The sequence below is a fragment of the Eleutherodactylus coqui genome, chromosome 9, assembly GCF_035609145.1.
Source record: "Eleutherodactylus coqui strain aEleCoq1 chromosome 9, aEleCoq1.hap1, whole genome shotgun sequence".
Taxonomy (NCBI): Eukaryota; Metazoa; Chordata; class Amphibia; order Anura; family Eleutherodactylidae; genus Eleutherodactylus; species Eleutherodactylus coqui.
In genome coordinates, this window is record NC_089845.1 from 166,119,130 (window position 1) to 166,191,218 (window position 72,089).

A 72,089-nucleotide genomic window follows, 5' to 3' on the forward strand; every position below is an offset into this window, starting at 1 on the left:
GACCCCTGATATATTATACATAGTTATTAGAGCGCCCCCTTGTTACAGTCCTGGGTATAATAGATGATGGAAGAGATCTCTGTACTGACCTCTGATATATCTATACATAGTAATTAGAGCGCCCCTTTGTTACAGTCCTGGGTATAATAGATGATGGAAGAGATCTCTGTACTGACCTCTGATATATCTATACATAGTAATTAGAGCGCCCCCTTGTTACATTCCTGGGTATAATAGATGACTGGAGAGATTGCTCTACTGACCCCTGATATATTTATATATAGTTATTATTGTCCCCCGTTTTTGTTTTTTTTTTTAAATCAATTTTATTTGGATTTTATTATATAAGATGTACATAGTCACACAACGAAGAGCCAAAATAATACAGATCAGCATTGAATGACATAAATTTGCTCCTGGTTGCGCTCCAACAAATCGCATTGGATAAACTGAAGTTACATTAAAGGGGGGGCTGGGAAACTTACACTCTAAGTTAAATCCTTGTGTAAGCCCCGCAAAAGAGTACAGTCACTATGAAAAAATATAGAACGAACATTGGCATAACAATATCATAAACACTGGGGGGGGGGGGGGGAGTAGGAAGGTACTGGGGGGGCAGGAGGGGGGGGAGGAGTGGGTATCCTTTTATATCAGCATGGGTGTAGTCGAGAAGAGTAGAAAAGAAAGAGGGACTCACCGTCCTAGAAGGGGGAAAGGATGGGAGACCTCCGCTCACTGGGTCCAAACGTCCGAGTCACTTATGGCTTTCCATGGGTACCACGTCAGCAGGAATTTATCATATGTGTTATTAGACCAACTATGCAGTTCCTCTAAGTTGTAGAGGAGGTCTGTCCTGTCCTTCCATTGTTTCAGTGTGGGTGGTGTGTTTTGTTGCCAGAGAGGGGGAATTAAGGCTTTAGCGATATCAATCAGAGATGCAAGCAGCTTGTTCTTCTGCGGGTGAAAGGACTTGGAGGGTCTCCATAGGAAGACTATGTCCGGGGTGAGAGTGAAGTCAGGGGAGATTCTCTGGAGAATCTTTTCTACATCTGTCCAAAAAGGCATGATGGACGGGCACGCCCACCAAATATGGAGGTAGGAGCCTACGTCGCTTTTGCACCTCCAGCAGAGGTTCTGGGTGGCCAACTTGTGGTCAGAAAGCCACTGTGGGGTCCTGTACCACCTGGCTAATAACTTATAATGGGATTCTTGGGCAAGGATACAAGGCGACCGCCCGAAGGAAGTTTTGAGTATTAGGGTGGACTCGGGTGGGGTGAGCGTGATGCCTAACTCTTTCTCCCACGAGGATAGAAATGCCGGTTTATAGTCGGCGGGAGGGGTGATGAAGTTTTTGTGGAGGAACGCAATTTTTCTTAGGCAGGGTTTGTTTTCCAGGAAAAGAGTTGAAGAATTCCTCAACAGTGTTTTTAATTTTGGCTTTGTGTAAGAAGGAGAGGTTACCGGCAAAGCCCAATGCCTGAACAATGGATTCCGGGGGAAGGTGTGCTAAAGATTATAAGTTTGAAATTGTCAAAGATCCGGATCTCCTCCAAGGCGGAGCATGGATCGGAGGGATGTTTTAATAACCTGCCTATGGAACGTAGAGGGAGGATGGGAGAGGGGTCCGGCACTAGTATGGGTCTCAGCTTGTTCCACACCTCGCAAGGGCCTCTGAGCAGGGGATTAAAGCCTCTACCCCTGAGGTGAGTCTTTGATGGGAACCAAAGGTTCTCATCCAGAGAATCCCTGTCACAACCTTCCGCAAGGATCCGGGGTAATCCGTCTTTAGCAGGTTTAACTAGACCTATCCAATATCCCAGCTGGGAGGCCTGGTAGAAATCGTAGAGATTAGGAAGGTCGATCCCTCCCTCTGCCCTCCTCCTTATCAGCAGGCTTTGGGCCAGTCTCGGCCCCCTCCGTCTCCACGCGAACCCCGAGAAGCCAGAGCTGAGGCATTTAAAAAAGCTTTTTGGTAAGTGAATGGGAAGCATTCGTATTTTATAGATAATGATTGGCAAGATGTATGATTTAATGATGTTTTTTCTGCCAAACCATGAGGCGAAGGGAACATCATAAGACCTCAGCAGGTTACCACACAGCAGGTTACCAACTGCCACACAGTTCAGGATCCTTGTTCTCCTTGTGGATCAAGGTAATGTGGGCTTCTAAAGACTGCTTTGGAAGGGGGGCTCCCTTCAGCAGGTCGTTGAAGAGATCTACGAGTCTGGGTGCTAGGGTAGCTTGGAAGGTCTTGTAGTAGTGTATGGTTAAACCATCTGGGCCTGGGCTTTTGTTTGGTGGGCATGATGCTATCAGTTTTTGAATTTCAGAGCGGAAGTTTCTGCGGAGCTCAACTTAGGGAGATTTATCTGCTGTAGAAACTGGTCTATCAGTAGAGTGGAGTCCTTTTGTCCATCAGGGGTGGAGTTAGCTTTTAAGTTATAGAGCTTAGAATAAAACGCCTGAAACTCTCTTGCTATCTCAGGTGAGGCGGAGACCGAGTTCCCTTTTTCGGTTTTTATTGATTTAATTACATTTTTTGTCTTTGTCTTTTTGATAATGGACGGCATACATTTGCTCCCTCTATTCCCTTGAGCGAAGAAAATATGTTTTAGGTGGAGCTGTTTTTTATTGAATCTGGAGTCTAGACAACGTCTCAGGTCTGTCCTAAGAGCGGCTAGGTTTTCGAGATTCAGTTTGGTTTGAGAGAGTTTGGTCAAGTGTTCCAATTTGGCTCTCTCTATCAACTTCTCATCTATCTCTTTTTGGATGCGTTTTTTAATGCGAGTTCCAAGTGAGATCAGCTGGCCCCGAATGAAGGCTTTGTGAGCCTCCCAAGTTATTGGGATCGAGGTGTCGCCATTACTATTTAACTGGAAATATTCCTCAAGCGATTTATTTAAATGATCCCTGTCTTCTAGAGATTCTAATATGGATGGATTCCATCTCCATCTCCATTCCCTTGGCACACCGTGGGGGGACCGAAGAACCAAATGAATCGGAGCATGGTCCGAAATCGTTATTGTGTCTATTTCTACCTTCTCGAGGGTCGCTAGGAGAGCGGAGGAGACAAGGAGGTAGTCCAACCTCTGGAACGAGGAATGGACAAATGAGTAGTAGGAAAAGTCCTTCGTCGAGGGGTGAAGAAGACGCCAAGCGTCAACTACACCCAGGTCGAGCAGGTACCTCCCTAGTTTCCTTAATTTGGTTTGTGAAATTTGTGAGCGGCCCGAGGATGAGTCAAGAAGCGGATTTAAGGTGACATTGAAGTCCCCCGCAATCACTAGATGGCCCACAGCAAAGTGTTTCAAGGTCTCTAGTTGATGTACAAGCCACTGAATCTGGTTCGAGTTTGGAGAGTAGAAATTGGCTAGGGTAACTTTAACATTATTTAGCATTCCTTTTAAAAATAAGACCCTGCCTTCTTCATCACTGTATTGTGTTTCTACCGTGAATTGAATATCCTTGTGTATGTAGATAGAGACTCCCTTTGACGCTGATGAAGGGTGAGTGCTGTGGAAAGCTTGGGCGAAGTGTTTACCTGGCAAATTAAAGGTTCTGTCTCCCTTAAAATGGGATTCCTGGATAAATAGAATTTTCGTGCCATACCTTTTGGTGAGGAGCGAGACATTATGTCTTTTGGAAGGCGAATTTAGGCCTCTCACGTTGAAGGAAGTGAGCCGGAGGTCCCCCATCAGATCCTTCCTGTTTAGAAGAGAGAGCAGAGAATGAAGAGAAGAACAGAAATTAAACTAGCGACACAGCACCTCAGTACTGGTGAACGGTAACGATTTGCGGCACCCGGCGATAGAGATAGTTGCTTAGGAGGTAAAAGGATACAAGAAGGGGAGCGGATGTACAGAGTTGTGGGGGAGGGAGTAGGGGAGGATAGGATAGGAAGGCTGAAGGGAATGGGAAAGTGGAAGGTAAATCGAGTAAGGTACAAGCGCAGACGATTAGGTCCGCTAACTATTACAAGTAGTACCTTGGGAGAAGATGGGGTACTTGTAATCCCAAATCCCCTCACCAAGATGAGGGCGTACTACTGGGGGTGTATAGAGCCAGTGACTCAATCGGAATCAAAAAAGCTCAACACAGCCTGGTCTGACAGGCACCCTCATGGGCCCCTTAGGCTGATCATGGGGTATGCAAATAATTATATCTTAACGTGACGGCAATACATTATTACTCAAGTTCTTGAAATAGGTTTTGAGAGAACAGGAACGTGGATACGGAACATCCGACATGGAACACGAAAGCCTCCCTACGGAAGCGAGAGCGAGAACCCTGGCTGGATTTAGTTACATCCTAACGGGGATACGGGACTCGCAACCGGGTCTCTAAGACTCTCCGACTTGTGAAGCAACGAATTTCAGTCGTTAAAATCGTTAAACTCACCTACTGGCCTGCATTGGCCATGGTAGCCCTCCTCTCCTGTCCATGGGGCTACCAGGTAGGAACTCTCAGACAAAGGACCCCTTTGCTGCCAGTACTCAAGGAAAGTCCTCTCTTGAATTTTTCTTTTTCCCTCTGGGGGATTTAGTGCTACCGGTGGCTTGCCCACCCTCCGGTGTCTCCAACGGGTGAAAGTGGGGGAGGTCCGGTAGTGGTTGCCAGCAGGGAAGGGAGATAGGTTCAATTTCCAATAGCAGCTAGACTTTTTCCAGGTCTTCCTGCGAGCGAACGTTGACTCTCTTACTCTTATATGAGAAACCAAGACCAAACGGGAAAAGCCAGGCGTATTTTATATCTCTCTCCCTGAGAACCTCCAAGAGGGGGCGTAGAAGACGGCGCTTGGCTAGTGTAGTAGGCGCTAAGTCCTGAAAAATAAGAAGCGATGTGTCTGCATAGGGCACAGACCTACGGGCTCTGGCAGCTTTCAGTAAGGCGAGGGTGTCTGGGAAGGAGAGGAGCTTGCAGATTATATCCCTCAGAGGCTCCGTGTCGCTTGGCGGGGGTCTCAATGCCCTGTGTATTCTCTCAATCGATATGGAGGCGGCTCTCTCAGCACCTAATAGAGACACAAAGATTTCTTTGGCAACTTTATATAGAGAGTCTCCTGTAAAAGCTTCAGGGAGACCTTTGATATGCAGATTATTGCGCCTGTTTCTGTTCTCAAGGTCTTCTTGTAACAGTAAAGCTCTGTTTAGATGTGCCTGCTGCTCTTTCAAAGCTTGCTCTAGCTGTTGTGCATGAGAGATAACCGCCGAGGAGGAGGACTCCAGATCTTCCAGTCTGTGCCCCATCTGCTTAAACTCCTCTTTAATCTCTGCAAGGTCTGTGCTGATGGGGCGCAGGGCTTGAGAAATCAGGTTCCTCATGAACCCTTTTGAGATAGATTCACAGTCTTCCCCGTCTGAAGAAGCTCCCTCTTCCTCCCACTTACTGTGAGATGATATGAGTTCCCGCACCGGCGCCATCTTGGAGGGAGGCCGTGGTGAGTGAGCGCTCTTCTCCCTGAAGAAGCGCTTCATATCGGGCTGCACTTTTGCCGGGCGGGGGGTCCCTTGATGTTCCGTGCTCCTGTCCCTTGTTGTTTTCCCCATAATTGCGGCTGATGGCTGCTGTAGGGAGGCCTGAGTGGTGCTGCTTAGACGGAGCACTTCCCTCACACGGCCATCTTGCTCAGCGTCCAGGCCACGCCCCTATTGTCCCCCCTTGTTACAGTCCTGGGTATAATAGATGATGGGAGAGATCACTGTACTGACCCCTGATATATGTATACATAGTTATTAGAGCGCCCCCTTGTTACAGTCCTGGGTATAATAGATGATGGGAGAGATCTCTGTACTGACCCCTGATATATCTATACATAGTTATTAGAGCGCCTCCTTGCTACAGTCCTGGGTATAATAGATGATGGGAGAGATCACTGTACTGACCCTGGATATATGTTATTAGAGCGCCCCCTTTTTACAGTCCTGGGTATAATACATGATGGGAGAGATCACTGTACTGACCCCGGATATATGTATACATAGTTATTAGAGCGCCCCCTTGTTACAGTCCTGGGTATAATAGATGATGGGAGAGATCTTTGTATTGTCCCCTGATATATCTATACATAGTTATTAGGTTCCCCCTCCCCCCCAGCCATATATTTCCTATATTAAATGATTATAAATATATAAATAATATCACCAATTTTGATAGCCTCCCTGGGTATTGTAGTCCGCCCATTCCATTTATTACTTTAGTTGCCGCCTTTGCACCCGCTCAAGCTCTGATATGTCCTTCTTGAGTACCGGTGCCCAAAACTATCCACAATATGCCATGTGTGGTCAGACCAGTGACTTGTAAAGATGAAGAACAATGTTCTCGTCATGTGCCCTTGGTCCTCCTTTGATGCCCCCATGATCCTATTTGCCTTGGCAGCAGCTGCCTGACACTGGTTGCTCCAGTTAAGTTTACAGTTAACTAAAACCCCCACGTCCCTTCCTATGTCGCTGTTCCCCAGTGGTTTCCCATTAGTCTGTAATGGTGACATGGATTTCCTGCCCCTCTACATGATCGCACATTTGTCGGTGTTAAACATTATTTGTCACTTTTGTTTGTTAAAAAAAAAGAAAAACAGAGAAAAATTAAACCTTAATGACGGTTCTGTTGTTGATCAGACTGATGTTGTGGGGGTGGGAATCATCTCCATCCAGTGATTTGTTCTACTCTACCGCACACTTCCCTTCTTCTCTAATTAATCAAGTACTTCCTTATAACCTTGTGACTTCCATGGAGCGTGCGATAGAGGATATCCACCCCCGCTGGAGGGCAGCGTCTTCCTCTTATTGCCCCACATAAGAATTAATAAACCCTGTCATTGTTCTTCACTGTAGACCATCACTTTCCCAACAAGTTGCTCATATTTAATTTAAACACAAAGCGTTTTTTTCCCCAAACTGACTCCGCGGTCATAAATATAACTTTATGACGCCAATTTCAATAATATTGCTTCTCAATTTTTAATGGCGCTCTAATACATATTTATAGGCTATCATTATGTTTTATTTCTCATATATTTATTTCTATCTGAAGGAAAAAACGGACGATGGATCAAACCCAAATATTTGAGATAAAAATAACATAATATAAATAAAGTTACAATAGTTTTTAAAATACTTTAAAAATTCTATGAACATAGTGATAGTGCCTTCGGGCTCAGTCACACGGGCGTTTTAACGGGCGTTTTAACGTGTGTGTAAAAAAGATCACACTATATAGAACCAATGCTTTTCATAGCGGCGGTCACATGTGCAAACTTCACATGTGGAAAAATGTCTGCGGCAAAAATGATAGGACACCTTTTTTGAAATTGCAGGTAACTGTGGCATTGGTGTTTATTGAATGTGAAACCCCTGGATGTGATTGCAGCAGCGGCAACGCCATTGAGAACATACAGTGAAGATCGCAAACCTCTGGCACAGCTGAGGAGCGCGATGTTCTCCCATTGAATTCAATTGGACCGGCAACTGAGAGCTGCCTCTGATTGGTCACAGTGCTCAGCCAATCAGAGGCAGCCCTTTCAGCAGACAGGGGTTTTAAATCCCCGCCTGCTGGAAGCTCTTCATAGCAGTTCAGGAGAAGAGCCGACTGGATGCGGCTGAGCCCCGGCAACTACAGAGAGGTAAATATAGATTTTTTTTATTTTTTACACATTCTAGGGATGATTTTCAGGGAAGGGCTTATATTTAAACCCGTTCCCTGATAATCACTGTGGGGGCTGCCAGCATCTCACTGCTTTCAATGGAGCTGGCTGTAACTCTGGCTCCATTTAATTCAATGGGAGAACATCGGCCTCCTGTGCTACAGCTGTGGCAGAGGATTTCTTCATCTCTGCGGGGAGTCCCATTGTCACTGGACACTGTCACAATGCTGTCACATCTGTAGCAGAGGATCCCCATCTTCTCTGTATGTCAATGGGGCCGTCACTGCTGCCGGCCCCATTGACCAGAAGTGAAACCTTTGGGTGCTGTTCACATCCAAGGCATCCTGTGCTGCAGCTGTCACAGCCGCACACGGGATAGCAGGCAGCACACTTTTTGTGTGGAAAAATGCAGCCAGGTCCGTTTTTTCCTGCGTGACGCCCGCTTCGGTCACACGAATTTTTGAACACCCGTGTTATGCGCACAAAAATTTGCACACTAAACCCCGTGTGACTGAGCCCTTAGGGAATGTTTAAATGTAAGATAAACATTTTCCACAAATTCTGCATCATTTCCATATCAAAATACACACCATTGGTGCTGAATGTGGCGTGTATCCGCAGCAGGCTTCATCTCTTCTGTTAAAAGGGGGAAATCAGTGCCTCATTTCGCTGCCACGGCTGCTTGCCTCCAACTTCCGATTATTGCCAAGGTCTGCAGGGCTGAGTTGCGCTGTATTTCCGGTCAGGGAAGGCGATATCCATCAGTGGCTGTGAGTGCCAGCGTCATACTGGAACCTGTGTTCTGGCCAGCAGGGTCAGGCTGTAGGAACAGAAAATGCAGAAATCTCTATAATTTGTTGCTGTTGCCGTTCGTAGATGTTTTTAGGGTGCTGGGTCCCTTTCTGTGCTCCATGGGGTAGACAGGTGAGCGAAGAACCTGCATCAAAATCTGCACCAATGATGTGAAAACGATGCAGGATGGAAAATCTACACCGTTTAGGGGGGGATCAATCAAGGGGTGAATCGATCTGGCCCTCCTTCTTCGACATCAATTGTATCTGCATTTTAAAGATGAGGTTACCAATGACTATGACAGCGGCACTATAGGAAGCCAAGCCTTTCTTGCTCTTCTGCCAAGTGCCTTCTCTAGCATGCAGCTGATGCAATGATATCTTGGGATGGAGGTGAGTGAGTTTAGTCACCTATTTTATTGCTGGGTCACAGTGGGACCTTACTGATTGCTCAGGGGTAGAGTGGGGCCTATAAATGACTCAGGGGGCAAATAAATGACTTAGGAGAGAAAGTATGGTCTATAAATGTCTCAGGGGGCACAGTGAGTCTTAAAAATGACTAAGGGAGCACAGGCAGACTTATAAATGACTCAAGGGATCAATAAATGACTCAGGGGACACAGTGGGTCCTATAAATAACTAAGGGAGCCCATTGTGATTCTGCTGAACCAAAGCCCATGTAAACCTGGAGCCAGCACGGCCAAACCATGCTGCATTGTGGATTAATAGTCCTATTCTCTCACATCCTGCATTACAAAATAACATTCTAAAGAATAAAGTCAAAAGAATATTTATTTTACAATTTCTTACATTTAATCTTGAATATTTTGACCTTTCCAGCCTTGATATTAGCAAAATGTCAACATTTCACTAAATGAGCTTGTACTGTAGGTAGCCAAAGCCTGCTTGGCAGAATTCCTGTAGGAACCACAGATTAAATAATAGATGTGAGGGGAGATCCCGAGGACTGTAATTAAGAAATAATGGTCTTTATATTGTGCAGAATGTATAAATGACACAATATCATTCATGCTGCGTGCTGAGCGATGGAGGCACGATACACCACATGTACCACATATACCGCTACTATACAGCTGTGATGCAGTTCAAACCAAAAAACAGATAGAGGATACAAACCCGATGCAAGAGAACTAGGTTTGTCGTTTGACACAATTCATGCTGAGAGCGATGGTCATCCACTGCTATACACAACCCGTGCAGCCGCACAGGCAGACATAGACTGGAAGAGATCAACCCGCCTTATGTCTGCCTGGTGAGATAGTAATCTTCCTCTGTATGGCAGCAACTTGTGGGGCTACATGATTCATCCTCTGGCTCTGTCTCCTCCAATGTTCCGAGGCGCCGCTGTCAGCTCATCAGAGACCCTGCAACAGAATCACTTAGTTATACTACTGTATTAAGGTTATGAGCTTGGTTCTGTCACTGCATCTATGTACCAGGTTTGGCTCTGGTGCAGTATTCATGTTATGAGTTTGGTTCTAGTGCTGTATTTAAGTACTGAGCCTGGTTCTGGTGCCGTGTTCATGTTATGTGTTTGGTCTGAGTTTGGTATTATGTATTTACTGAGTTTGGTTATGGTACTGTATTTCTGTTATCAGCTTGGTACCGATGCTGCATTTTTGTTAAATCTGCCTCCTTCACTCCTTTCCAGAAAAAAGCAGAATAAGCCTTTCACTCCAGTGCCCTTAAAGGGGGTGTGTCATCAGAAAATGACCCATTTTATAAATCAGGCTGGTGGAGGTGCAGTAATGGTGGGAGGAAGGTTTTGTTCTTAGCTGTGGGTCCTGCGATACCTGCCGATGGAGACCACGATGAACTGCTGCAGTTCTGAAGTACAGAGGAGGTCCAACAAACTACTAGATGGGGGCAGTGTCGGGCGGGGTGCCAAGGGCCAACCAGTAAAATGTATTCTCAGGGCCCGCTATACAGTACATGCAAATATTGTGCCTATTGTGCTTTGCTAATTTTACATACCGTATATACCGGCGTATAAGGCGACGGGGCGTATAAGACGACCCCCCAACTGTCACCTTATACGCCGGTATTACAATGGAGAAAAAAAAAATCTGTACTCACCTCCCCCGGCGTTCTGTCGCGCTCCGGCAGGATGTCGCTCGCTCCTCGTCCCCGGCGCAGCATTGCTTTCTGAATGCGGGGCTTGAAATCCCCGTCTCCAGAAAGCTAATACACACGCCGTCAGCCAGTTACAGAATGGCTGTGATTGGCTGAAGGCGCACGTGGCTTCAGCCAATCACACTATTCAATGACATCATTGAATGGGTGTGATTGGCTGAAGCAACGTGCGCCTTCAGCCAATCACAGCCATTCAATGCTGTCATTGAATAGCTGTACCGGCTGACGGCGCGTGTATTAGCTTTCTGGAAGCGGGGATTTCAAGCCCCGCATTCAGAAAGCAATGCTGCGCCAGGGACGAGGAGTGAGCGACATCCTGCCGGAGCGCGACAGAACGCCGGGGGAGGTGAGTAATGATTTTTTTTTTTTTACACCTTTTTTTTTTGTATTACGGGCACATAAGACGACCCCCGACTGCAGAGCAGATTTTTCGGGGTTCAAAAGTCGTCTTATACGCCGGTATATACGGTACATATAATGAAAAGGTGGCTGCATAGAAGTATATGGAGAATGCAATAGGTGGGAATAGATGGACTCGGTCACCTGATATTTGAGGATCCCAGAGGTGGGTTTATGGCATATCCTGTGAGGGCAAGCTCACGCATGACGGGCACAGTATGGCCTAAAACTGCACCATCATGCATGGCACAAAAATCGCAAGTTTGTGCTTTTGCGATCTTTGAGTGATGCGATTTTAACATTATAAAGTCCCATTGAAAAAAAAAGCAGCGATATCGCAGTGTTAAAAAAACCCTAGCGGGTAGAACCCTATATTGCTGGACAGTTTTGATAAATGAGGCTCTGCATGTCTATATAAATCGATATAACTAGTATGTAGTGCAGCATCTGTGCGACTGTACTGTGCTGTGCACTGCTCGTGCGGGGTAGGCGGATTCACCTGTTGGCCAGTCCGAGCCTTGGTGCGGTCTCTAATAAAGAACTTATTGAATGTATATACAAAAGAATTGACAAAAATGAGACCAATTCTGAATGTTTATGATTTCCCCTGTTAGTATTACAGATTCCAGTCCCCGTTTGTTCCGTTCTATACGTTGCTTTATTTGTGGCAAGCCTCTTACCCTTTACTTTCAACCACATGAAGAGGATCCAAAAGCGTCTTTCATTCTGAGGATTAAGTCCATAAACTGGAGGGAAAAAAATGAAATATGTAAATGAGAGACAGCTGAGCTCAGCGCCGAGAAGCGGCTCAGCCAGAAATAGAGATTTAGCCTTTTCACTTTCTATAGAAACTCTAATTCTGGATCAATAACTCTACTTCATTCGAGCACTCTCTGGGCGAGATGCTGGTAAACTCTAACCTGAAATCCCCGAGCCTGCTCAATTACTGGTGGATGCTGATATGGATTATCCTCTTAGCAACAATTAAGCCAGACAAAAAAAAATCCTCAAAGCCCAATTAAATGGATTTTTCTAAATTTACCTTGAAGGCTCGATAATTAAACAGTCATTAGATCCCAGAATAAAGTGCTTTTTTTGTTTTACATTTGATGTGTAATGGAATACGGAGATGACGGTGAAGGCTTATAACACGGCTCCAACTACACTCATTGACAAAAAAATAATGTCTCCAGATAGAAATGTCAGATTGCTGCGAAACGTGGCCTGCAGTTATGTAAATGATTATGTAATACGGTTATTGATGTGCCTGTCTGTACATGGGTGGACCTGTGCATGTGTGAGGATCTTCAGAGAGCGGTCACATGATTTTATAGCTCTGGACTGAAAGGACCTTTGACTCTGTCCATGGATTACATCACTGCCAGGTAACAGAGAATAGGGCTAGGCCCCGCCCACCTTCCAGAATCATCAGGAACATTCTCAGGCTCCTGCTATATTGGGCTATAACAAATGATCGTCTTGATGTGAAACCCTAATAACTCCCAGTTAATGACACTCAGATATATACATTTGACATCAATGGAAACAGAAACTCAAGTTTTGTTGCCCAAAATCAAAAATGTTTTCCACATCAGAGGTGTCAATGTAGCCTCTTATGTCACTGGACACAGATATAGCCCACAGACAACTTTCTGCCATACACATTGTACTGTATCATGATTAACTGATGCAATGACTTCTAGGCTGCCACAGATCATGAATGGTGGGTGGTAGACTCTAACACTCATCCAGATGAAAAAAATCACAAGGTCTAAGGTCCAGAAAACGTGGAGGACGAGAAAGAAGCTCACTACCATCACCACCCACATGGCTAATCCATCTGTTTGGTGGTTGCTGCTCACTTCTGACTCCATTGTGATAATGGGGGTGGGCCGTCTGAATGAGACTTCTTGTCCTGGCTGCGGCAGAAGCCATATCTGTAATGTGTCTAGGAATTATGTTCCCGGGTTAGGTTAGTGCTGTAGATTGTGGTAAAAGGAAGTAGAAGAGACTAATTGTACATTTACATGGAATGGCGTCACCGCTAGCTGTTGGCGCTCATGCAGAATGTTTAGACCAACAGATCATCTCTGAGAATTACTCACTTTTCACTAACTTCTCACTCAGTGCTTCACATTCTATGTGATACAATGATCAGTGATGAGAATCGTTACGTGTAAATGGCCTATCAGGCCCTGGCACAACCTGTTGGTAGGTAGCAGATCAAACAACAATAGAGACAGTAGAATTGGTTTCTCTCAAAAGTGTATGCCTTAAAATGTGCAACCTGCGGGTTTGGAATAAAGTATTGTTTTAGAGAAACTGATTCTACCGTCTCTACTCTCCTTTGATCTGCTACCTACCTACAGGTCGTGCCAGAGCCTTATTGTCTTCTATTTTCTTTCACTACATACATAGACACATGACTGCTTAGTGCAGCGATTGGCTATAGTGAGCATGTTAGCAATGCATGTGATGAGGGTCAGCAGCGCTGGACCAGAGGCATAGTGGAAGGGTGAGTAATGGCTTTTGCATGTTTTGCACCATTCCCTCGCTCTGGGCAAGTTTTTTTTTTTTTAAAGGTCAAATAATCCTATGTTTACAAAATTCGATGTGGAATATTCTGCATGAATTCTGCCTCTAAAAACTGCATCAAAATCCGTAATTTTCTACCATGGTTTTTGGCATGAATCTGCACATGCATTGAGGACTGCCGGAGCTGAAGCTGGCAGGGCTAATAGGAGAGAGGTCGGCATGACAGGGTTAATGGTGAGGAAAGGGGTTAACAGGTTAAAGGAATGCTGGGAGGAGAAGGTGGATAAATGCAGGCGGGGGTTGGAAAGGAAAACAGCGTTAAGGAAGGGAGGAGGAGTCACTGGGAGCACGAGGAGAAGGAAGAAGCAGGAAGAGACAGCAGAGCTAAGGAAGAGTCCCACCAACCCACCTAAGGAAAGAGGGAGTGGGAGGCAATTGTTAGGGAGATTCATCATGGCTGCGGGGAGGGGTCCTTAGAGTCAGAATAAAAGGACAGTAGGTGGGGAAGGCAGGGGCTGGATGGATACCTTCCGCTTTAATTGTTTAGCACGTGGACTGTCACCTCTTGGCTTTGCAGGGCGGTGCCCTGCAAAGATGGTGGCAGTGGTTGGCCAGATTATGGCTAGCTGGCCTCGCGACTAGAGGCTAGTTGGTGAGTGGTGGGCCCCCGAGTCTGTCGGCTTGGGATGGGAGGCGTGGGTAGGGAAATAGTGTTGCCCGAGTCTGTTAATATGTGACAGGTAACAGCTAGAACTATTTCTTGTTTTTGGTGAGGCCACCGTATATTCGGGGCTCTAAGGATCTCTCCCCAGGTTTTTCTATGGGGTAAAATGTTAATTTGTTTTAATGTTATGTTTGCAAATAAATATGGCTGCTGTGGCCAAATGTAATCCAAAGTATGGAGTCTGTGGTTATTCAAGGCAAAGTGGGGGGTTTGAGGAACGAGGATCACAGTAGACACACTTATACCCGGGTCAAGCCCTGTTATGAGAACAAATTTGCATGCGGAATTCTGCTACGGAAACGTGTGTTTGTGTCAAGAAGTGACATGTCATTTCTTGACGCTAAAATCAGCAGACACATGCTGGAACTCCGCACGCCGATTTTGTCCATTTAAAGAACTAATTCTGCATGCAGATCTGCACCAAAAATTTTGATAGAAAGTTGCAGATTTTCATGCGGTTTTTAGAGACAAAATTCATGCAGCGAATCTTGTGGCAAATCCCACATACCCTCAGGGTGCTTCATACGTAGTGGATGTGGTCGCGGATCCACACCAAAATCCGCTGTCTATCCGCTGAGGTTGGTGTCACTCTGCACCAAAATCTGCATTAACATCCACATCCTTTGTTGTGGGTCTTGATGTGGATTTTGACTGGGATCCACAGTAGATTTGACCCTTTTTGATGAAAAGGGACTTGTGTTAAAATCCACATCGATTCCGCTATGTGTGACCAACCGTTAATCATCATGATTGACCGCTGACTCTTCTTTACCTTTTTGTAGCTCTGGATTTTCTCGGTTTTTGAATTGTTTGTATCCATAATTCTGGAGAATCAGATGCAAATCATCATTATCATTCGTGAGGAATATTTCTTCTCTATTGATGATATTTATGCCTCGGATACACAATACGGCAGCAGCCAATATTATTAGGAAGTTCCCACTGTGTGTGGTTGGAAACAGTCGGAGCGGAGTTTATTGTGAGTCATAAACAATTCTTGTTTTCAATCACTCTTCCATTATTTATTAGGGGACGGCTTTGTCTCTGTGATCCACTATTCAATTTACTTTTTATTTGTTTTGTATGTTTTGTTTTAATAGTAGAACTAAGGCCAACGATGTACGGAATGTATAACATCTGCTGCATGTAAATCCGAGTCGCAGCGCAGAACTTCCCCACAGAAAATGAAAAAAAAATAACAAGTAAACCTATAGAAAACCTTTCTCTTTTGTCTTCTTTGATGACAAAGAAATTCTTGTGTATTTTATATATTTTTGCTTTGTGACGCAGGGCTTTCCAATCAGCAGTGTACAATCAGTAGAAGTTCAACGGCGGGTAAGAATCTGCATCACTCTGGACAACGCTGCTCTCGGCTCTTGTAGGATGTTGATGTGAAGCTTCAGCTGGTAACCACTTTCACGTCCCCCTCTAATCAGACCTCAATAATGCTCTGCGCCGCTGTGAGGTATCGTATGTAGGGGGAGCAGCAAAAATCTAAGCAGGACACAGAGCAAGAGGGTGCGGTTAGCAAACAAACTTTGCTAATTCCAACAATACCACTTAAACAGTTGTAGATCAACAGACTTATGACCCACAGGGGATTAGGTACAGTTCGACACACATGAAGGCTACCCGGAGTGGCATAGTTTCCTCACCCACAACTTGCTCAACAGCGAAGGATATTCTCGGTATGATTAAGGAAGCAGGGGCGCCCCTATCATTAGACAACCTGAGCCTGCCAGTCTGCAGCATCTCGAATGGGGAGCAGCAGCGGGTTGCCACTCGGCTGATAATTAAGGGCAACGTTTCATTTTTGCAGGCCTTTTAGTGGACCTCCAGCCAGGCAGCAACTTTACAAGCATTTTATTCACTCGGTCTGTAGTTCTGGTCCTGCAGACACCGCTGCCGTAATGTCAGTGACCCCTCACCTCTCCTTCAGGTCTGTGTTCCTGCATGTAGACACCGTCCTAAATACAGAGCAGATGCTGGCTGTAGGGGTAAGTGGTCACAGACTGATTACTGCAGTAGTGGCTGCAGAACCGAAGATACAGGTAAGTGAAATGCTTGTCGGATTATTGCCTGGCTAGAGGTCCATTAAGGGGTCAGTATTACACTAGGGCAACTATGGGGGCTACTATTGCTATTGGGCCCACTAATGGGGAGCCCTGTTACTACTGGGGCAACTCACAGAGGTTAATATTACTACTGGAGCCAGTAACAGGGTCACTATTACAACTGGGGCAAATAATGGGGTTATTATTACTGCTGGGGCCACAAATGGGAGTCCCCAAATGGAACAGGAAACCAGAACTTCCAAGCGTAAATGCGAAACTACCCTTAGTCAGATGTTTCTATGGTTATTGAAGTACAATTGTAAGCATTCTATACGTTTTTAAACTTATTGTCAAATACATCAAGTTTCAACAAAGACTCAATATTTACAGTGCTGGCCCTTTTTTCCAAAACTTCTGCAACTCATTCTGGCTTGCTGGATATTGGCTTCTGGGCCAAATCCTGACTGATGACAACCAATTCTTCCTAATCAGTACTTGGAGTTTACCACAGTTTCTGTGGTTTTGTTTGTCCACCTACTTTTTGAGGACTAACCACAAGTGGATTGAAATCTGGGGAGTTTTCTGGCCATGGACCCATAATTACAATATTTTGTCACCGAGCCACTCAGTTCTCACTTTTGCCTTGTGACATGGAGCTATGTCAGGCTGGAAAAAACATTGTTGATCACCAAATTGCTCCTGGAGGGTTCAAAGAAGTCACTATAGGATCTTTGGGAGAAGTTGCTCTTGTAGGAAATTTAGATCCCATTCTTGATTAATGACGGTGTTCATAGGCTGGGTGAGCCCACTCCCTTGGATGAAAAGCAACCTTACCCATGAATGGCCTCAGGATGCCTTACTGTTGGCATGCCACAGAACTCATGGGAGTGCTCACCTTTTCTTTTCTGGACAATTATTCTTCCAGATGTCCCAAACAGACTGAGGAGGGCTTCATCTAAGAACATAACTTTTCCCCTAGTTTTCTGCAGTCCAATCCCTGTTGGAGATGAGCGAGCATGCTCGGTAAGGGCAGTTACTCAAGAGAGCACCGCTATTTTCGAAAATAGCGATGCTCTCTTGAGTAACTGCATGCTCGTCTGAGAAAATTCAGGGGGGCCGTGGAGGGGGGGGGGGAGAAGAGAGAGATCTCTCTCACTCCCCCTCCTGCTCCCCCTGCCGCCCCGCGACCCCCCCCCCCCCCAAATTTTCTCTGACAAGCATGCAGTTACTCGAAAATAGCGGTGCTCTCTCAAGTAACTGCCCTTACTGAGCATGCTCGTTCATCTCTAATCCCTGTACTTCCTGCAGAATGTCACTCTGCTCTTAATGATTTTCTTGGAGACGTGGCTTCTTTGCTGCTATTACTGACACCAGGCCGGCCTGCGAAAGAAGTTGCCACTCTTGAGGAAGCTCCGCACCGATGTTGAACCGATCACATAGCCCAATCCTCTTTAGGAAATGGTCTTGGCATTTAATGATGATGATAGCAGGTCATTTTGTGGCAGGGCTGAAACTCAGTGGCAATGGGGTTTTTGTGATTAAGTTAATTTGCATGGCGAGAAATTACTTTACAAGTTCTGGCAATTCATCTGATCTCTCTTTATTACTATTTGGAGTTGATGCAAATTGCCACTATAAAAATTGAAAATAAAAAGTTCTAGATTTCTCTTTAGCCATGAGTGCTGCCTTCTTTAGCAGTGTCATAAAAATGGTCAGTAAAATAATAATGTCAGAGGAACTTTATTTATTCTTTCCCCAAAGTGAAGGTCCGCCATTCTCCTCTCCCAAACATGTGCTGTACAACTGAATTGTTGAATGCCTTTCAGCCGCCAGAGAACATTCATTCAGTTTATTTGCGTAACTGTGTTGGACGCCGTTATCAGCAACATCGGAGAAAGCAGGTCTAAGGTAACGGCAATTTCTTTATTGGATAACTGCCTTTCATTACAATGCCAGCACTCCCTTTACTCACAGAGGAAATATAAGAGAAGCTGAAAGAAATGTTTTTTTATTGCCACAACAAAGCGATTCTTTATCAGTTCTGTACAATGAAAGCTACATAGCAGAATAAACGGGAACCGGGCGCATTATTGGCAATAATGGCTTTAGAATGCCCAGTCAAAGCTAAACTAGTGGGAGAAATTGTGTCCACTGGTGTTGACCTTTGAAGTTCCTTAAAGGATTGTCTCATGAAGGCAGCACCCTTTCCATAAGCCCTACGAATGGGAATGTCCGGCTAGTTAAATAAATGCCCCAACTGCTTTGAAATAATAAAAGTAAGATTCGATTTAGCGACCCCCCCCCCCCCCCCCCCACACACACACACACACATACACACACACACACACTGCTCCAGTTCTGATGCTTTTTGAGGTCTCCCACTGGTTTCCATACTTCTTGGTCCCTGTTGACACAGACATGCAGCCAATCACTAGCCATCCTGGTCCTTGCTGACATGACATGAGACAGGTGAGGCCAATCAGTGGCTGTAGAAGGTCAAGACTGAGGGTAGTCATTGGCTACAGCAGTCACATGTCAACATGGACCAGAAAGTGCAGAAACTAATGGAGGATTCCAGGAAGCTTCAGATGAGGATCAGTGGGGAATCAGTAAGGTGAGTATCACTTATTTTATTATTTCAAAGTATTCTAAGTGCTCTTTTAGGCCGGGTTCCCACACGGCGTATTCCCGAAGGAAACCTTGCGGTCTGGCCGCAGCAAAAAACCCCGAGATTTCCACCGCAGGTTTTGGGGCGGCTGGGCTGCACGCTTTTCCATTGTGGCTGGCACTCCCATAGAGAAGAGGGCGGCCACAGCCGGAAAAAAAAAAGGATGGACATGCTGTGGCCGGGGAATCCATACCACGAGGCCGGCTTTGCTGCGACGGATTCGCCGTCCCATGTGGATGAGATTTCTGAGAAATCTCATCCACATGGCTGGCTAATCCTAAGATTAGTGGCCACAGTCGGATTTGCCATGGCAAAATTCCAGACGGAATTTGCGCAGCAAATCCACCCTGTGTGAACCCTGCCTTATTTGTTCAAGTGGCCAGACATCCCTTTGTGCCAAGTTATAAAGTTATCTCTTATAAATCAGATAGGAAATAACTTTATGATCGATGGGGGTTTGACCAATCTACCCACGCATGTCCATTGCTGCCCTATTCATTTCAGTGAGAGAGCTGGAGATTGTGGTAGGCGATTTCGGATGCACTCTTTGATATGAATGAAGAGGGGGCATACATGTGTGACTTCCTTCAGGACACCGGTTCTTGGAATCAGTGAGGGTCCCAGCAGTCTGACCCCACCAGTCATATCACAAGGAGAGAGAGGCAGCAAGGCAGAGTGCATTATTATGTTGGAGGGGACACAACTAAAAAGAAAAGGGCTGCAAGTCTCATGACTTTTTGAGAAATACTCTAAAAACAACGATTTGCATTTCTAATACTCCACCCGAGATTTAACTAACAGGGGACTGAACTTGGAGAATTGACATCTGCTTTCTGTTAATCTTGTAGACTAACTCAGATCTGATTCTATTGATGGTGCACGAAATCTTGACACTAATATATGGGCTTGTAAAAAGTTCAGTAAACACAAAAAAGAATTCAACGACCTTGTGCGTGAAAAACATATTTGGCTGACAACCTGAAGAGTAGATGCTAGGGCTATCATCATTTAAAATGCCACCATAACAATCCCAAATACCTTCTTTCGACTCACTAGGTCAGAAAATCTTTCTTCCCATAATAAGCCAGCACGGAGTCTGCCTCACCTCCCACCTGTCAACGGGTCGGTGACTGATCCTGACTTAGCGAAACAAAGCTCTTTCCACAGATAAACTTGCCCTTCTCTGTTTTGTTTTGTCCTTCTCCAAGGAGAGCTTCTTGACTTCCCAAACAATACATTTTCTAGAGTGCGCAGTCATTTTGTGGTGTAGGTTGGCATTAAAATTTAAGTGTAACACAAAAAAAACTGGGTCAGGGTACTTTACGGTAAAAAGACAAATGAATGTAGAATTGTGTCATATTTCATAGGCTGAGCGCGAAGTGCTCCTTGCGGAACTCAACCAGCGAACAATGAGAAGATGGAGGACATTGGGGATCTTTTCTGTTCTTTGCAATAAACTGCAAATTTGGAGTCTAAACTTTAAATATCTTTACGGAACTTGAGCCAAAAAGTTTCCTTAAGTGAATTCTGCTCCTTGCACATTGTCAGTCAGCACTCATTTGCAGATGATCTGGCCATGTTAAAGGACCTTTAGATGTCGCATTTAATACAACTGCAGCATCTAGGGGGTTAGAGAGAGAGGGGGGGGGGGGCTTCTCCTGGCACTCCGTCAGTGCCCCAGGATCTTTGTTATTGGCATGCAATAATGCTTTGGTCTACTAATCAGAGGTGTAAGTTGAAGCTTCTGGGCCCCAATGCAAAACCTGTAACAGAGCCTCCAACTATAATGCTTTATTCATAGTACTGGTCTCCCTATATGGAGAGCAGAGGCCTTATGGGCCCTTAAGTCTCCTGGGCTCTGGTGCAACTGCATCCTCTGCATCCCCTATAGTTCCAACCCTGCTGAGTATACCAAAGCAATAAGAAGAGATCAGAAGGTTGCATGGTGAAGTCTTTTATTGGGGCTAAAAAATTAATTAAATTATATGCCATGACATGTCATGAAAGTCTAATAGATGTGGGTCTTATATCTAGGACTGCCACCTATCTGTAGTTATGGTCCTACTGATCCCAAGAAAAGTGGTAACATGTCACCCACTCCTCCTCATTGCACTGTAAGCGGGGTGAGTAGCACCCTGCTACCCCTCTTACTCGTTACAGAAGCTTCAAGAACCACAAGACTTAAAGGAGATGTCCCGCGCCGAAACGGGTTTTTTTTTTTTTAACCCCCCCCCCCGTTCGGCGCGAGACAACCCCGATGCAGGGGTTAAAAAAACCACCCGCACAGCGCTTACCTGAATCCCGGCGGTCCGGTGACTTCAATACTTACCGCTGAAGATGGCCGCCGGGATCTTCTACCTTCGTGGACCGCAGCTCTTCTGTGCGGTCCACTGCCGATTCCAGCCTCCTGATTGGCTGGAATCGGCACGTGACGGGGCGGAGCTACACGGAGCCCCTCTCTGGCACGAGCGGCTCCATAGAAGAAAGCTGAAGACCCGGACTGCGCAAGCGCGGCTAATTTGGCCATCGGAGGCCAAAAATTAGTCGGCTCCATGGAGACGAGGACGCCAGCAACGGAGCAGGTAAGTATAAAACTTTTTATAACTTCTGTATGGCTCATAATTAATGCACAATGTACATTACAAAGTGCATTATTATGGCCATACAGAAGTGTATAGACCCACTTGCTGCCTCGGGACATCTCCTTTAAGCTCTGTCCCCCAGTTTGTGATGCGGTCAAGACGAGAAGCAGGGTGAAGAGACAGTGCCATGTGCCAAATTCAGGTGTGCGGCAGGAGGAATTCAAGCGCACTGAAGGGAGGAGACTCCACCCCTTCCACAACATCAAGGGTAATAGGGCTGGGACATCACTACTGGCAAAAACAGCTACCACAGCAGGGGACAACAAACAAAGTTAAGCCCACCCCCTAGAAGGAGCCAGAATGTTCAAGGTGCATCAGACATCCTATAAAAGAAATTAGAAGCTGTGCTATCAGCGAGATAGACCCAGCTAGAGAGAGTCATGATGCAACAGTGTGTGTGGCAGCAGGAACTTTTAAAGTGGCAGAGGCCACTGTAAGGAGAACAGTAAAGTGGCCAGGAGGCTGGCAGCAGAGGATCACTCGAGCAAGTGCATGTGCATCTGTATTTCCCTGCTGGGAAAGTGGCCATAGAGGTCAAGCGACTGGAGGCCGGCGAGTGAACCAGTGTACCATGGAGAGCTAGGGGGCCAAAAATTATGGCAACACATCACATGGAAGGAGAGGGAGACTCTCTTTCCCCATGGAACTCGATTCTGGAAAAAGCTAACAGCATTATGACCCAAAATAAGGAACAAGTTGCCCGGCCCGAGAATGATCTCAAACAATGTAGTGTGCCCACTATATGTGCAATGGGCGACAAGCAGGAAGAGGCCTGCACTCTGAGCGGATTCTAAAATGTGGCTGAGGAGCCATGTCACGGTGGCAGTGACTGTGGCACGCTCTTTGTAATCTTGTGCACCATTGAAAGTATATAACAGGATCTGGATGACTAATGGAATTTGGTGATCATGATGCCAGTGCCTGGATTAATAGCACTTGGTAGCAAAATAAGACTAGCACATGTATGTAGTTAAATGACAGGCACACCATTTACTTTCAGATCCATGGTTGTAAGCTCCAGAAATTGCACATGCAACTTGCATATATATAGTTTAACACTTTACACACAGATAAACAAACTTTGAGAAGGCAGCATCTGAGCTAAGGTAGAGTTATAAAGAGAGAACTGCCAATAAATATCCCTTTTAAACCCCACTAACAGTTTTGCCATTCCTGAAACACTGTGCTCAAGTTTTCTTCAGTAGTCACAAACTTCTATGAAGATTCTCTACTTCTTGTCTAAATTTGTCATCCGGTAGAAAGCAGCACTGGCTTAAACAGACATCAGGTTTGGAAAAGCAAACAGTCTCTCTCAGCATTGGGGTAATTTATGGGCTGCTGCACACAGGATTCCTTTAAAGTCTACATAATGTGTATCTAATTACAGCAGGACAAAGGAGAAGGAAGAAGCTGGGTCTTCACATGGCAATCCGCTTCCTTCCTCTGTGCCCATCTCAGCTGCTCTCCCTTCTAAGTGACCTCTTCACTGTCTCACTCCATACTCCCTAAGTACTGCACTTCTCTTCCATCTTCTAACACTCTTATCAATTTCTAAGTGCACAATACAAAATAAACCAGAACGCCCACCTTTTTCCCTCACTGGGGGAGCCTGTCACAGCTTAACTGATTTACGATGGTGCCTAAACAACCTTAACTCTTTAGTTTCCTGACTCCCTCTTCTTATTAAAGGAAGTCCGCCATAACTACCATTTGTTAAATGAACTGGTAGTTAGAACAGTTGCTCTTAACTTGCAGGTAAAGTACTTTTATTCTGTAGTGCCAGTCCAGGCCACTACATATGCACAATGATGGCTTGACGCATATGAACTTGGCCTAAAGGGGGTGTAGTTAAATGCTGCTGATGATGAACATGTTCATTGTTAATTGGGTAGAAGAGAGTTTAGTATTAGAGATGAGCGAGCGTACTCGTCCGAGCTTGATGCTCGTTCGAGTATTAGGGTGTTCGAGATGCTCGTTACTCGAGACGAGCACCACGCGATGTTCGAGTTACTTTCACTTTCATCTCTGAGACATTAGCGTGCTTTTCTGGCCAATAGAAAGACATGGAAGGCATTACAACTTCCTCCTGTGACGTTCCAGCCCTATACCAACCCCCTGCAGTGAGTGGCTGGGGAGATCAGGTGTCACCCGAGTATTAAAATCTGCCCCGCCCGCAGCTCGCCACAGATGCATTCTGACATAGATCAGGGAAAGTGCTGCTGATGCTGCTGCTGCTATAGGGAGAGCGTTAGGTGTTATTTTAGGCTTGAAGAACCCCAACGGTCCTTCTTAGGGCCACATCTGACCGTGTGCAGTACTGTTGAGGCTGCTTTTAGCAGTGTTTCACAATTTTTTTTTTGTATATCGGGTGTGCAGACCATTGCGTTCTCAGTCTGCAGTCATTTTACTCAGTATAGGGGCAGTACTGGTGAGGCAGGGACAGTGGGAAAGGTGAAAGAGATATACTGTCTATATAGGCAGTGGGCTTTTTCAAAAAAATTGGGGAAAAATACTATATTTGGGCTGCCTGTGACCGTCTTCAGTGTACTGTGTGTCTGCTGGGGGTAGTAGTCCTAAATAATACGCAGCTAAGCGTTACAGCAGGCTTGCGCAAAATTGTTTCCTGGCTCTGCTGTGCCCGTTAAATCACCGCCGTGATAGCACCAGAGGGAAACAGTAAACATAATATACGCTGCCTACAGTATCTGTCTGCTGTTTCTGCTCACCATTTAAAAAAAGGGAAGCCAAATACTTAAGGCGTACCACTGCCCTTTGGCGACTTGACTGCTTCTGCGCTGTGAATTCCACTAGCTGAGTAATACGCACCTACGTCTCACTACAGGCGTGCGCAAAATTGTTTCCTGGCTCTGCTGTGCGTTCCATAAGCGAAGTCAGCCTCCAACCACAGGCCAATAAGCAGCACATTTGATTACAGCGTTCTGTTTCTGCTCTACTCGTAATACACCATGCTGAGGGGTAGGGGTAGGCCTAGAGGACGTGGACGCGGGCGAGGACGCGGAGACCCAAGTCAGGGTATGGGAACAGGCCGAGCTCCTGATCCAGGTGTATCGCAGCCGACTGCTGCGGGATTAGGAGAGAGGCAAGTTTCAGGGGTCCCCAGATTCATCTCACAATTAATGGGTCCACGCGGTAGACCTTTATTAGAAAATGAGCAGTGTGAGCAGGTCCTGTTGTGGATGGCAGAAAGTGCATCCAGCAATCCATCGACCACCCAGACTTCTACGCCGTCCACTGCTGCAACTCTGAATCCTCTGGCTGCTGCTCCTCCTTCCTCCCAGCTTCCTCACTCCATTACAATGACACATTCTGAGGAGCAGGCAGACTCCCAGGAACTGTTCTCGGGCCCCTGCCCAGAATGGGCAGCAATGGTTCCTCTCCCACCGGAGGAGTTTGTCGTGACCGATGCCCAACCTTTGGAAAGTTCCCGGGGTCCGGGGGATGAGGCTGGGGACTTCCGGCAACTGTCTCAAGAGCTTTCAGTGGGTGAGGAGGACGATGACGATGAGACACAGTTGTCTATCACTTGCAGTAAGTCCGAGGGAGGAGCGCACAGAGGATTCGGAGGAAGAGCAGCTGGACGATGAAGTGCCTGACCCCACCTGGTTTGCTAAGCCTACTGAGGACAGGTCTTCAGAGGGGGAGGCAAGTGCAGCAGCAGGGCAGGTTGGAAGAGGCAGTGCGGTGGCCAGGGGTAGAGGCAGGGCCAGACCGAATAATCCACCAACTGTTTCCCAAAGCGCCCGCTCGCGCCATGCCACCCTGCAGAGGCCGAGGTGCTCAAAGGTGTGGCAGTTTTTCACTGAGAGTGCAGACGACCGATGAACTGTGGTGTGCAACCTTTGTCGCGCCAAGATCAGCCGGGGAGCCACCACCACCAGCCTCACCACCACCAGGATGCGCAGGCATATGATGGCCAAGCACCCCACAAGGTGAGACGAAGGCCGTTCACCGCCTCCGGTTTGCACCACTGCCTCTCCCCCTGTGCCCCAACCTGCCACTGAGATCCAACCCCCCTCTCAGAACACAGGCACGACCGTCTCCCAGCCTGCACCCTCACCTCCACTGTCCTCGGCCCCATCCAGCAATGTCTCTCAGCGCAGCGTCCAGCCGTCGCTAGCGCAACTGTTTAAGCGCAAGCGCAAGTACGCCGCCACGCACCCTCACGCTCAAGCGTTAAACATGCACATAGCCAAATTGATCAGCCTGGAGATGATGACGTATAGGCTTGTGGAAACGGAGGCCTTCAAAAACATGATGGCGGTGGCGGCCCCGCGCTACTTGGTTCCCAGTTGCTACTACTTTTCCCGATGTGCCGTCCCAGCCCTGCACGACCACGTCTCCGGCAACATTGTACGCGCCCTCACCAACACGGTTACTGCCAAGGTCCACTTAACAACGGACACGTGGACAAGCACAGGCGGGCAGGGCCACTATATCTCCCTGACGGCACATTGGGTGAATTTAGTGGAGGCTGGGACCAAGTCAGTCACCCCCAGAATTGCGGGCCCCAGCTCGGTGCTGGTATCTGCGGAGGTGTATGCTTCCTCCACTAAACCACCCTCCTCCTCCTCCTCCTCCTCCTACGCAACCTCTGTCTTGCAATCAAGATGTGTCAGCAGCAGCACGTCGCCACCAGTCGGTGTCGCGCGGGGTGGCAGCAAAGCGGTGGGCAAGCGCCAGTAGGCCGTGCTGAAACTACTCAGCTTAGGAGAGAAGATGCACACGGCCCACGAACTGCTGCAGGGTCTGACAGAGCAGACCGACCGCTGGCTTTCGCCGCTGAGCCTCCAACTGGGCATGGTCGTGTGTGACAACGGCCGTAACCTGGTGGCAGCTCTGCAGCTCGGCAGCCTCACGCACGTGCCATGCCTGGCCCACGTCTTTAATTTGGTGGTTCAGCGCTTTCTGAAAAGCTACCCACGCTTGTCAGACCTGCTCGGAAAGGTGCGCCGGGTCAGCGCACATTTCCGCAAGTCCAAGACGGACGCTGCCACCCTGCGGACCCTGCAACATCGGTTTAATCTGCCAGTGCATCGACTGCTGTGCGACGTGCCCACACGGTGGAACTCTACGCTCCACATGTTGGCCAGGCTCTATGAGCAGCGTAGAGCTATAGTGGAATACCAACTCCAACATGGGCGGCGTAGTGGGAATCAGCCTCCTCAATTCTTTACAGAAGAGTGGGCCTGGTTGGCAGACATCTGCCAGGTCCTTGGAAACTTTGAGGAGTCTACCCAGATGGTGAGCGGGGATGCTGCAATCATTAGTGTCACCATTCCTCTGCTATGCCTCTTGAGAAGTTCCCTGCAAAGCATAAAGGCAGACGCTTTGCGCTCGGAAACGGAGGCGGGGAAGACAGTATGTCGCTGGATAGTCAGAGCACCCTCATGTCTATATCTCAGCGCGTTGAGGAGGAGGAGGGGGAGGAGCATGAGGAGGAGGGGGAAGAGACAGCTTGGCCCACTGCTGAGGGTACCCATGCTGCTTGCCTGTCATCCTTTCAGCGTGTATGGCCTGAGGAGGAGGAGGATCCTGAAAGTGATCTTCCTAGTGAGGACAGCCATGTGTTGCGTACAGGTACCCTGGCACACATGGCAGACTTCATGTTAGGATGCCTTTCTCGTGACTCTCGCATTACAGGCATTCTGGCCACTACGGATTACTGGGTGTACACACTGCTCGACCCACGGTATAAGGAGAACCTTTCCACTCTCATACCTGAAGAGGAAAGGGGTTCGAGAGTGATGCTATACCACAGGACCCTGGCGGACAAACTGATGGTAAAATTCCCATCCGACAGCGCTAGTGGCAGAAGGTGCAGTTCCGAGGGCCAGGTAGCAGGGGAGGCGCGGAGATCAGGCAGCATGTACAGCGCAGGCAGGGGAACACTCTCCAATGCCTTTGCCAGCTTTATGGCTCCCCAGCAAGACTGTGTCACCGCTCCCCAGTCAAGGCTGAGTCGGCGGGAGCACTGTAAAAGGATGGTGAGGGAGTACGTAGCCGATCGCACGACCGTCCTCCAGGACGCCTCTGCCCCCTACAACTACTGGGTTTCGAAGCTGGACACGTGGCCTGAACTCGCGCTGTGTGCCCTGGAGGTTCTTGCTTGTCCTGCGGCTAGCGTGTTGTCGGAGAGGGTGTTTAGTGCGGCTGGGGGAATCATCACAGATAAGCGTACTCGCCTGTCAACCGACAGTGCCGACAGGCTTACACTCATCAAGATGAACAAAGCCTGGATTTCCCCAGACTTCTCTTCTCCACCAGCGGACAGCAGCGATACCTAAGCAATACGTAGGCTGCACCCGCGGATGGAAGCATCGTTCTCTATCACCATCAAAAACAATCAAAAACGGGGACCTTTTAGCTTCATCAAGTTGTGTATTATATTCATCCTCAGGCTCAGTCATATTACTTTAGTAAACAATTTTTATACGTTTCAATGCTCATTAAAGCGTTGAAACTTGCACCTGAATCAACTTTTATTTTAACTGGGAATTCACCTTTACCGACACAACAAGAGAACCCCCCCACCATCCCCCCGCCACGGTCCACTTAATCCTGGCCACATTCCGAAAACCAACTAAATAAAACCGCGCTACTAGGTCCGCAGTCGCCACCACATTCCCACCAACGCGGTTACTGTTAAGGTACATATTACCAGTCTGACTGGGGCATGCAGTGTGGGCCGAAGACCACCTCCATTTAATCGGACGTTACCTCAGCTGTGATGGGCAATGCAATGGGATATATTTATGTACCGCCAGTGGGTTCCAGGGAGCCACCCATGCTGTGGGTCCACAGGGACTTCACAATAGGGAGTTGTACCTGCCTGTGTCTACTTATAAAAAACCCCAGTGTGACTGGGTCATGCAGTGTGGGCCGAAGCCCACCTGCATTTAATCTGACGTTAGCTCTGCTGTCCAGGGCACTGCAATGGGATACATTTATGTACAGCCGGTGGGTTCCAGGGAGCCACCCATGCTGTGGGTGCACACGGAATTCCCATTGCAGAGTTGTACCTGCCTGTGACTATTTATAAAAAACCCCGGTCTGACTGGGGCATGCAGACACCTTGACAGAATGAATAGTGTGTGGCACATAGGTTCCCCATTGCTATGCCCACGTGTGCAGCTCCTGATGGCGGTGGCACAGGATTCTATTTCTCATTGCTTCTGTACAGCATTGTGGGCTATCGCCCCGCCCCTTTTAAAGAGGGTCGCTGCCTAGCCGTGCCAACCCTCTGCAGTGTGTGCCTGCGATTCCTCCTCATGGCAGACGCACTTATAAATAGACATGAGGGTGGTGTGGCTATGAGGCCAGCGTGTGGAATGAGTGCAGCTGAAGGCTGCTCAGGGACACTTTGGTGTGCGTTGTGGACACTGAGTCGTGCGGGGGGGGGGGGGGGGTTTGGGCAGCATGTAACCGAGGAGAAGTGGCAGCGGAGTGTCATGCAGGCAGTGATTGTGCTTTGTTGGAGATAGTGTGGTGCTTGTTATATGCATTGCTAATGAGGGTTTTTCAGAAGTAAAAATTGTTGGGACGGGGGGGGGGGGGGGGGCACTCTTGCCGCTATTGTGGCTTAATAGTGGGACCTGGGAACCTGAAATGCAGCCCAACATGTAGCCCCTCGCCTGCCCTGTCCGTTTCGGTGTCGTTTCCAGACTTCAATGGGGTTCGTTACTCGAAACGAACCCTCGAGCATCGCGATAATTTCGTCCCGAGTAACGAGCACCCGAGCATTTTGGTGCTCGCTCATCTCTATTTAGTATTAATAAACAATGCTATATACAGATTGTACCGGGGGTAACAAGGCACTTTGCATAGGCTGAGAGTCATTTGTGTTAGAAGGGAGTGAGAAATCTACATTCTGTTTGGTCCTTCAAAAGTAGTTTTGCACCTACAGTGCATTGAGTCTGCAATGCCGTGGACCTTCAAAGATTAGGAAAGCGAGCATGGAATACGACAATGATTAGTTGCAAGTGGAGTCTAATCCACAAGGTGCCTTATCAACCCGAGTCCTGATACAGATTTATTTCAAATAATGAAATTTGTAATTTTAACCCCATAATGTTTAACCCTTTAAGAACATGGACCTTTTTTTCCAATCTCATTCCACCCCCACCCCATAACAAAAGATTGTAAGTGAAGGGAAATAGGAAGAAAAACGCAAATCCACCATCTTTAGAGGGTCTTGTTTCTATGGCGTACACACTGCAGCAAAAATGTCATGCTACCTTTATTCTGTGGGTCAGAATGTTGATGATGACACCAAATATAATAGTTTGGTAAACTACTCTTAGAAATAAAATATCTTTGGAATAAAATAAATCATTTATAGCCATCACCTTCTGACCACCATAACTTTTATATTTTTCCGTCATATAGTTGTGTGGGGTCTCGTTGTTCTGTGGGTTGTCCTGTAGTTTCTAGTTGTACCATTTTGGAGTTCTTATAGTTTTTTTGATCCCTTTTTATTACATTTTTGTCTTGGAGACGGTGACCAAAAAAGAACAATTCTGATGTTGTGTATTTTTATTTTCTGTCGATGTTCACCATGTAGGATACATAATGTGTCAATTTGATAGGTCGGACTTTTACAGACGCAGCAATACAGAATGTTTTTTTTTTGGTTTTTTTTATTTTTTTTATTATAAATATGTAAAAAGGTGTTTTGTTTTTACTTTTATTTCTTTTTATTTTTTAAATGATTAATAAAACTCTTTTTTTTACTAATTTTTACATTTTTTTAGCCCCATAGAGAACATGAACTTGGGATGCTTTGATCACTCCTGCATTATAATGTAATGGGGGCATTTAAATGCCACTTTCAGGATTGACTGTGGCATATAAAGGGGTAACACTGATCATGGCTCTTGTGGGCCAAATAGAGCCGGCATCCGCATTGTATACATACCACGAACCTCCATGACGTAACTTTACATCACGAAGCGTTAAGGGGTTAAATAACAAATACTCTTTTGTGGAGTGAAGCAAAGCACATTGAGGGTGGTTTCACATGGGCAAGAACATTTGCTTGATGCAAGAGTCAGTAAAAAAGCAGATTATGAAACCAAAGATTTACAAAGGCTTCCTTCCCATCTGCGATGTTTTCACTGATGTCGAAAGAACAAAAAATTGTGGCGCGCTCTATATTTCTGCAATGTGCGATTTTTTTTATCTCCCATATTTCCCTATGGAGCCTCCTTTTTAGCGCATCGCAACACAACAAACTTGCGCTGCGATGTGATTTTAACATTAGAATAGAGATGAGCGAGCACACTCGTCCGAGCATTAGGGTACCTGAGATGCTCGTTACTCGAGACGAACACCACGCAGTACTCGAGTCAATTGCATTTCCCTCCCTGCATGTTCAGCACCATTTTCTAGCCAATAGACATGCGGGGAAGGCGTTACCACTTCCTGCTGTGACGTGCCAGCCCTATCCCTCCCCACAGTATTGAGTGGCGGGCGAGATCAGGTGACCGCCGAGTACTTAAGCTGGTCCCACCCATGGCTCGCCTCAGACGCATGCTGGCAGAGGTTAGGGAAAGTGCTGCTGCTGATATAGGGACAGTGTTAGCGTAGGATCCTGTCTTCAAGAACCCCAACGCTCCTTCTTAGGGCTACTCTTCATAGTGTGCATTACTGTTGCGGCTGGCTGGGAGCAGTAGTGCATCAATTTTTTTTTAAGCATCTCAGCTATAGAGTTCTCAATCTGCAGTGTATTAAGCAGAGTTTAGGGATAGTGCTGCTGCTGATATAGGGAAAGTGTTAGAGTAGGATCCTGTCTTCCAGAACCCCAATGGTCCTTCTTAGGGCTACATCTGACCGTGTGCATTATAGTTGTGGCTGGCTGGGAGCAGTAGTGCATCAATTTTAGTATTACGCATCTAGCCCTGTTCCCAGCCTTTCAGTAATAGCGTTCTCAGCCTGCAGTGCCGTCCAACCAGCTCTCACCGTAAAATTGCTCTCTAATATTTCCTAGCCTACTGCAAACGACTTCAGTTATACCGTTCTGTGTCTGCAGTGCATTAGACAGAGGTCTCACCGCTAAACAGTACTCTAATATTTCCTGGGCCACTGCAAAGTATTTCAGCTCTGCCGCTGTGCAGAGCATCTCACAATACCCTTTCCTTGGTGGGGTTGAGATAGCCGCAGTTACCAGCACTATCCACTGGCTTTAGAGTCTTCTCCCACTCCATACAGCCTCTCTTACCTACAAGTCTCTGCGAGCAGTAAAGTACCCCTAGGTATCAGCGCAAGACAGCGGCTTAATTTTTTCAAGTCACAGCATAGAGCCTCCGCTATCTACAAGTCTCTGTGTGCGGTGAATTAAGCCACAGTTGTCAGTGCTGTACAGTGGGGTAATTTATTTGGACCCTGCTCTATTCTTAATCCAGCATGATGAGGAGTAGGGGTAAGGGTCGAGGACGTGGACACGGACGTCCAAGTGAGGGTGTGGGCACTGTCCGAGTTCCTGGGCGTGGTGAATCACAGCCGGCTGCTGCGGGATTAGGAGAGAGGCAAGTTTCTGTCCCAGCTTCATATCCCAATTTATGGGTCTGTGTGGTAGACCTTTATTACAAACAGAGCAGTGTGAGCAGGTCCTGTCATGGATGGCAGAAAATGCGTCCAGAAATGTATTGACCACCCAGTCTTCTACGCATTCCACTACTCCCGGCCTGGGGACTGCAACTCTGAATCCTCTGGCTGCTGCTCCTCCTTCCTCCCAGCCTCCTCACTCCATGAAAATGACATATTCTGAGCAGGCAGACTCACGGGAACTGTTCTTGGGTCCCTGCCATGAGTGGGAAAAAATGCTTACTCTCTCACTTGCGGAGTTAGTCGTGACCGATGCCCAACCTTTGGAAAGTTCCCGGAGTCCGGGTGATGAGGCTAGGGACTTCCGGCAACTGTCTCAAGAGCTTTTTGTGGATGATGATGATGAGACACAGTTGTCTGTCAGTGAGGTAGTAGTAAGGGCAGTAAGTCCGAGGGAGGAGCACACAGAGCATTTGGAGGAAGAGCTGCTGGACGATGAGGTGACTGACCCCACCTGGTTTGCTAAGCCTACTGAGGACCGGACTTCAGAGGGGGAGGCAGGTGCAGCAGCAGGACAGGTTGGACGAGGCAGTGGACTGGCAAGGGGTAGTGGCAGGGCCAGAGCGAAGAATCCCCCAACTGTTTCCAAAGCACCCCCTCATGGCAAGCCTCTGTGCAGAGGGCTAGGTGTTCAATGGTGTGGATGTTTTTTAGTGAGAGCGCAGACAACCGACGAACAGTGGTGTGCAACCAGTGTAGCACCAAGATTAGCCTGCACCCACACCCTCACTTCCACTGTCCTCCACTCCATCCAGCAATGTCTCTCAGCGCAGCGTTCAGCTGTTGCTAACACAAGTGTTGGAGCGAAAGCGCAAATACGCCGCCACCCAGCCGCACGCACAAGCTTTAAACATGCACATTGCCAAATTAATCAGATTGAAGATGCTGCCATACAGGCTTGTGGAAACGGAAGCTTTCAAAAAATGATGGCGGCGGTGGTCCCGCGCTACTCGGTCCCCAATCACCACTATTTTCCCTGGTGTGCCGTCCACGCCCTACACCAGCACATCTGCCCTCACCAACGTGGCTACTGGGAAGGTGCACTTAACCACGGACATGTGGACAAGTACTGGCGGGCAGGGCCACTATATCTCCCAGACGGCACATTGGGTGAACTTGGTGGAGGCTGGGACCGAGTCAGAGCCTGGGACCGCTCACGTTCTACTCACACTCAGAATAGCGGGTTCTACCTTGGTGCTGGTATCTGCAATGTTTTATGCCACCTCCTCCAAACCCCTCCTCCTCCTCTTCCTCCTCCTCTGCCACCTCTACCTCTCAATTAAGAAGTGTGAGCACGTTGCCAACAGTCAGTAGCGTGCGGCGCGGCAGCAAAGCTGTGGGCAAGTGTCAGCAAGCCGTGCTGAAACTAATCAGCTTTGGTGACAAGAGGCACACAGCCCCTGAGCTTTTGCAGGCTCTGACAGAGCAGACCGAGCTCTGGCTTTCGCCGCTAAGCCTCCAACCGGGCATGGTCATGTGTGACAACTAGAGATGAGCAAGCACCAAAATGCTCGGGTGCTCGTTACTCGAGACGAAATTTTCGCGATGCTCGAGGGTTCGCTTCGAGTAACGAACCCCATTGAAGTCAATGGGCGACCCGAGCATTTTTGTATATTGCCGATGCTTGGTAAGGTTTCCATTTCTGAAAATCTGGGCAATTCAAGAAAGTGATGGGAACGACACAGCAACGGATAGGGCAGGCGAGGGGCTACATGTTGGGCTGCATCTCAAGTTCCCAGGTCCCACTATTAAGCCACAATAGCGGCAAGAGTGGGCCTCCCCCCTCCCAACAACCTTTACTTCTGAAAAGCCCTCATTAGCAATGCATACCTTAGCTAAGCACCACACTACCTCCAACAAAGCATAATCACTGCCTGCATGACACTCCGCTGCCACTTCTCCTGGGTTACATGCTGCCCAACCCCCACCCCCACCCCCCGCACGACCCAGTGCTCACAGCGCACACCAAAGTGTCCCTGCGCAGCTTTCAGCTGCACTCATGCCACACGCTGGCCTCATAGCCACACCACCCTCATGTCTATTTATAAGTGTGTCTGCCATGAGGAGGAACCGCAGGCACACACTGCAGAGGGTTGGCATGGCTAGGCAGCGACCCTCTTTAACAGGGGCAGGACGATAGCCCACAATGCTGTACAGAAGCAATGAGAAATATAATCCTGTGCCACCGCCATCAGGAGCTGCACACGTGGGCATAGCAATGGGGAACCTATGTGCCACACACTATTCATTCTGTCAAGGTGTCTGCACGCCCCAGTCAGACCGCGTTTTTTTATAAATAGTCACAGGCAGGTACAACTCCGCAATGGGAATTCCGTGTGCACCCACAGCATGGGTGGCTCCCTGGAACCCACCCGCTGTACATAAATGTATCCCATTGCAGTGCCCTGGACAGCAGAGCTAACGTCAGATTAAATGCAGGTGGGCTTCGGCCCAAACTGCATGCCCCAGTCAGGCTCGAGTTTTTTATAAGTATACACAGGCACGTACATCTCCCTAATGGGAAGTCCATGTGGACCGACTGCATGGGTGGGTCCCAGGAAGCCACTGGCGGTACATAAATATATCCCACTGCAGTGCCCAGCACAGCTGATGTAACGTCAGCTTTAATGCAGGTGGGCAAAAAATTAATTTGATTACACTGTAGGTGAGGGCCCCAAAAAATTGGTGTACCAACAGTACTAATGTACCTCAGAAAAATTGCCCATGCCCAACCAAGAGGGCAGGTGAAACCCATTAATCGCTTTGGTTAATGCGGCTTAATTGGTAACTAGGCCTGGAGGCAGCCCAGTTAAAATAAAAATTGGTTCAGGTGCAAGTTTCAACGCTTTAATGAGCATTGAAATGTATAAAAATTGTTTACAAAAATTATATGACTGAGCCTTGTGGGCCTAAGAAAAATTGCCCGTTCGGCGTGATTACGTGAGGTTTCAGGAGGAGGAGCAGGAGGAGGAGGATGAATAGAATACACAGATTGATGAAGCAAAAAGTCCACGCTTTTGATGGTGATAGAGAACGATGCTTCCATCCGCGGGTGCAGCCTACGTATTGCTTAGGTATCGCTGCTGTCCGCTGGTGGAGAAGAGAAGTCTGGGGAAATCCAGGCTTTGTTCATCTTGAGTGTAAGCCTGTCGGCACTGTCGGTTGACAGGCGGGTACGCTTATCCGTGATGATTCCCCCAGCCGCACTAAACACCCTCTCTGACAAGACGCTAGCCGCAGGACAAGCAAGCACCTCCAGGTCATACAGCGCGAGTTCAGGCCACATGTCCAGCTTCGACACCCAGTAGTTGTAGGGGGCAGAGGTGTCACCGAGGACGGTCGTGCGATCGGCTACGTACTCCCTCACCATCCTTTTACAGTGCTCCCGCCAACTCAGCCTTGACTGGGGAGCGGTGACACAGTCTTGCTGGGGAGCCATAAAGCTGGCAAAGGCCTTGGAGAATGTTCCCCTGCCTGTGCTGTACATGCTGCCTGATCTCTGCGCCTCCCCTGCTACCTGGCCCTCGGAACTGCACCTTCTGCCACTAGCGCTGTCGGATGGGAATGTTACCATCAGTTTGTCCGCCAGGGTCCTGTGGTATAGCATCACTCTCGAACCCCTTTCCTCTTCGGGTATGAGAGTGGAAAGGTTCTCCTTATACCGTGGGTCGAGCAGTGTGTATACCCCGTAATCCGTAGTTGCCAGTATGCGTGTAACCCGAGGGTTTCGAGAAAGGCATCCTAACATGAAGTCAGCCATGTGTGCCAGGGTACCTGTACGCAACACATGGCTGTCCTCACTAGGAAGATCACTTTCAGGATCCTCCTCCTCCTCCTCCTCCTCAGGCCATATACGCTGAAAGGATGACAGGCAAGCAGCATGGATACCCTCAGCAGTGGGCCAAGCTGTCTCTTCCCCCTCCTCCTCATGCTCCTCCCCCTCCTTCTCAACGCGCTGAGATATAGACATGAGGGTGCTCTGACTATCCAGCGGCATACTGTCTTCCCCCGCCTCCGTTTCCGAGTGCAAAGCATCTGCCTTTATGCTTTGCAGGGAACTTCTCAAGAGGCATAGCAGAGGAATGGTGACGCTAATGATTGCAGCATCCCCGCTCACCATCTGGGTAGACTCCTCAAAGTTTCCAAGGACCTGGCAGATGGCTGTCAACCAGGCCCACTCTTCTGTAAAGAATTGAGGAGGCTGACTCCCACTACGCCGCCCATGTTGGAGTTGGTATTCCACTATAGCTCTACGCTGCTAATAGAGTCTGGCCAACATGTGGAGCATAGAGTTCCACCATGTGGGCACGTCGCACAGCAGTCGGTGCACTGACAGATTAAACCGATGTTGCAGGGTCCGCAGGGTGGCAGCGTCCGTCTTGGACTTGCGGAAATGTGCACTGACCCGGCGCACCTTTTTGAGCAGGTATGACAAGTGTGGGTAGCTTTTCAGAAAGCGCTGAACCACCAAATTAAAGACATGGGCCAGGCATGGCACGTGCGTGAGGCTGCCGAGCTGCAGAGCCGCCACCAGGTTACGGCCGTTGTCACACACGACCATGCCCGGTTGGAGGCTCAGCGGCGAAAGCCAGCGGTCGGCCTGCTCTGTCAGACCCTGCAGCAGTTCGTGGGCCGTGTGCCTCTTCTCTCCTAAGCTGAGTAGTTTCAGCACGGCCTGCTGACGCTTGCCCACCGCTGTGCTGCCACGCCGCGCGACACCGACTGCTGGCGACGTGTTGCTGCTGCTGACACATCTTGATTGCGAGACAGAGGTTGCGTTGGAGGAGGAGGAGGAGGAGGAGGGTTGTTTAGTGGAGGAAGCATACACCGCCGCAGATACCAGCACCGAGCTGGGGCCCGCAATTCTGAGGTGGGTAGGACGTGAGCGATCCCAGGCTCGGACTCTGTCCCAGCCTCCAATAACTTCACCCAATGTGCCGTCAGGGAGATATAGTGGCCCTGCCCGCCTGTGCTTGTCCACGTGTCCGTTGTTAAGTGGACCTTGGCAGTAACCGCGTTGGTGAGGGCGCGTACAATGTTGCGGGAGACGTGGTCGTGCAGGGCTGGGACGGCACATCGGGAAAAGTAGTGGCGACTGGGAACCAAGTAGCGCGGGGCCGCCGCCGCCATCATGCTTTTGAAAGCCTCCGTTTCCACAAGCCTATACGGCAGCATCTCCAGGCTGATCAATTTGGCTATGTGCACTTTTAACGTTTGAGCGTGCATGTACGTGGCGGCGTACTGGCGCTTGCGCTCAAACAGTTGCGCTAGCGACGTCTGGACACTGCGCTGAGAGACATTGCTGGATGGGGCCGAGGACAGCGGAGGTGAGGGTGTGGGTGCAGGCCGGTAGGCACTCGTGCCTGTGTCCTCAGAGAAAGGTTGGATCTCAGTGGCAGGTTGGGGCACAGGGGGAGAGGCAGTGGTGCAAACCGCAGGCGGTGAACGGCCTTCGTCCCACCTTGTGGGGTGCTTGGCCATCATATGCCTGCGCATGCTGGTGGTGGTGGCTCCCCAGCTGATCTTGGCGCGACAAAGGTTGCACACCACTGTTCGTCGGTCGTCAGGCGTCTCTGTGAAAAACTGCCACACCTTAGAGCACCTTGGCCTCTGCAGGGTGGCATGGCGCGAGAGGGCGCTTTGGGAAACACTTGGTGGATTATTCGGTCTGGCCCTGCCTCTACCCCTGGCCACCGCACTGGCTCGGCCTGTTCCTACACCCTGACTTGGGCCTCCGCGTCCACGTCCTCTAGGCCTACCCCTACCCCTCAGCATGCTGTATTACCAGTAGTGCAGAAACAGTACGCTGTAATTAAATGTGCCGCTTATTGGCCTGTGGTTGGAGGCTGACTTCGCTTACGGAACGCACAGCAGAGCCAGGAAAGAATTTTGCACAAGCCTGCTGTAACACTTAACTGGCTGCCTATGAATTAGGACAACTACCCCCAGCAGAGACCCAGTACACTGAGGACGGTCACAGGCAGACCAAATAGATTTTTTTTCCCAAATGGTTTTGGAAAGGCCCACTGCCTATATACACTAAATATGTCTTCTGTCCCTGCCTCACCACTACTGGCCCTGCACTATGTAAAATTACTGCAGACTGTTTCACTGTGGACAGGAATACAGCGGTGATGTAACAGGCAACACAGAGCCAGGAAAGAATTTTGCGCAAGCCTGCTGTAACACTTAGCTGGCTGCGTATGAATTAGGACAACTACCCCCAGCAGAGACCCAGTACACTGAGGACAGTCACAGGCAGCCCAAATAAATTTTTTTTCCCAAATGTTTTTGGAAAGGCCCACTGCCTATATACACTAAATATGTCTTCTGTCCCTGCCTCACCACTACTGGCCCTGGACAATGTAAAATTACTGCAGAACGCAATGCTCTGCACGGCCGATATACAAAAAAAAAAAAAAAGTGCAACACTGCAAAAAGCAGCCTCCACACTACTGCACACGGTTAGATGTGGCCCTAAGAAGGACCGTTGGGGTTCTTGAAGCCTAAAATAACTCCTAACACTCTCCCTATAGCAACTCCAGCAAGACACCACTTTCCCTGAACTATGTCAGAATGCATTTGTGGCGAGCCGCGGGAGGGGCGTGGTATAGGGCTTGAACGTCGCAGGGGGAAGTTGTAATGCCTTCCCTGTCTTTCTATTGGCCAGAAAAGCGCGCTAACGTCTCAGAGATGAAAGTGAAAGTAACTCGAACATCACGTGGTACTCGTCTCGAGTAACGAGCATCTCGAACACGCTAATACTCGAACGAGTATCAAGCTCGGACGAGTACGTACGCTCATCTCTAGTGACAACGGCCGTGCCTCACACACGTGCCATGCCTGGCCCACGTCTTCAATCTGGTGGTTCATCGGTTTCTGAAAAACTACCCCCACTTGTCTGACCTGCTCGGCAAGTTGAGCCGTATCTGCGCACATTTCCGCAAGTCCACCAAAGACGCTGCCACCCTGAGGACCCTGCAACATCGGTTTCAGCTGCCAGAGCAGGGGAACACTCTCCAAGGCCTTTGCCAGCTTTATGGCTTCCCAGCAAGACTGTGTCACCACTCCCCAGTCAAGGCTGAGTCGGAGGGAGCACTGTAAAAAAGTGGTGAGGGAGTACGTAGCCAATCATACTACCATCCTCCGTGATGCCTCTGCTCCATACAACTATTGGGTGTAAAAGCTGGACATGTGGAACCAATTTGCGCTGTACGCCCTGGAGGTGCTGGCCTGCCCTGCCGCTAGCGTCTGGTCAGTGAAGGTGTTTAGTACAGCTGGGAGAATCATCACGGATAAGCGTACCCGCCTGTCAAACGCCAGTGCCGACATGCTTACACTCATAAAGATGAACAAAGGCTGGATTTCCCCAGACTTCTCTTCTCCACCGGCGGAAAGCAGCGGAACCTAAAGATTCTTTTTGCTGCAACAGGAGAAAAATGCATCCTCTATCACCACAAAACAAGGGGGAATTTGCTTTGTCAATCACTCTCGGATATTATTACTCCTCCTCCTATTACTCCTCCTCCTAAAACAGCATGTCATCACCCTGAACTGCCAATTTTTATGTCCCCCAAAAGGCACTGTTTAAAAGTTTTTTACAATTTTTCAAAGTTTCAAAAGTATTGATACTTTAACAAAAAGCATTTTTATTCACAGGGCTGCCTCCTGGCTCTGTTACAAATTAAGCAACAGCGAACTGTATCTTTAAAAAATGTTTATGGGTTTCACTTGCCCTCGCGGTTGAGCAATTTTTCAGGGGTGCACTTGTACTCTTGGCAAAATAATTTTTCTGGCCCTCTCCTATACTGTTATCTAACTAATTTTTCCGGCCTTCGCCTACACTCTTGGTACACAAATGTTACTGGGGTCTGCCTCTACTTGTGCTACAGAAATGTTACTGGGGTCTGCCTATACTCTTGGTACAGAAATGTTACAGAGGTCCGCCTATACTTCTGTTTCAGAAATGTTACTGGGGTTCGCCTATACTCTTGGTACAGAAATGTTACAGGGGTCTGCCTATACTTCTGTTACAGAAATGTTACTGGGGTCTGCCTACACGTTTTTTACTGAATGGTTTGAGGGGTTCGCCTATACTCTTGCTATAGAAATGTTACTAGGGTCCGCCTATACTTTTACTACAGAAATGTTACTGGGGTTCGCCTATACTTCTGCTACAGAAATGTTACTGGGGTCTGCCATACAAAAATGCTCGAGTCGCCCATTGACTTCAATGGGGTTCGTTACTCGAAACGAGCTGTCGAGCAACGAGCACCCGACCATTTTGGTGCTCGCTCATCTCTACATTAGAAAGTCCTATTGACTTTTGCAATAATTTGCGCATTTTTATTGCGTGACTTCATTGCGGGCAGAAGCAATGCAATGCGAGATTATCCTAAAAAAAAAGCTTTGATGATGCCCAAAAATCACGGGAACAAAAATGCAATTTTGCTGTGATTTTCTCGCGTGAAAATCGTGATCCCCCATGTGACACAAGCCTAAGTGAAGTTCATTTGTTTACCAAAATGACTGCCTCCGTCTGTCAGCTGTTGCGTCACCACAAACCTGCCATTCGGGGCCAAACTTGTGAGCCGTTACAACACCACCCTCAGTGATGAGGAACTTGAACTGACCTGCGGCCAAGTATGTGCAGTGCTGCTGCATTAATAATTTCAGTAGGGCTGCCGAAAATAGCCAAACACTTGTACACAGCAGCTCCGGCGGGCTCACTGAAAGTGAATGAAGTGGTGTCGTCCATACTTGGCTAATGCTCCATTTAATCATCTCATCACTACAATGGGGTGCGGTGTAGAGGAGAGGGGGTCATGGGACCACCATTATTGGAATTGTCAAGGGTCTCAGCAGACCACCACCAATCAGACTTTTTAGGTGATAAAACTTGATCCTGGAAATATCCCTTTAATGACTACATGAATAGGGTCTGTAAAGATTTAAAAGAAACTGTAAAGCAGATATTCACTTTACGCCCTTCAATGCTGTCCTATGGATAATGAAGTCTAAATATACAGTAAGTTCTGCTCACGTGGAGTTTTGCTTCAAGAAACAAATGTAACCATTTACCAGGATTTTGAAATTTTGCGGCACCACACAATGCAACAATTCCGTGCCATATAGAAAATAGTTACAGCTGTGCGATAAAGTACAAGAACTGTAACGGATAACTATTATTTTCTGCAGTGTGGAAAATGAGACGATGATTGACAGGAAAAGAGGTTTGTACTGTTACAGGGCAATGCCTAATTCTTTATAATGTAATATACTCTGTAATCATCTCTGAAATGATGAAATAGTAATTACCGTGTAATGGTCCTCCGTCCCTCCTGACCTTGCAAGAAGCAGTAGGATGTTGCTTTTAAAACTGAATCTTGGTAGAGGATACTATTAAAGTTTCAGTCATAAGTAACCTGGAAATGACCAACTCTCAGTAACCTTCATAGAGCTACTGTAGTAGGAGGGCATATACTGTATGTATATAGAAGGAAGTCAGTGTGCAGTACCCTCTATCCATATATTATCAGATAAATGCTTTTATTTATATACTGTCCTATATAAAATATACTTATCCTGTACTAATGCTAATTTACATCCTGTATTATACTCCAGAGCTGCACTCAGTATTCTGCTGGTGGAGTCACTGTGTACATACATTACTTATCCTGTACTAATCCTGATTTATATCCTGTATTATACTCCAGAGCTGCACTCACTATTCTGCTGGTGAAGTCCTGAGTTACATGATGAATTATACTCCAGAGCTGCACTCACTATTCTGCTGGTGGAGTCACTGTGTACATACATTACTTATCCTGTACTGATCCTGAGTTACATCCTGTATTATACTCCAGAGCTGCACTCATTATTCTGCTGGTGGCGTCACTGTGTACATACATTACTTATCCTGTACTGATCCTGAGTTACATCCTGTATTACACTCCAGAGCTGCACTCATTATTCTGCTGGTGGCGTCACTGTCTACATACATTACTTATCCTGAGTTACATCCAGTATTTGCCTTGCCTTGATTTTTTACTCATCTTGCTTGATTATCTTATTGTCTGTGTCCTAATGTCCTCTGGTTCTCAGGTACAGTATTTCAGACAGGATCTCCAGTAGAGATAAGTAGGAGATATTTAGGGACAGTGGTGTCTGGTATTAGGGTCAGTTTTAAGGATAAATTAGGGACATCACTTCTCTAGTTATTTCTGCTTCATACTATCTGCTCTATTCTCCACATTTATCAACATTTGGGTCCGTCACCTTCTACCACTGTCATCTAACAGTGAGTTTCTAGATATGTTTTAATGTTTTACACTTGTGTTGAAGCATGCTTAATATGAGTTTTTCCTGTGATGGCCTGTTTGTTACACTATCTGATTCTACTGTAAGTCATGGGGGTATCTAAGTACTGAGAGACACAGTTAGCACCCAAGAAAGGCAATAGCTAGAAAGGAAGTCAATTTCTGATATTCAGCATGCAGCCAGAGTAGTTGCAGCAGGATGAGCCCCAGATGAGTAAGGCTTTGGGAGATGGGAGAGAGAGATTATACTGTATATATGATGAGCGCCATCCTAGACTACATAGAGGACATTAGACTCAAATCTCAGTGTTTCGCTTTTACCTTCTTGTCCAGATCACTTAGTTGCTGATTAAAGATGTTCTGTGTTTCTGTGCTTTATTTCAGGAAGAGTCATAAGGACAATAAATCATTCTAATACAACGGCGCTCTTTCCCTATTATGACTCTAATAGTTGCTTCTCTTAAGGCACCATTAGCTTGCTTCACTCATTTGCAGGACTTTGTACAAACACAACAAACCAACAGACTCCCAGGACTTACACGAAGAGGAGACAAGAAAACAGACAGATTCTTCAACATTCTAAATATTTTGATTATACAAAAATAAGAAATGTTAGCATATATATTTTTCCTACTTACTTAGACTTATGTCCTCTCATGCCTTTCCGTGTATCGGGTGACAAAAAATGCCATTGTCAGTGGTCAAAGGCAGCAGTTTCAGCATCATCCCATGAAAGGTTGACAGTATACAAGTCCTCTATAAATGTACGTCACCAGGTCATCTTTTGCCTACACAGCCGACACTTTTCATTTTTTGGATTCTGTGAGATACTGATTCATAGAATCATAGAATGTTAGAGTTGGAAGGGACCTCCAGGGTCCTCTGGTCCAACCCCCTGCTCAGTGCAGGAGTCTTGCTAGGTTTTTCTCAGGGAGGCGTAGAACATTTCCAGCAAAATGGAGTCAGACTTTGGTGACTCGAGAATGGAGATACCGTGTATCGGAGCAGCAGTAGATTTTTTCATTGGTAATCCAATCATGGTAAGTATCTTTAAGGAGGTCCCAGGTTTGATCCCTGACACTGAATATCATGTTCCATAGCACAGGTGATAAAAGACTCATTGCAGGGGTGTCACTCCTTCTTTTCATTGCAGAGTCGCAGTGATGTGAGATTGAATGTAGCAACAGACACGTATTTGTGACATTGTTCTATTAATTACTCTGACAGAAACAGCTGAGTACTAGATCTCACCTACATCGCTCCATTCAATCTCCTCTGCACTGCAGAAGGTGCAGTGATTCTGTAGAGAGGAGAAGAGGGGACACGATACCCCCTTTCTCAGGATTGGTGGTGGCTTGTTACAGAGTGGCGCTGCCGTTGCCCTGCTCCTAGGCTTGCAGTTGGTCACTGCTACTTATCACATACTGCATGGTCTTCCTCAGATCTTGCTTGCTCTCAGGCTTCTGCCCATATGGCATGTATGGTACTGCCCCCTTTCTTAAAGTCAACACATGCTCCCTAATGCTGTCCCCACCGATCACCAAGCAGTACCTGTTATATTAGGCATTCTCCCACTGTAGTGGATGTCTAAGCAATTGGTCTCATTAGCCATTGTGACAAGGCCCCGGTAACTGTGCTCCTGGTTCTGACCTGTGCTACTTCTAACATTCCTGACCTCTGTGCTCCCTAACCATGGCTCTATATATTGGACTCTGCTTTGCCCGCTGCCTGCCCTGACCTACAGCCTGGAAATTGTCAGCCCTGACTCAAGTTTGTCTCACCTCTTCGCACCCATTCAGACTGGCAGGTACCGCACCTCGGCCCAGTGCAGTGTCAGCTGCCACATAACCAGGGGTATCAGTGTGTGTTGGAGGGGTTAGGCATGAAAACTGGGGTTGCCCAGGTGCTGCCACCACAGATGATCCAAAGCCAAACCAGTGTGTGGCAAGGCGGATCCACATCCACCTGTGTGACAGGGTATCACTGGTGCTTCCAATAATCACAACTTTTTTTACCTCTCCTATGATAAAGGTCATTTGTGGTACAACCCCTTTAATGAACATTTTAACTCTCACATTTTGTAAGATGAGCTGTCAATCTCTTGTAGGAAGAACTTGAAATTGTGAGGTTCCGATATGAAAATGATGGCAGGCGTAACATTCTCCATTCTAAAAAGGGCAAAGCGGTAGCCAGTCACCCGTCAAAGTCAATCCGGCAATCCACTTCAAATTACTTTTGAGAACTGCAAAATATTTACGTAATTTAACTGGCGAGCAGCTAAATGTCAGCAGTAATGACGAGATATGGAGATGTGCAGGTCTGCTTAACACCCTGCGAAGTTTTCATTATTTCTAACTATAAAAGTCACGTCTCTTATTGTGTTTTTATGGCGGTATTTATAGTGCGGTCACCGTCAGTTATTCCAAATCAAAAATATCTGAAATTTGACAGTTTTTTAAAATTGAATTTCCCCTTTTTTTGAGGAAATTCATTTAACCTCACTAGTAAAGATCCACCTTTTATCACCGGGACAAGTTATATATGCAAACTTCTCTGCTTATTAATTTCTTAAAGGAGCAGTAACTTTTCAGACAATTTCTGCTCATCTACTGGCTTCTACTGGCTTGTGTACCGAGCTTCCTAAGTAACAAGGACATAAGGATGTTTCCATAACAACTGGAGAGGGGCTGTCTTCACAGGCAGCTCCCATGTACTTACAGGAGGGGGCACTATTTCTAAGTAGAGCCACAGAAATTTTGAAGGTGGAGCTTTATGTGTAAGTTGGGCCACTTACATTTCTTGCTGCCAGGGTGGTTGTTGTGCTTGTTTGTGTTTGTTATGGCTTTTGTTTTCATAGCTGTAATCTATGTCACAGCAGGTTGTTGTGATGGATGTTTGTTCTGGTGGTATTATTGTATCTTGACACCACCAGGAAGTCCTGGTGGAGTTAAGATTGACAGGGGGTGATGCCCCCTGTACCTGATTGGCTGGATAGCTGCCAAGGCAGTAGGTCCTGGAAGGCGATTAAACCTCTTTTGAAAAGGCATACTGCGTCGGCCGCTGTTGGCGCAGGCTACTAAGTAGTGAGGCAAAAGAGCCGTGAAGCGCCTTCTCCTGCAGCCCAGTAGTGGGTTCCCCCATGCAACTTACTGATGGTGGACACAGCAGGGAGGGCACCGCGGTGGGGAGAGGCACTGTCACAGCCGTCCAGACGCACACTGCAGCAGCACAACAGGGATTGTAGTGCGCTGCGGGATCATCAGCGGCGGTGCCAGCACATGGCCAGTAGGTGTGAGTGGGGTAGCCTCTGTTACGGAGCACACAGGCCCCAGAATGCTGGGAGCTGGCAGCCAGACGGTGGAACGGAAGACACAGCCGGCGTCCGTCAATCAGCCCTTATCCTCCCTGCGGCCGGGAGGCATCGCAGACAAGCAGCGCGGCCAACAGCGGTGAGAGTCACAGGTGCACCCTGTACATTGCTTTTTGGCAGCCCTGGTGCCTTACGGTGTGGGTTCCTTTTCTTGTTACAGCTGATAATGTAAGCCTAAATGGAAAAGTAACGCTCACCCTAAGCCACCACTGCCGGCAATAAGCAATGCACACTGTGCTGCTAGGACCTTCTACACTTGACCCTATCAGGAGCTAGGGGTGTGAGAGGAGTGTTCCTCCTGTCAAACCCCTAGCTTCCAGTGGCATCAAGATACACTAATACCTGTTCTGGCTCTTGTTATATCTGTGATGTTTTTCGTGGTTGTAGCTGAGACATTCATGCTTGTTGTGATTATTCCTGTGGCTGTTGCTGGGATTAGTTTGGGTGTTTTGCCTGTTATGCTTGTGACATGGTTTTTTGAAGTATACTCATTATGGCTGTTGCCTTTCTATGCTCATTATGGCCGTTCTTGTGACTCTCATGGCTGTGTCAGTGGTTATAATTTTTGCTACCGCTGTTATATTTGGTGTTGCTGTGTTGGGTTTGAACTTGGGAACTCTCATGCTCCAAGTGACGTCTCACCTGAGTGAGCTTTTCAGCCTGCTGGACAGCTCTCCTGCCTAACCTTGCTGTTTCCTGCTCCTACAATCCAGCTCCTTATTAGCTTCATCCTGTACTGTTTAGACACTCTATATAAACCTGTCCTTTTTTCCCCATCATTGCATATTTATTGTGTTCTCAGTCAGTAGTCAAGCTGCCTCACCGTCTGCTCCTCCATACTGCTACCTGACGTATCTACCTGTATATTGAACTCTGGCTTCCCTGAATATGCCAAACACCTGCTCCTCCGTACTGCAAACTGATACTTACCCGTGTACCGACATTTGGCTTCCCTGACTATACTACAAGCCTGCTTCTCTGTACTGCAAACTGATACCTACCCGTGTACCAACCTCTGGCTTCCCTGACTACCATACAGGCCTGCTGCTTTATACTGTGAATTGATACCTACCTAAGTACAGACCTCTGGCTTCCCTAACCACGGTACCAATCCACGCCATAGTAACATAGTTCGTTAGGCCGAATGAAGACAATATCCATCTAGTCCAGCCTGTTTATCCTCCTATATTGATCCAGAGGAAGGCAAAAAAAAACCAAGAGCAAAAGCCAATTAGCCCTTTTTGGGGAAAAAATTCCTTCCCGACTCCCTAATGGCAATCAGACTGTTCCCTGGATCAACCCCTAATAGTTCCTACCTGCCTGTATACCCGGATTAACAAATAACCTAAGATTTATATCCTGTAATATCCTTCACCTCCAGAAAGACATCAAGTCCCCTTTTAAACTTCTCTATGGATTTTGCCATCACCACATCCTCAGGCAGAGAGTTCCACAGTCTAAATGCTCTTACAGTAAAGAACCCTTTTCTATGTTGGTGATGAAACCTGCTTTCCTCTAGACGTAGCCGATGCCCTCTTGTTACCGTTGTAGTCCTGGGTATAAACAGATACAACAAAAGACTGCAAATCTCAACCGCATCGTAACATGCTGTTGGCTGTTGTTACAGTTGTGATGTTTTACACTGTGACTGCCATGGTTATTGTGATGGTTGCTGTGATTGTTCGTGTGGCATTTAGGTTTGTTATTGCTGCGGTTTGTGTGATCGTTGTGCTTGTTCTTGTTGTGGCTATTAAATATGGTTTCTGATGTGACTGTGGTTGTTATGGCTCTTTTTTGTATAATTTGTTTTGGTGATTGCTGTGACTGTTATGGTTGTGGTGACTTTTGCTTTGGCTGATATATTTGCTGTTGCAGTAGGCCTGAGTTTTCTGGTTGCTACTGTTATAGTTGCATTGTTTTTTGTGGCTTTTGATTGGGTTGTTGTTGGCCTTTCCGCCCATCATCTGAGGTCCCTTTGTACGGAAATACCCTCAATTCTCTGTCCCTTCTTCCATTTGTGCTCAATTTCCACCCAGAAATATCGATTTTTATCATAACAAAACCTGAACCTTTTAACTGAAGATACATTTTAAAATAAATCATCCCATGGAAAACCCAACAAAAATGTCTTTTCACCTCATAAAAAAGGCTTGTAGGATTCGCCACCTGCCAGAATTTAGGATTTTTTATTTTTCAAGATTTCCAATGCAGAGAAAATCAAACTGTCAACAACGTATCGTGAAAGCATCAGACCTTGTAAAACATGCCATTAATGTACATGTAGGTATAATTTACCAGAGGTTGTTCATGCCGTTCTTATGGATCTTGTCGTTTTTGTCCCTTTATCAGACTGTCAGCCATTACTAAATAACAGCCCAGCAGGTATAACAATAGTTGAAAGTGATTATGGAAATTTGGCAATTTGCTGTATTTTTACAAAGATGGAACATCCAAAGATAGCTTTTACTTCCCACCTGGCGCAGGCAATTCTTACAATTGAAAAGCTACCGGCAGAATGAAGCTTGCAGCAGGTGTCAAATATAACAAACCAGAATTCGGCATGACTCAAAAAATAATAATAAAATTGCTCTGGATTTCTAGCCGGTCACTTTGAGCCCGGGCACTGAAATACTTTACATGAATAACTCTCTATTTGCATTAAGGAATGTGCTGAATAATTGTCCGGAGGCATCTGAAAAGACGTAAGAAATTGCACTGTTGAACAGGGATATACAAAAAACGCATGGGACCCTATAACAGAACTCAGAATTGCCTTGAACACTCCCACCCCCCGCTCACCCCCCCCCCCCTCCACCCCCCCCCCCCCCAATAAAAATATGTTGGCGACAGCATATCTATCAAACAATGGGCTCAGATACAGCGTCTCAGCTCTAGTAAATAATGTAATCACCATATAATAGTCAGTTACCAGTTTTACACAGTAATAGTGATTGCAGTGCAGTTACTCCCAGTGATAGTTATTACAATGTAGTTATTTTCAGTGACCACAGGTGACATCTTTTCTGGCTGATGTTGTCTGCTTTCATTTTTCTTATCCATCCAGACCATCAGCCATAATTTGTTAATGCATACTCTCCCCATCCTGCTGCTACTCTCAATGCACCTCTCAATAACCCCACCTTCAACAATACTATTGCCGCTTCTGTGGCCCCACAATGTAATAGTGCCCCTTTGTAACTCCGAAGAGTAATAGCACCCATTCTGTGGTCCTGCAATGTAATAGAGCCCCTCTGTAGACTTACAAAGCAATAGAGCCCCCCCTGCACCCATAAAAATTCAAGTGTATCCTTTTGGGCCCCTCGAGGTTATAGTGTGCCTGTGTGCCCTCAACCCCATCCTATTACTGACTCACTGTCCTCCTTCTCAAAATCTGTCCAGCAGGAGAAGTCTCTTAATTCACAGTCCTGTTGAGTGACTTCAGGCAGACACAGGGTGTAGCCCAACTTCTTCCCCATCTCCTGCAGTGAGTACAGTGCCAAAGATGAGGAAGAGTTGGCTTTGCCCTGTGTTTGCATTAAGCCACATGACAGAACTGTGAGTTAGGAGAATTCTGCTGACAAGAGTTTGGAAAGGACAGCCAACCAGATGTGGAATTTGTGGCAGATCCATTAGGCCCCTTGCCCCCTTGCCTAACGAGCCTTATACCAAGCTCATGATTTTAGCAGCACACCCCTATTCTTTATTTTGGAAGAGATTGTAACATGATTTCTATAGGAATATCGCAGAGCTACGTTGATGTGGCAGAATTGGGCTTGTTGTTGGGCTTACTAAGGTGCGTTGGGTCCAAATGACTAAAGTACACTCGGGGTTTCCAGCCATCAGAACAAGTTTCCATTCACTATTTGTTTGTATTGTAAAATGTTCTTCTGCACACAGAACATATCAGCAGGAATGAAGATTATTTGTGAAAGTAGCAGGTGGGATGGTGGTAAATGGCATAGCAGTAAGCAAGCAGATGCAAAAAATGATTACTGCAAACTTCAAAACTGTGCTAGTCTTTATAGGTGGATGCAAAGGGTAACAGGTTACAGACCCTATAGGCCCTTCAGCCTCTAAACAGTCAACTATATAGTCTCTAACTTGCTGCCTAGTGCTGAGGGGAGCTTCTCTGATCCAGAGGCATCACACATCGGCCTTTACATTCTCAAGTGCTTCTATCTCAGGTCTCCTCTAACTCAGCTTGTCTCACTAGCCCAAGACATATACTCTTCTCTGCAGCTCAATACTGTCAAGGGTTGATACACGGGCCAGACCACTGACTCTTATTCAGGCCAGGCAGCACAAAATCAGTCTCTGCTGCCTGTCCATATCTCCCAGCTCTTACCTGGCACATTCTAGTCTGCAGCTTGGTCATAAGGTCAGCCATTGTCATTTGGTCATGGTCTATGGCCTCTATCATTACCAGGTCAGCTAGTGGCTGTTTACTATAGGCTGCCTGAACAAGCAGAAGATATGGATGAAATCTTTCTACATCAGATGGCCAAGCTCTCAAAGAAGCCCAACATAGTGATTATGGGAGATTTTACCCATCCAGACATTTGTTGGGAATCTCTCAGGTAAAAGTAATGGATCCAACAGATTCTTATCCGCTCTTGATGACAACTTTATCTTCCAAAAGGTCAAAGAGAAAACAAAGGGATCTGCTATCTTGGACCTAAATTTTACCAACAGGGAGGGAGTGGTTGAGGAAGTAAGGGTGGCTGGGTCCTTAGGAGGCAGTGATCATGATATCCTTGAATTTTTGATAACAAGGAGAGGAAGACCTGAGAAGACTCAGGCTTGACGGGTAGGAAGAATCCAATGGATGTCCTTAAGGACAGAAATGTCCAAGCAGGTTGGGAAATATTGCAAAATGATATTCTCAAAGCACAATCGTTAACAATCCCTAAAAGAAGGAAGAATGGGAAGCATTTAAAGAGACCAGGATGGATGAACACAGAACTGGCATTCTAAAAAGAAAGAAAAAAAATGTTCAAATGGAAAGAGGGGGGGAATATCTAAAGAAATATATAATGTGGTCTGTAGAAACTGTAGGGCAAAGCTAAAGCTAATCATGATTTGAGGCCAAAAGCAATAAAAAAGGATTTGGGGGGTCAAAAGCAAAAGAAAAGCCAAAGATGCTATAGGATGCTTGCAGGATGAAAATGGTGAATTGGTTGAAAATGATGTTGAGAAGGACCAACTTTAATATTCCTATCTTGTATCTGTTTTCTCTGAGAAAGTAAATGTAACATCAACTGATCTTCCCTGTGCTATCGAAGGAATAAAAGATTGCAGGCTATCTATAAGCAGAGAGATGGTGAGTGAATATTTCTTCCTAGAAGCGGGGCCTTGCATACCCCATCACCAGGAAGCTTATGCTCTGATTGGTTAATCCAGCACTGTCTTTCATTTGCTCATGCAGTGCTGGATTAAACAATCAGAGCATGAGCTTATTGGAGGCGGGGTATTCAAGCCCCACTTCCAAGAAGAAATGCTCTGTCGGCATGGAGGAGGACGCGGCAGCGCCACAGGCTATCACGAGACCAGAACACTGGCAGTAGATGAGTATTAGACCCCCCACCCCAGCTGAGAGAGAGAGAGAGAGAGAGAGAATGTCCTATGAGGAACGGTTAAAGGATCTGGGAAGGTTTAGCAGAAGAGAAGGCTGAGAGGAGACTTAATAGCTGTCTACAAATATCTGAAGGGCTGTCACAGTGCAGAGGGATCAGCCCTATTCTCATCTGCACAAGGAAAGACTAGAAGCAATGGGATGAAACTGAAAGGGAGGAGACACAGATTACATATTAGACAGTGAGGGGGATCAATGAGTGGAACAGGTTACAACGGGAGATGATGAGTTCTCCTTCAATGGAAGTCTTCAGAGGCGGACATACATCTGTCTGGAATGATTTAGTGATCATGCACTGAGCAGGAGGTTGAACCCGATGACCACGGAGGTCCCTTCCAACTCTACCATTCTGTGGTTCTATGATTTAAATCTGCTCAAGTAGAGCAGGAGGCTGCTCCCCCTTCCACTCATATGAAGGCTCTGCCCAGAAGTGCTAATGTCTTTGACTGTCGAATGTCACACTTTTCTCCCCAACCTAGGGTGTTAGTCAATCCCTGCCATGGCCTGTCACAGGCCATCTGTCTTCTGCAGGAGTAACACTCCCTCTATCTCTACACCTGTTTCTTCAGTAGCCTCCTTATAGGGTGTGGACTTCCCATTTCTAGTCAGAGACTATGACTTGCTGGTCACTGCGCTTTTTGCTGTTTCTTGGACCCTTCTTTCTCTCAGGCCTGTCTGGCTATGCCTTCCCCTACTGCAACAGTCTTGTAATGTGCTCACCCCAGCAGGGATGTAAGTGCACTCAATGAGGCATACACTGTACCCTCTCACTCCGAGATGACACTCATCAGTGCTGGGTCCTTCTTCCTTTCTCTAGTTTTATCATAAATAGTGTTCCCTACATTGTCCAATGACCTGGTGATGCAATATTCAAATCATCATGCACATCACAGGGGAACAGAGCTTGCAATCAGTGCTCAGAGCTCCTCTGTTGTATTACAAAGTAAACTTAAACTATAGATCATTCAGTAAGTCATTTTCCCTGAAGACTATCTCTGGTGTTTTATTATGGCGGTCATTAAGAGGCTTTACTCTGATGCATGCTTCTTTGTTTAGCGCTGCATCACAATACTAACATGGACTTAGCAGGCACTAGGACCCAACTGTCATCAGACAGCCAAGCTTAAGCCTAAACTCCAAATTCAGGGACCGGAGAAATCGATGATCCCCGCCATTAAACCCTTTACATGCCTTGGTTAACGCTGCCACAGCATATAAAAGCCTAACAGAGGCAGGAGGCACCCTCTGTCATCCTTTGAATCTCTGTAATGTCATCACAGGGTCCTGATGGGTTGCTATGGCAGCCAGAGACTTGAAAATGGCTGCAATACTGAAATACTGAAACATCATTAAGTTGCCTAATGGGACAAATATACAGGTTTTAAAAAAGCTAAAAAAAAACCCACTTCTTTTTTTAAAGTCAAAACGCTATCCTTTCCCACATACTATGTAAAAAAAATTAAACATCATGACTAACTTGGTATCGTCACATTTGTAATGACCCACGTAAAAAAGGTAGCACATTGTTCAAGCCACACAGTGCACGCTGTGAACAAAAAATAACAAAAAAAAATGGCAAAAAAAACTAACTTTGCATAGATGGAACAATATCTCCATAGTTCCACAGTGCCACCTATTGGAAGGCAGCATTCCTTCAAGACAAAGTTAGACTCTTTATACAAGTCTTGTAACAATGACTGGGAATTAAAAGCAAAGCTAGGGTCCGTGTACAGACATCTGTTTCAGGGTATACCCTGAAATATGTTGAAACAGCTGAAATACTCTGAAACAGCTGCCTGTGCATGGAGTCTGGCTTTGCTTTTAATTCTCAGTCATTGTTACAAAGCTTGTATAAAGTGTCTAACTTTGGCTTGAAGGAATGCTGCCTTCCAATAGGTGGCACTGTGGAGGTATTGTTCCATCTCCTTTATTTGCATATTACCCAGAGGAGCATGAATGGCCTTTTGAGTCTCCTCACTCACCGTCTAGGTGCTCTCCCTAAGGAGAAAAGATAGTGTTTCTGCTCCTTAACAGTGATGCTGATTGCAGTCTGCTTGTTGTCTTTCTTGGAGGCCATGTTTAGCATACTACCGTTTTTTCTCTTTGAAGCACAAATATGTATTTGCTTTCCCATCTCTCATTACATTGCATTCCTTCTGCATCAATTTTCTCTTGTTGGACATTTGATATGTGTGACATAGGCAAATCTGAGTATGGAATTCCCGACCCGGATTCCAGGTGGAGATAATGAGGAAACTTCGTCAAGAAATAATACGTCAGTTTTTTTTCCTGCAGACAGATTTGTAATCCACATGTAGGTGAAATCCGTGCTATATAGACTATTACATGGATGCCCATGGAATATAATGGGATGTGGATTTGCTGAGCAAGTCAGCACAGATTCTGTAGAAAGAAAGCAAACGCCATGTGGACACTCTCTAACCTGCGCATATTTATGGAGGATGGATTTTAGACTGTTTTCTCAACCCTGTGACTATATCACTATGGCAGGCTATCCTGATTTGTACAATATGAATACAGGATATATGTATACAGAGATGCCGTTATTTATGATCCTTTCCCTTTAAGTATCTGAGTCACTCGGTGAACGCCTGCATTAGCATATTGTGGTATTTTGTCTTTCGGTCTTGGCTGAACCACATTAATGAGAACATTTTTGTTGATGTGATGTTTCCATAGAAACAAACGATCTGCAAAAAATATGTTCCTCATAGATTGATGTGAGAACTCAACAGAGAGAGAGGAAAATGTAAGGAGCGCCAGTTAACCTGGAAGAATGCGGGATGATTTCACCGTAATATATGCACATCGTTTGGGACAAGAAGCGAATCATAGAAAAGGTTTTGTTATTCATTAACCCCATTCAACACCAGAAGTGATGGGCTGCACGACTGGCAGCTTGTAGAAGTCTTCCAGAAGTTTCCTTGTGATTTTAACATCTTTCCTTGTAAGAAAGTAGAGAGGGAAGAATTAATTTGGTTTGATATGTGCAGTAAGTCAATAAATTTCAGATTTGGGAAGAACAATGAGGAAAACAATTGTAAATGGGGAAAGAGAAACACCGCTACGTCCAGAATGCTTCTTTGAATTGGTTGTCCGGTTATTGACAAATCCACTTCAATAGGAGACCCTTGTATTGAAGTAATCACATGAACTATTCTTGCCCCTTCGCGGCCGCCGGGATCCTGTGCTGTTGCCTCGCTGCAGTCCTGGTAATTGCTGTGACAGATGATGTCACAAAAGATCAGGTGACCACTACAGCCAATGAGCAGTGATGCTGCAGCTTCTCATTGTCTGTAGCAGTCACCTGATTTCCTGTCTGGGATGATTTAGTAAATCCTGCACGTGTATAACTAAATTCCACACCATTCGCAACCTGATTAGATGTTTGGATTAACTCATTCATGATGATTGGTTATTTGGGTTGGCTCGAGTAGAGGTGGTGTGGAATAGGGATATATGCATCCTGCACTGAGCAGGGGGTTGGACCCAATGACCCTGGAGATTCCTTCTATCTCTACCATTCTATGATGCATCATAAGTAGAGATGAGCGAGCACCAAAATGCTCAGGTGCTCGTTACTCGGGACGAAATTTTCGCAATGCTCGAGGGTTCGTTTCGAGTAACGAACCCCATTGAAGTCAATGGGCGACCCGAGCATTTTTGTATATTGCCGATGCTCGCTAAGGTTTCCATTTGTGAAAATCGGGGCAATTCAAGAAAGTGATGGGAACGACACAGAAACGGATAGGGCAGGCGAGGGGCTACATGTTGGGCTGCATCTCAAGTTCCCAGGTCCCACTATTAAGCCACAATAGCGGCAAGAGTGCCCCCCCCCCCCTCCCAACAACTTTTACTTCTGAAAAGCCCTCATTAGCAATGCATACCTTAGCTAAGCACCACACTAGCTACAACAAAGCACAATCACTGCCTGGATGACACTCCGCTGCCACTTCTCCTGGGTTACATGCTGCCCAACCAACCCCCCCCCCCCCCCCCTGCACGACCCAGTGTCCACAGCGCACACCAAATTGTCCCTGAGCAGCCCTCATGCCATGCCACACTCATGTCTATTTATAAGTGCATCTGCCATGAGGAGGAACCGCAGGCACACACTGCAGAGGGTTGGCACGGCTAGGCAGCGACCCTCTTTAAAAGGGACGGGGCGATAGCCCACAATGCTGTACAGAAGCAATGAGAAATATAATCCTGTGCCACCACCATCAGGAGCTGCACACGTGGGCATAGCAATGGGGAACCTATGTGCCACACACTATTCATTCTGTCAAGGTGTCTGCATGCCCCAGTCAGACCGCGTTTTTTTTATAAATAGTCACAGGCAGGTACAACTCCGCAATGGGAATTCCGTGTGCACCCACAGCATGGGTGGCTCCCTGGAACCCACCGGCTGTACATAAATGTATCCCATTGCAGTGCCCATCAGAGCTGAGGTAACGTCCGATTAAATACAGGTGGGCTTCGGCCCAAACTGCATGCCCCAGTCAGACTGGGGTTCTTTAGAAGTAGACACATGCAGTTACAACTCCGTGTGGACCGAAAGCATGGGTGGCTCCCTGGAACCCACTGGCTGTACATAAATGTATCCCATTGCAGTGCCCATCACAGCTGATGTAACGTCAGCTTTAATGCAGGTGGGCAAAAAATTTATTGGATTACACTGTAGGCGAGGGCCCCAAAAATTGGTGTACCAACAGTACTAATGTACATCAGAAAAATTGCCCATGCCCAACCAAGAGGGCAGGTGAAACCCATTAATCGCTTTGGTTAATGTGGCTTAATTGGTAACTAGGCCAGGAGGCAGCCCAGTTAAAATAAAAATTGGTTCAGGTGCAACTTTCAACGCTTTAATGAGCATTGAACATATAGTCAGAAAAAAGATCTGCGCTCAAAGATGGAATACACTAAGGAAGAATTCACATAGAAGTAATGGTGAGGTGTGACACTTACTTGAAAGGAGGGGGGTATGATGCACAAATGCCCCCTCCACAGAGTGTCCTCAACGCAGTATAGAGCTATGCTCCAAAGTGCATAGTAATCCAGGAGTTTTTTTTAAAAGTCAGATGAAAACTTTTAATAAGGCGACGCGTTTCAGTGCAACAAAGCACCTTTCTCAAGCCATACACCTGAGAAAGGTGCTTTGTTGCACTGAAACGCGTCGCCTTATTAAAAGTTTTCATCTGACTTTTAAAAAAAACTCCTGGATTACTATGCACTTTGGAGCATAGCTCTATACTGCGTTGAGGACACTCTGTGGAGGGGGCATTTGTGCATCATACCCCCCTCCTTTCAAGTAAGTGTCACACCTCACCATTACTTCTATGTGAATTCTTCCTTAGTGTATTCCATCTTTGAGCGCAGATCTTTTTTCTGACTATATGTTCATTGTTTTATCTGGGTGAGCTCTGGATCCAGAACCCCCAGCTTGTATCTGCAGCTCTCCTTTGTGTGAAAGGATTGGAATTCTGAGGAGAAGACACATTGGGATTATATCCGTATATCCCAGCGGGTGTGAAGTGGATCTACCTGTGGCGCTCTCTAACAAGTTTTTTATTAATGAGCATTGAAACGTATAAAAATTGTTTACAAAAATTATATGACTGAGCCTTGTGGGCCTAAGAAAAATTGCCCGTTCGGCTTGATTACGTCAGGTTTCAGGAGGAGGAGCAGGAGGAGGAGGATGAATATTATACACAGATTGATGAAGCGAAAAGGTCCACGTTTTTGATGGTGATAGAAAACAATGCTTCCATCCGCAGGTGCAGCCTACGTATTGTTTAGGTATCGCTGCTGTCCGCTGGTGGAGAAGAGAAGTCTGGGGAAATCCAGGCTTTGTTCATCTTGATGAGTGTAAGCCTGTCGGCACTGTCGGTTGACAGGCGGGTACGCTTATCTGTGATGATTCCCCCAGCCACACTAAACACACTCTCCGACAAGACGCTAGCCGCAGGACAAGCAAGCACCTCCAGGGCATACAGTGCGAGTTCAGGCCTTGTGTCCAGCTTCGACACCCAGTAGTTGTAGGGGGCAGAGGCGTCACGGAGGACGGTCGTGCGATCGGCTACGTACTCCCTCACCATCCTTTTACAGTGCTCCCGCCGACTCAGCCTTGACTGGGGAGCCAGAAAGCTGTCAAACGCCTTAGAGAGTTTTCCCCTGCCTGTGCTGTACATGCTGCCTGATTTCTGCGCCTCCCCTGATACCTGGCCCTCGGAACTGCGCCTTCGGCCACTAGCACTGTCGGATGGGAATTTTACCATCAGTTTGTCCGCCAGGGTCCTGTGGTATAGCATCACTCTCGAACCCCTTGGCTCTTCGGGTATGAGAGTGGAAAGGTTCTCCTTATACCGTGAGTTGAGCAGTGTGTACACCCAGTAATCCGTAGTGGCCAGAATGCGTGTAACGCGAGGGTCACGAGAAAGGCATCCTAACATGAAGTCAGCCATGTGTGCCAGGGTACCTGTACGCAACACATGGCTGTCCTCACTAGGAAGATCACTTTCAGGATCCTCCTCCTCCTCCTCTGGCCATACACGCTGAAAGGATAACAGGCAAGCAGCATGGGTACCCTCAGCAGTGGGCCAGGCTGTCTCTTCCCCCTCCTCCTCATCCTCCTCATGCTCCTCCTCCTCCTCCTCAACGCGCTGAGATATAGACAGGAGGGTGCTCTGACTATCCAGCGACATACTGTCTTCCCCCGCCTCTGTTTCCGAGCGCAGAGCGTCTGCCTTTATGCTTTGCAGGGAACTTCTCAAGAGGCATAGCAGAGGAATGGTGACGCTAATGATTGCAGCATCGCCGCTCACCATCTGGGTAGACTCCTCAAAGTTTCCAAGGACCTGGCAGATGTCTGCCAACCAGGCCCACTCTTCTGTAAAGAATTGAGGAGGCTGACTCCCACTGCGCCGCCCATGTTGGAGTTGGTATTCCACTATAGCTCTACACTGCTCATAGAGCCTGGCCAAAATGTGGAGCGTAGAGTTCCACCGTGTGGGTACGTTGCACAGCAGTCGGTGCACTGGCAGATGAAACCGATGTTGCAGAGTGCGCAGGGTGGCAGCGTCCGTGTGGGACTTGCGGAAATGTGCGCAGAGCCGGCGCACCTTTCCGAGTAGGTCTGACAAGCGTGGGTAGCTTTTCAGAAAGCGTTGAGCCACCAAATTAAAGACGTGGGCCAGGCATGGCACGTGCGTGAGGCTGCCGAGCTGCAGAGCCGCCACCAGGTAACGGCCGTTGTCACACACGACCATGCCCGGTTGGAGGCTCAAAGGCGCAAGCCAGCGGTCGGTCTGCTCTGTCAGACCCTGCAGCAGTTCGTGGGCCGTGTGCCTCTTCTATCCTAAGCTGAGTAGTTTCAGCACGGCCTGCTGACGCTTGCCCACCGCTGTGCTGCCGTGCCGCGCGACATCGACTGCTGGCGACGTGCTGCTGCTGACACATCTTGATTGCGAGACAGAGGTTGCGTAGGAGGAGGAGGAGGAGGGTGGTTTAGTGGAGGAAGCATACACCACCGCAGATACCAGCACCGAGCTGGGGCCCGCAATTCTGGGGGTGGGTAGGACGTGAGCGGTCCCAGGCTCTGACTCTGTCCCAGCCTCCACTAAATTCACCCAATGTGCCGTCAGGGAGATATAGTGGCCCTGCCCACCTGTGCTTGTCCACGTGTCCGTTGTTAAGTGGACCTTGGCAATAACCGCGTTGGTGAGGGCGCGTACAATGTTGCGGGAGACGTGGTCGTGCAGGGCTGGGACGGCACATCGGGAAAAGTAGTGGCGACTGGGAACTGAGTAGCGCGGGGCCGCGGCCGCCATCATACCTTTAAAAGCCTCCGTTTCCACAACCCTATACGGCAGCATCTCCAGGCTGATAAATTTGGCTATGTGCATGTTTAACGCTTGAGCGTGCGGGTGCGTGGCGGCGTACTTGCGCTTGCACTCCAACACTTGCGCTAGCGACGGCTGGGCGGTGCGCTGAGAGAGATTGGTGGATGGGGCCGAGCTCAGCGGAGGTGAGGGTGTGGGTGCAGGCCAGGAGACGGTAGTGCCTGTGTCCTGAGAGGGGGGTTGGATCTCAGTGGCAGGTTGGGCACAGGGGGAGAGGCAGGGGTGCAAACCGGAGGCGGTGAACAGCCTTCGTCCCACCTTGTGGGGTGCTTGGCCATCATATGTCTGCGCATGCTGGTGGTGGTGAGGCTGGTGGTGGTGGCTCCCCGGCTGATCTTGGCGCGACAAAGGTTGCACACCACTGTTCGTCGGTCGTCTGCACTCTCAGTGAAAAACTGCCAGACCTTTGAGCACCTCGGCCTCTGCAGGGTGGCATGGCGCGAGGGGGCGCTTTGGGAAACAGTTGGTGGATTATTCGGTCTGGCCCTGCCTCTACCCCTGGCCACCGCACTGCCTCTTCCATCCTGCCCTGCTGCTGCACTTGCCTCCCCCTCTGAAGACCTGTCCTCAGTAGGCGTAGCAAACCAGGTGGGGTCAGTCACCTCATCGTCCTGCTGCTCTTCCTCTGAATCCTCTGTGCGCTCCTCCCTCGGACTTACTCCAATTACTACTACCTGAGTGATAGACAACTGTGTCTCATCGTCATCGTCCTCCTCACCCATTGAAAGCTCTTGAGACAGTTGCCGGAAGTCCCCAGCCTCATCCCCCAGACCCCGGGAACTTTCCAAAGGTTGGGCATCGGTCACGACAAACTCCTCCAGTGGGAGAGGATTCGGAACCATTGCTGCCCATTCTGGGCAGGGGCCCGAAAACAGTTCCTGGGAGTCTGTCTGCTCCTCAGAATGTGTCATTGTAATGGAGTGAGGAGGCTGGGAGGAAGGAGGAGCAGCAGCCAGAGGATTCAGAGTTGCAGAATTCTGGGTGGTCGATAGATTGCTGGATGCACTATCTGCCATCCACGACAGGACCTGCTCACACTGCTCATTTTCTAATAAAGGTCTACCGCGTGGACCCATTAATTGTGAGATGAATGTGGGGACGCCAGAAACGTGCCTCTCTCCTAATCCCGCAGCAGTCGGCTGCAATACACCTGGATCAGGAGCTCGGCCTGTGCCCACACCCTGACTTGGGCCTCCGCGTCCTCGCCCGCGTCCACGTCCTCTAGGCCTACCCCTACCCCTCAGCATGCTGTATTAACAGTAGTGCAGAAACAGAACGCTGTAATTAAATGTGCCGCTTATTGGCCTGTGGTTGGAGGCTGACTTCTCTTACGGAAAGCACAGCAGAGCCAGGAAAAATTTTGCGCCAGCCTGCTGTAACGCTTAACGTATTAATTAGGACTACTACCCCCAGCAGATAGATACTGTAGGCAGTGTATAATATTATGTACACTGTTTCCCTCTGGCGGGATGACGGCGCTGATGTAACAGAGACAGCAGATCCAGGAAACAATTTTGCGCAAGCCTGCTGTAACGCTTAGCTGCGTATTAATTAGGACTACTACCCCCAGCAGATAGATACTGTAGGCAGTGTATAATATTATGTATACTGTTTCCCTCTGGCGGGATGACGACGCTGATGTAACAGAGACAGCAGATCCAGGAGACAATTTTGCGCCAGCCTGCTGTAACGCTTAGCTGCGTATTAATTAGGACTACTACCCCCAGCAGATAGATACTGTAGGCAGCGTATAATATTATGTATACTGTTTCCCTCTGGCGGGATGACAGCCCTGATGTAACAGAGACAGCAGATCCAGGAAACAATTTTGCGCAAGCCTGCTGTAACGCTTAGCTGCGTATTAATTAGGACTACTACCCCCAGCAGATAGATACTGTAGGCAGCGTATAATATTATGTATACTGTTTCCCTCTGGTGGGATGACGGCGCTGATGTAGCAGACAGCAGATCCAGGAAACAATTTTGCGCAAGCCTGCTGTAACGCTTAGCTGCGTATTAATTAGGACTACTACCCCCAGCAGACACGCAGTAAACTGAGGACAGTCACAGGCAGCCCAAATATAGTATTTTTCCCCAATTTTTTGGAAAAAGCCCACTGCCTACATAGCCTGAATATCTCTTCCCTGCCTCACCAGTACTGGCCCTATACTCTGTACAATGACTGCAGACTGAGGACGCAATGCTCTGCACGGCTGATATACAAAAAAAACAAAAAACAAAAGTGCAACACTGCAAAAAGCAGCCTCAACAGTACTGCACACGGTCAGATGTGGCCCCAAGAAGGACCGTTGGGGTTCTTGAAGCCTAAAATCACTCCTAACGCTCTCCCTTTAGCAGCTCCGGCATCAGCAGCACTTTCCCTGATCTCTGCCAGAATGCATCTGTGGCGAGCCGCGGGAGGGGCCGATTTATATACTCGGGTGACATCTGATCTCGCCAGCCACTCACTGCAGGGGGGTGGTATAGGGCTTGAACGTCGCAGGGGGAAGTTGTAATGCCTTCCCTGTCTTTCTATTGGCCAGAAAAGCGCGCTAACGTCTCAGAGATGAAAGTGAAAGTAACTCGAACATCGCGTGGTGCTCGCCTCTAGTAACGAGCATCTCGAACACGCTAATACTCGAACGAGTATCAAGCTCGGACGAGTACGTTCGCTCATATCTAATTATAAGATAGATTTGAAAGTGAAAATAAAACAATCTTATTTGATAAGCATCAGATAGGGGGCTGTACTGCATGTAAGAGCCAGGAATACACAGAGGAAACCTCCAGAGTTTACCAGGCAATCGAGGGAGGGGCGCAGGTCTGGAAAAATATGTATTTTTTGGAGTAACCCTCTAAATTTTGCTATATCTGTAAAGTGTTGTGGAAAAGCATTCAGTAGAAATTGATTGGTTTTCCAAATCCTTGCTATTTCATATGTAGGAGTCCAGTGGGCGGTCCTACTGTCAGCGACTGCCACTAAATAAGACCACCCACTGGACTCCTTAGTATGGAAAGAGCAGAGGTTTGACTAAAAACAAAACTTGCAGGTTCCCCTTAAATATAGTTAAAGCAGTTGTCTAGTGAGTAAAATGTCAGCATAGGCCCAGTGACTTCTTGTAACATAATAAACTAGACTATATTCACCTGTTTTATCCTGTCCATCACTCTGACTACTGCCATTCCACTCCCACAATCTCTGTCACTTCCAGGTTAGCTGTTTAAACCCTTGGCCACTGCAGCCTATTCCTGGCTTCAGCATTGGTACAGCTGAGGCCATTGATTGACCAAAACTGTTACGCATTTAGACAACCTCGTGACAAAGCTGCCCAGAAGTGAGCAAAGACTGGCGGACCGGTGCACCAAAGAAGGTGAAACATGTGAACATAGACAAGTTTAATGTTTTGCTACAAGTCATTTTACTCCCTGCCCCCCCCCCCCCCCCCCCCCACACACACACACACATTATTACTTATGGATGAATATGGCTCTGACTTCTGGATTCTCAGAATGAAGGAGCCACAGGAGCCAGGGCTGTTTTAATACCCAAGTCTCAATGAATATTGAAACTGGTCATTGGCCGAAGCAGTCAGGTCCTTCAATAAGCATGTGACTGCTGGACCGAGGAGTGAGAGATAACACACAACAGGTGAGTATACAGATGCAGTGAAGTTTAACATGACTTGATTTAGGATGGAGATACAGCTGAAATTGGTACCACTGCAACGGAGGCCGGGTGCTACCAGGGACCCAGTGCGGATGCACAGTTTGCCTTATGGTTAAAGTGTCCTTTTACACAAAACAGCAATACTTCATAAAAGTAGACCTGCACAGGTTCTGTATGGAGGGAAGGTGGGACATCTGAATCATATTTCCTGGTGACAACTCTTTGACACTTTTCACTCCCTTCTCAGCCCTAAACTGCAGCCCCAGTGATGGATCTCAGGGCTGCAGAGTTAGCTGCTTACTTCAAAAATAAAATTGACAACATCCAGAAGGAAATAACCTCACATTTCCACACTAGCCCTGACCTTAGTCTCTTCAGCACTGCCTCTAGCTTCTGCTCACCGTATGTACTCAGACCAACGACAGAGGAAGAATTCTTCAGATTGCTTTCCTCTGCTTGCTTCACCACCTGCGCTAGCGACCCTCTTCTCTCACATCTCCTCTGGTCCCTCTCCATTCACACCTCCTCAGTCCCTCTCCCCGGTGGTTATCTCCCATCTTACTACTATATTCAACCTCTCTCTGACCTCTGGCATCTTCCCCTCCTCATTCAAACACACTATCATATCCCCACTGCTAAAGAAACTGACTCTTGATTCGACCGATGCTGCCAACTACCAACCCAACTCAAATCTCCCCTACATCCGCAAAATATTCGAACGCTTGGTTTACTCTCTTGATCCCTACTGTCCGGCTTCCGCCCTCTACACTCGACAGAAGCTGCCCTGACTAAAGTGTCAAACGACCTCCTGATGACCAAATCAAGGGGTGACTACTCCCTACTGATTCTTCACAGCATTTGACATTGTTGACCACAAACTCCTCCTTAATATGCTTCGCTCCATCAGACTAAAGGACACTGCTCTCTCTTAGTTCTCCTCCTACCTATTGTTGTAGTAATAATAATATAAATGTGTTTCTTAAAGTATGTGTATATGTATATATATATATATATATATATATATATATGCCTTCATAGAAAATAGCTAGCAGTGACATGGTTAACTGGTTCATTCTTATGCTGGTATCCTGAAATACACTCCTACACAAGTTCTACAAGGTCCTGAGATGTGTTTCTCATGAAAAAAACACCTGTGATGCTCATAAGAGGGGGGCTACGTCTTATCTCATGTCTTGGATTCCTTAGTCCAGGCAGAGATATTGATAGGCTATTCTAGTTGCATTTCCTAGAAATTAAGTGTTCACATAACAACATACACCCGGGACGTAAGCATATGTTAATCATCAGTGTCATTACATACTAGACCAATCATGAGTTGTTATGATGTTGGGAGGGGTATGCATGTAATTGGTGCGTCATATTTAGTATAACTGTATTGTACTTCCTTACAATAAACCAGAAGGGTATGGGGGCTTAAGGTTAGTACCCCTGAGTTCAAATACATATATTCATGCATGAAGCTTCTCATTATAACCAATCTGGAGCAAACCAGTGAAATCTTCTGAAATATGATTTATTCCTATAACACTATCCAACCACTCCTTCAGCATCTCCTTTGCTGGCTCTACCTCCCCTTCTATTCCCCCTGCTGTTGGGGTCCCCCAGGGTTCAGTCCTCTGCCCCTCCTTTTCTCCATCTATGCAGCCCCTATTGGACAAACCATCAGGACATTTGGCTTTCAGTACCATCTCTATGCTGACGACACCTAGTTATACACCTCCTCTTGTAAAATCACAGCAACATTCCTTCAGTACGCCACCAACTGTCTTCCCGGCAGTCTCTAACACTATGTCCTCTCTCTACCTAAAACTGAACCTCTCAAAAACTGACCTACTCCAGTTTCCACCCTCTGCTAACCGACCTCATCCTGACATCAGTATCTCAGCGTGAGACACCACTATAACTCCCAGCACACCCACTGCCTTGGGGTTATATTCGACTCAAATCTCTCCTTTACCCCCTACACCCAATCTCTGGCCTGAAAGTGTCACCTGCACTTCAAGATCATCGCAAGAATCTGCCCCTTTTCTCACCGTAGACATTCTAAAAATGCTTACTGTTGCTCTCATCCACTCCCGGCTGGATTACTGCAACTCATTGCTGATCAGCCTCCCTATGCCAGACTCTCCCCTCTCCAATCCATGCTGAATGTGGCAGCCAGGCTCATCTTCCTGTCAAGCCACTACTCGGACACCTCTGCCCTATGCCAGTCACTGCACTGGCTGCCCATCAAATACAAGATTCAATTTAGAGGCTTCAAACCTGGCCCTGTTCCCTCCTTCCTTACATGTATATTGTACTCTAAACCTTCAGCCCTTAAACCAGCTTCTGTGTACTGACCACTGGCTTGTTCCCAAACATGTCCCTGCTTAATCCTTTGTGCTGCTTAACATTTCTGTGTACCAACCACTGGCTTGCTCCTGACCAGGTCTTTGCTTAATCCTCTGTACTGCCGGAATAAGACTCCTCATTTGTTGTTACCATCAACTAAGTAGACTGATGTGCAACAGCAGAGCTAAGCGTGCCAAAGTGGGTGAGACCACTGGGATTGCAAGATGGTTGTCACGGGTGGCTCTGTAATCCCGCTAGACAGTGGCGATATCGGTGCTCTGCTCAGCTGTCGCACAGTGGCAAGAACAACGTATAAGGATACATTGGAAATAAACAATTGTTTTGTCACGGGTGACGCCAGTACTCCAACCTGAGCTCCCAAGTGTAGTGGCGTGAAATAACTTGAGACAAGTCCAGTAGTTTGTATTAGTAAACTAGGAGCACACAGGTTAACTGAAGCTTTCGTGAATACAGATAAAATACAGTTGAATTGTTCTATTACCGTGGCAGATCTAGTCCTTCAAAATATATAGGGGTGACTGAAAAGAACTAAAATGTAACCTTTATACATTTAACAATATTAAAATCTAAAAAAATGGCATGCACTCACAAAAAACATATTGTGTATAGATCTATACACAATTACATTGTGGCCAGACAGGCTGCTACTAGTTAGCTCAGTCAGAATTTCCATCCTGATGAATCAGCCAGGGTAAATCAGAGGCTCAAGAAACGCATCGATAGGCAACTTATGGAGCAATTGAGAAATAGCTAACTGAGATGAATATAGGAAGTTTAGTTTAGTTAGATGGATGACTAAGGTCAACATTGATAGTACAACAACATTGCCAATGACCCTAACCTATGCTCTGCAACATACGGTGTATCTTGCATCTGCAGCTATGAGATTGATCAGATATCATTCCAGGGTGCTGATGCTTTATATATATCTTACCGTATGGAGTGCATGACAGCATAGGATCAGTGTATAAGCGTGAATACTGGAGATAAGATATCATGCTTTACTCGTTGGTCTAAGTAACTGGGTATGTGATTGACCTATGATGGTTATATAAGTGTCTTTCACTTTGATATAACCACTATCAAAGTATCCATGAGGTATTGATATGATATATCAAAACATAGAGACCCCGTAAATATCACATAAACATGATATAATTATATTATCTACACTAATCTAGTATCCATCTTTCTAATAAATAATAAATTAGGATCACAAACAACAAATGATTTTCTTCTATGTTGTGGATGTAGAGTGTTAAACAGGCACACAATCTTGAATGGGGATGAGGGTCCTATGTCTCTAAGTTAATAAAGAGACCAATATTAGTCCATTTGTACGACAACAACATCTTTAAGTCAGTGTAGTATGTCAATAATTTGATGGAGATACTGACTCTGACATCTCTCGAATTGTTAAGAGACAGTTGGTAGTCCATGTGCAAAAAAGCAGAAAAGTGACGTCAGTGGAGCAGTAAATAGTTCAAGGGAGATACTGACCCTGATCTCTACATAGGAACGTGGTCTATCCCTGTGGCAATAGGGCACAGATGATCACACTAGGATGAGTCACTGAGAATAGTGAGCTAAAAGAATACTGGCTTACACTAGCATAGCTCCCTCAGGACCATCACAATAGTATATTATATTGAGTCATATGTTACATATGCCATCTATATATAAGAGGCAGCATATATGACTATCTGCATGTTTTTTGTGTGTTTACGCCATTTTTTAGATTTTAATATTGTTAAATGCATAAAGGTTACATTTTAGTTCTTTGAAGTGAAAATTGTATTGTTGCAGCATTGAGGATATAGCAGAGCCGACAATGATGCAGTAGCTTGACACGTTGAAAGCAGCAGATTTGCACTTTAAACAACACTTTCTTCAACACTCTTTCTCTATTCTAGAGGTTACTCAGTAAGGATTTCCCCTCAGTGTTGGCTAGCTGGTGGGCTTCCTAGATGTGTATGATGCAGGTGTTGGATGTTAGTAGAGATGAGAGAGCACCAAAATGCTCGGGTGCACGTTGCTCGAGTCGAACTTTTCGTAATGCTTGAGAGCTCGTTTTGATTAACGAACCCCATTGAAGTCAATGGGCGACTTGAGCATTTTTGCATGGGACCGATGCTCCGCATAGGTGATGACTTGCCAACACCAGAAAACATCAGAAAGTCATGGAAACATCACAGAAATCGATAGGAAAGGGCAGGGGCAAACCCTCATTAGCAAGGCACACGCGCTGGCACACCGTAGCTAAGCACAACACTACCTCCAACCAAGCACAATCACTGCCTGCGGGACACACCGCTGCCTCTTCTCCTGGGTTGCATGCTGCCCCCCCCCCCCCCCCCGCAGGAACCTGCATCCACAGCGCACCCAAAAGTGTCCCTGCGCAGCTTTCAGCCGCCCTCATGCCACACGCTGGCTGCATAGCCACACCACCCTCATGTCTATTAATAAGTGCGTACTGGATGAGGAGGAACAGGAGGCACACACTGCAGAGGGTTGGCAGGGCTAGGCAGCGACCCTCTTTGAAAGTGTGGGCGATAGCCCATAGTGCTGTGGAGAATTGATGGTAAATTGACTTACGATCATCATTCCAATCCCGTGCCACCTCCGTCACAAAATTGTCAGGAGCCACAAACGTGGGCATAAAAGGGACTCAGGTGCCAGCACTTCTACACATCTCTACAATGCAGCAATACTCTGTGTGGGAAGCACGTGAGCGTACCCAGGGTCAAGCTCGGTCCCAGCCTCCACCTTGTGTGACCCAAGGTGCCGTGAGTTACATAGCAATGGGAAATCCATGTGTCCCCACACAATTCATTCTGTGTAGGTGTCAGATAGCTCAACACCGCAATGGGAAGTCTTTGAGTTCCTTGGGCTCGCCTATGCTGTTGGTGCACAAATATGGTATTACACAGGAAGAAATCAGAGTGTTCAAACATGGCAGAGTTTCACCCCGCCAAGGACCTCAGCCTCAGCCCACATTTCTGCCCTAGTCAGTCAGTGTATTTGTGCCACATAGGTAAAACACCGCGATGGGAAGTCTTTGTGAACCCACAGCATAGGCAGACCCTTGTAACATTTCTGTAGCCAAAGTATAGGCGGACCCCAGTAACATTTCTGGAGCAAAAGTATAGGCAGAACCCAGTAACATTTCTGTAGCAAAAATATAGGCGAGCCCCTCAAACCATTTAGAAGAAAAAGTATAGGCAGACCCCTGTAACATTTCTGTAGCAAGAGTATAGGTGAACTCCTCAAACCATTTAGTAGAAACGGTATAGACAGACCCCAGTAACATATCTGTAGCCAAAGTATAGGTGGACCGCAGTAACATTTCTGTAGCAAAAGTATAGGCGAACCCCAGTAACATTTCTGTAGCAAAAATATAGGCGAGCCCCTCAAACCATTTAGAAGAAAAAGTATAGACAGACCCCTGTAACATTTCTGTAGCAAAAGTATAGGCAGACCCCAGTAACATTTCTATAGCAAAAGTATAGGCGAACCCCTCAAACCATTCAGTAGAAAAGGTATAGGCAGACCCCAGTAACATTTCTGTAGCCAAAGTATATGCGGACCCCAATAACATTTCTGTATCAATAGTATAGGCGGACCCCAGTAACATTTCTGTAGCCAAAGTATAGGCTGACCCCTGTAACATTTCTGTAGCAAGAGTAAAGGCAGACCCCAGTAACATGTTTGTAGCAACAGTATAAGTGGGCCCCAGTAACATTTCTGTAGCAAAAGTATAGGCGAACCCCTGTAACATTTCTGTAGCAAGAGTATAGGCGAACCCCTAAAACCATTCAGTAGAAAAGGTATAAGCAGACCCCAGAAACATTTCAGTAGCCAAAGTATAGGCGGACCCTAGTAACATTTCTGTAGCAAAAGTATAGGCGAACCCCATAACATTTTTGTAGCAATAGTATAGGCAAACCCCAATAGCATTGGTGTACCAAAAATATAGGCGAACACCTGTAAAAATTTGTTTACCAAGAGTATAGGCGAAGCCTGGAAAAATTAGTTTGCTAACAGTATTGGCAATGGCCTGAAAATTTGATGTACCTAGAGTACAAGTGTACCCCTGAAAAATTGCTCAACTGCGAGGGCAGGTGAAACCCACAAACATTTTTTCAAGATACAGCTCATTATTGGTTAATTTGTAACAGAGCCTGGAGGCAGCCCTCCGCAAAAATTGGTTTAACTTTTAAAACTGCTAAAACTTTTAATAGTTTTAAACAGAGCCTTTTGGCCCACATCAAAATTGGCAGTTCAGCGTGATGACATGCTGTTTTAGGAGGAGGAGTAATAATATCTGGGAGGGAGACACAAAGCTAATTCTCCCCTTTTTTGGGGTGATAGAGGATGTATTTTTTTTCCTGTTGCAGCAAACACATTCTTTAGAATCCGCTGCTTTCCACCAGTGGAGAAGAGAAGTCTGGGGAAATCCAGTCTTTGTTCATCTTTATGAGGATAAGCTTGTCGGCGCTGTCAGTTGACAGGCGGGTACGCTTATCTGTGATGATTCTCCCAGCTGCACTAAACACCCTGACTGACAAGACGCTAGCGGCAGGGCAGGCCAGCACCTCCAGGGCGTACAGCGCAAGTTCGTGCCACGTGTACAGCTTTGACACCCAATAGTTTTTCGGAGCAGAGGTATCACGGAGGACGGTGGTACGATCGGCTACGTACTCCCTCAGCATCTTTTTACAGTGCTCCCTTCGACTCAACCTTGACTGGGGAGTGGTGACACAGCCTTGCTGGGGAGCCATAAAGCAGGAAAAGGCCTTGGAGAGTGTTCCCCTGCCTGCGCTGGACATGCTGCCTGATCCCCGTGCCTCCCCTGCTGGTTGGCCCTCAGAACTGTGTCTTCTGCCACTAGCGCTGTCAGATGGGAACTTTAGCATCACTTTTTCCACCAGGGCCCTGTGGTATTGCATCACTCTCCTACCTCTTTCCTCTTTGGGAATGAGAGTGGAAAAGTTCTCCTTATACCGTGGGTCGAGAAGTGTGTACACCCAGTAATCCGTGTTGGCCAGAATGCATCCAAAGCGAGGGTCAAGGGAAAGGCAGCCTAACATGAAGTCAGCCATGTGTGCCAGGGTCCCAGTACGCAACACATCACTGTCCTCACTAGGAAGATGACTTTTAGGATCCTCTTCCTCTTCAGCCCATACAAGCTGAACAGATGAGAGGCAAGCAACATGGGTACCCTCTGCAGTGTGGGCATCTGTCTCTTTCCCCTCCTCCTCTTCCTCCCTCTCCACGTCCTCCTCCTCCTCCTCAAAACGCACTGAGATATAGACATGAGGGTGGTCTGGCTGTCAAACGACATACTGTCATCCCCGTCTCCTGTTCCAACCGCAAAGCGTCAGCCTTTATGCTTAGCAGCGAACTTCTCAGCAGGCAAAGCAGCGGGATGGTAACGCTAATGATTGCCGCATCGCGGCTCACCATCTGGGTAGACTCCTCAAAGTTTCCGAGGACCTGACAGACATCTGCCATCCATGCCCACTCCTCAGTAAAGAATTGCAAAGGCTGACTACCACTCCGCCGCCCATGTTGCAGCTGGTATTCCACTTTTGCTCTAAGCTGCTCGTACAGCCTGGCCAACATGTGCAGCGTAGAATTCCAGTGTGTGGGTACGTCGCACAGCAGTCAGTACTCTGGCAGCTGAAACCAACATTGCAGGGTCTTCAGGGTGGCAGCGTCTGTGGTGGACTTGCGGAAATGTGCACAGATGCGGAGCACCTTGCCAAGCAGGTCAGACAGAGCAGCCACCAGGTTATGGCCATTGTCACACACGGCCATGCTCGGCTGGAGGCTCAGTGGCGAAAGCCAGGGGTCAGTCTGCTCTGTCAGACCCTGCAACAGCTCGGGGGCCATGTGCCTCTTGTCAACTAAGCTGATTAGTTTCAGCACGGCTTGCTGACGATTGCCCACCGCTGTGCTGCATGCTAGTGACTGCCGGCGACGTGCTCACACTTCTTAATTGAGACGTAGAGGTGGCGGAGGAGGAGAAGGGGGAAGGTTTGGATGAGGTGGCATAAAACGCCGCAGATACCAGCACCGAGGTAGGACACGCTATTCTGGGTGTGGGTAGGACGTGAGCGGTCCCAGTCTCTGACTCGGTCCCAACCTCCACCAAGTTCACCCAATGTGCTGTCAGGAAGATATAGTGGCCCTGCCCGCAAGTACTTGTCCACGTGTCCGTGGTTAAGTGGACCTTCCCAGTAACCGCGTTGGTGAGGGCATGATTAATGTTTCGGGAGATGTGCTGGTGTAGGGCGGGGACGGCACACCGGGAAAAATAGTGGCGACAGGGGACCGAGTAGCACGGGACCGCCGCCGCCATCATGTTTTTGAAAGCCTCAGTTTCCACAAGCCTGTACGGCAGCATCTCCAGTCTGATTAATTTGGCAATGTGCATGCTTAAAGCTTGTGCATGCGGGTGGGTGGCGGCGTATTTGCGCTTTCACTCCAATGCTTGTGTTAACGACAGCTGAACACTGGGCTGAGAGACATTGCTGGATGGAGTGGAGGACAGTGGAGGTGAGGGTGTGGGTGC